Below are 72,089 nucleotides of genomic sequence, written 5' to 3'. Positions count from 1 at the left end.
CTTGTATATTCTCGAGGCGATTACAATTCGCTTGTAAATTTTACTTTGCTTTCTTTAATGAAACTATCGATTACTTTCTATGAAAATACGTTACAATTAGCTTCGAAATTGTACACAACCTTATTTAATTTAAAATCAAAATCTATTCTCTATAAGAAATGTGTTATAATTAGTTCTTCAAACATTACTTAACCTTCTTTAGATTACTTTATATAAAAATACGTTGTAATTAACTTCGAAATTGTAATCAACCTTATTTAATTTAACTATTCATTTGTATTTTCTATTAAAAAAATACTTTATGATTAGCTTATGAATGTTACCCAATCTTGAAACTATTACTTTAAAATAATTTGTAACACAAAAAAATATATTTCTATACTTTTTTTATATAGTTTATAGTGGAATACTATTTATTTAATAAAATATCTAATATAGTAGAATAATGTATCTCGATATCAAATGAAATATCTAATGTATTGGAATGATATAGCTAAGTAATATATCTAATATAGTGGAATAAACTACTTGATAAAAATAATATCTAGACAGTTTTTACAATAAGAATTATTACAGGGCAGTTATATATTTTATGTGAATCTGGCAAATTTTGGGATCTAATTTTGTTCGATATTTTTTTTTTTATATAGAAAATTAAACAGTTGAGATTTCTTACGTATTAAAAATATTAGATAATAGGCCATAATATTTCATAAAAAATTTGTGACAATATAAAAAAAAATTATGCTCTTTTCTTTATATTTTCATTAATTAAAAAGTATAAAAAATGTATGGTCACAAGTACCATAATATAGTAAAATTTACCGTGTTTCTAACATTATGGAAGGACCAATAAGCTCAATGACTTTTACCGAAGCACTTTAGTAAGGATTTTGCTAAAAATGACAATAAAATAAGGTTTAATAATGTGTCATAAAAATGGGTAAATGTGATGAAATGTAGTAATTTTATCACGATACTACAGAGCATGGCATAAAAACCATTCATTCAGTTAAATTTGCTTCTAAGTTTTGTATTTTTTTCTAAAGGTGTGAACGGAAAAATTACAAAAAAAATAGTTTAAGTACCGAATATTTTGATTTTACTTTTGGTTTTAATTTAAGTACCGAATATTTTACGAGAAATGTCAATGCTATACAGTGCGGTAGTTTTACCGGAATTTTTTTCTCCGTGCACATTCATAGAAAACTCTGTTTAACGTTAATCAATATCTATGAACCTTGATCTATAAATATAGTTCAACTTTTGCTATAACCGTTTAAGGTGTTAAGTTGAATCATGGCATCTATTGAAGTTGAACCATAATAACGTGTAATCACGCATTCAAAGTACGTTCATGTATTTCACCTTAGCACCATATTAAAATTTGTAGAATATTTAAAACAATCTTAGGGTTCAAAATGCATCAATATTTCGAACCACATACTTGAATAAATTAATTTTAACAAAATTACTATTAATTAAAATTTTTACAAAATTAATAACAAAATTACTAATTAATTAATTATTATTAATTAATTTTACATAATTACTATTTAATTAATTTTACAAAATTTTTAACAAAATTACTTATTAATATTAACATAATTAATTATAAATATAATTAAAATAGATTTTAGAAAAAATCTATTTTACACGTGAGCAATGTTACAAGCTTATTTATTTATAACTTACATAATTTATGTTAATGATTTTAATCATTAGCACAGAAATTATTATACAGTTTTAAAAAACGTTATGAAATAAAAACGAAACCAACGTAAAACTCATTTCATGAGAAACAAATCACGAAAATTTTTTATCTTAAAACTAGCTTTATCATAAAATAGAAAGAATGTGAAACCTTAAAAAGTTATACTTTTTATTTCAAAAACACAACAATGCCTAAAAAAGTAGCTTGTTAATTTATCTCAGAACATTAAAATAATGGTAAGTGATTAAATAAAATAAATTTATTCAAGTATAACAATCTGTAATATTTGTGTTAGATTTCCATTTATTTATTTATTTATTTTTGTGGATTGAATGTGTTGTGACAAAATTTAAAAAAAAAAAAAGGAAGAAAAAAAAAAGGGTTTTATTAATCAATGATCAAATAATAGAATATCATAAGAAAATTTGTAAATTTTTGCATTAGCAAAATGAATATTCAATATTTTATTTTTCAATAATGTATTATATTATAGTATTAGTAAGGGCATATTTATTTTTATTTTTGGATATGGTTACGAAAACACGTGTTTAAAAAAGCCCTTTATTTTAAACAATGTAATAGTTTTGAAATTATTACAATTATCGTGATCATTTTATTTTTTGAAGACGAAATAATTATAAAGCACTTGCGTTGTTAAAGCCTATCGAATAATAAAAATGGTTTTATTCTTAAAAGGATTTTTTTTTTTGGCATTACAACTTGTTAGGTTGTTGTAAAATAATGCATTTAATTTTTAATTATTAAAAATAAGAATTCTGAAATTGAGTGATTTTGATTAAATAATTATGATATTCAGATTGATTTAACATAAAAAATTTTGCATTCAATATGAAAACTTTAAATTAAAATTGATCTGAGATACAAAAATGTCGTATTTAAATATAAAATATTGGGCTTAAAAAACTATACAAATGAAAAAATTACACTGTAGAAATATTTTTTCTGTTGCATGAGATTTAATGGATCATAGATACTTTTTGGTCGTTGATTTCAGATCTATAATTGGTTTTTCTCTCATTGTTACAGTCATTTTTTTTAAAATGACATTTTTAGTCTACTTTTTGCCGAAATGTACAAGTTTAAAAACTTTAAATATATCAGGGAGTCGCAGAAATATTACTTATGAAAACGTTGTCATACGCCGCTAGTGGGGCTTTCCTATTACGAAGTAAAAAAATTTTCCTTTTTTTTCTTTTTTTCTTTAAATAGCTGTAAAGTATCTAAACAATAAGCCCTATTTAAAAAAAAGTTCATAACGAAATTACTAGTAACTTTTGAGTAATGATATCAGCTACACTGTTAGAAATTTCTCGAAAAAATGGCTAAATAACAAATTATTTAACTTTTATTCTACTATATCCAACCAAAGGAGTCCATTAACCACAAAAACGATGGTATCCGAAATATTAATGATCGTTTACTGATTGTTTTTATGCGGTTAAACAACCAGAATTTTATCCTCAGCATCAAGGCTCACTTCCTTTGAGAATCAAGTTCACGTTCTTCTAAGGCTAGAAGCTAAGCCATGTGATAAGAATTACGAATTCATATTTTTATTTTATATCTATGAATGTCTAACACAGCAGCGGGTGCCTAATAAACTTGTAGTAATAAATGAGCAGGTAACGCCTTATGAAGCAACTTATTTCCTCGCAAACTTGGTAGTGCATATTTTATCCCAAAGAACTAATCTGTCACTCTCAAGACTGGTTTCTCAATTGGGGACCCTGGACTATTGGAACGCAAAACTCTCATTCACGCATTGATCGCATCATCACAGAGCTGCTTAACTCAAACAATCTATCATTTCTCCTCTTTCACGATACATGATCGCACCAATAGATAAGTTAAGCCACAAACCATGATTCATTCGACAAAACACAACCCAATTCCAACACCCAGTATATAACAAAAAGCCTAAAATAGCCTAACTCCAATGTCTAGTTAAATTTTATTTTTACATTTTTGACAACATGTTAATTGTTAATGGTTACAAAACCGTATTGGTAAATAAATGTTCCTATCCGCAAAATTTATGATTAAATATATAGACAGACTATGGTCGTTTGTTTCATTGTAAGTTTGTATGAATCGAAAAAGTGTAACAATGTATGAATCGAAATATGTAAAAACGAAGTTCTTGTCTACAGCAGAATACAACTCTAAGTAATTTTTCAATCGACTGTAACTTTTTTCTGTATTTCTTTAAAATAAATTATAACAATGATAATAACACTGATTTGTAATTCTGAGAACCAACAAACGCTATAAATTAAAGTATAATCGACATTTTGGATAATATCGGTTATATTGACATAGCCGATTATCTTAAATAAGAAAATACTACTTCTATGAAACTTACTTCTATGATACTTACTTCTATGAAAAATATGTCGAGATGTTAAAGTGCGAAGTATCGATTTAAATTACATGATATTCAATTTAAACAGAAATATCATTCAATTTATTTTTAACATCTTATCTTTCAAAGTTTCCACAAATTTGTATTGGTATTACGAATCAATTTTAGTGGAAATGTGATTTAACTCAACATTTTACAAAGATTAGAGCCAATTTGTACTGATACTATTATTCAATTTAAAAAGAAACGTGATTTAATATAATTCCTTAATACGGTTGCACCAAATCTATAATGTTACGATGATTAAACTTAAAACGGAAAATATGGTTCGACTTAACTTCTCATTAAGGTTACAACAAATTCAAACTGATATTATGATTAAACTTAAACGGAAATATGGTTTAGTCTAACATCTTGTTTAGATTTTTTTAAAAATTGCACCAAGATTCAAAAAAGGTACTATAAAGTGCCTAACTATCAACTTTGAGTTGATATTCTTAAAAGCATATTGTAAAACATCTGCTGTAATTCAATTTTGAGCAGGACTTTAAAGTCGAAACTGCGAATTAGAATTTTCCAGTTTTTACTTTTAAAAAATTTTAAAATATAATTAGCGTGTAAATTAGGACTTGGTTTTCAATTTTACTGTTAATTTATGCATGCTAGGGAGAATCAAACAAAACCATTCTTTTTCCCCTGTGTTTAAGGCCTTGAACTTTTCGAAATTTTCTACCATCCCTTATTAACATTCTTTTTCAAAAAAGAGAAACTTTTATGTTCAAATGCATCAAACACCATTTTTCGCCTTTATAAAACTTACACGCAACACTTAATAACTTTCACAAACTTTTCTCCTTACAAACACAATTACGAACGCACTGTTTAAACTATGCGTTCGTAAAAGAGAAATCTTTTGCGGAAAATCTACGACTGCTTTTAAGTGAAAGAAACAACAAAGGCGGCAAAAGTAATGTTGCATTTAAAAGGATGTAGAAAGAAGAATTTATTGTTTAATTTTTTTCTTGCTGAAAAACAAAAGGCGGGAATACACACACATGAAAACGTCCCCAGTTAGAAAATTCTCTTTCTCCAGATTTTTAAAAGAAGGTCGCCCAAGCGTTTTTCTGAAACCGCAAAATGAAAAGAGACTTTTAATCTTAAATTAAACTTTTCTCACGGATGGGTTAAGTTGTGTTTTTGAACAGTTTTGTCACGAAAAGCTGTGAATCGGTTTGGAACTAATAAACTTTTAGCAAAGAGGACGTCGCCTTGAAAAAGAATTTATAAAAGCGAATAATTCGTTGCTACAAAGTTGACAACTTTTATTTTCAACTTGCAAGATTGTAATCGGTGGAAATTAGTTTTTTCATTCATTTTCTTTCGTTCTCGCTTTGCTTACAGCTTTCAGCTACCAGTCTCCTGATTTAAATGTTGCGGTAAATGGAAGGGATCTTTCTAAACATGTCTGTTCCAGTTTTTCGAAATAATTTGAGCGTGTAAGCTTTTAATAAAGATANAAGTGCTTAAAGGTGCTTATTTTTGATTTTCGTTTTTTAAAAGCTTTTAAAAGTGCGTTTTTCATTGGGTGTTTATAAAAAGTGCTTAATTTTTCCCTTTTTCAAAATGAAATTTTTCCTTTACCATGTTGATTTTCGCATCGAATTATGGAAAAAGACACAATTCACATTGTTCTATTCAACGTTTTCACAATTAATTCAACCCCAATCTATTTCGACGTATTGTCAGTCGGTAGGGAATGAAAACGCCATTCGTTTTACATGATTCAAAATTTCAAAATTTTTGACAGTTGTCAAAAATAATGCCAAATTTTTTTTTTTTTTTTTTTTTTTTTTGACATGACGGTTAAAACAAGATACAAACGTCAATTGTCAAAAACTTTCCAAACCTGCCTAATTATGATATTTTTTTTAAAGTGCTTAAAAATATTTTTCGAGTACTTGAAAAGTGCTTAAAAGGTACTTATTTTTTGGTGAATAATTTGGCTACGCACCCTGTATAAGATTAAATAAATAATCCCCAAAACTAAAGTTGTTAGACAATACCTGATTAAAACCTCTATTCTCTTCAAACATATACCAATAAGAAATAACAGTCGACATGTTTCAAGCACTCAAAAATGGCTCCTGTGCTTGAAATATATCAACTGTTTTTTACTCCTATATATTTTTGAATCGAATTAAGTTTTTAATCAGGTAATTTCTATCAATTCAATGTTTCTGTTTTAGGCCTGTTCTTTCGTCATATGGAATAACGCGCTTTAAGAAATATTTTGCTACTTTCAAAACTGTTGTGTGTTCGTAACAGTTATTCTTAACAGTTAAATTGTATTTCGTCCATCATTAAGCCAGCGCCATCTAATCTTGTTGTGGAAGGGGCACAAAATGTCGAAATGAAGAAAAGTCTCAATTTGGAGCTATTCAAATATTTTGTTAGCAACTAAGGGGAGAAGAGGCTTATGATTTGCTTACTTTTACTTACTAGGGCAACGCTTACATAATGAAAATACTTGCGCAAAACACTAAAGTACCCATATTTTCAAAATCTTCTTAAAAACAGAAAAGGCAAAAAAGCGTAGCAAACTATTACGCATGGAAAATTTTACATTTGAATTGAAAGTTGAATTCGGGGAACGAAAAAGTTGGAAAGAAAATTTTCTTCGGTACATATAATTTCAATATCTCAATATTATTTATTTTCTCTCTTTTCTGATTTAATAAAAGAAATTAAGAACGTATGGAGAATAGAAAAATTTCACGATCTGTGTAATTCATGACATTTTTTTTTACTGTAAATCACTGGTTGAATCTAGTGCCCTGGAAAATCTTGTTTCAACCAAACCTTTCTACCAAATGTGGTAATACTTTATTTAGGTCGCACTAGAGCTGCACAGTGGACTATTGATGACGGTCTGGGAAACATCCCTGAGGAAGATCTGAATTTCGATCCTCTGCAGAGAGAATGGCATCTTCATTTTGGTAGCCCGACGACCTGAGCTCAAAATCGAACACTTTACGATACAACAGTTTAGTGAGGACCGACACCGCCCACGTTTGGCCCCAAGGTAGGGTGATCAAAGTGGTCACCCACCCACTGACTGCCAGTGATGCTTGACTTCGGTGATTCTGATAATACCACACAAGACTCTTAAATTTCAAGCAGTCCCGCAGTGACTGCTTAAAACTTAGATCGTTAAGACACGGTTCCCAGCAGATCAGCGAAGTCAAGCATCACTGGCTGCGGTCAGTGTGCGGGTGGGTGACCACTTGGATCAGTCAGCGTAGGGACCGAGGGTGTGCGGTATTGGTCCTCGTTAAACTGTGCTACCGTTAAGTGTTCGACTTCGCGTGCAGGTCGTTGGGCTGCCGAAGTGGGGTTGCCATCCCTGCTGCAGAGGATCAAAATTGTGATGGCATGCCTTCGGATCATCCTCAGGGATGTTTCCCAGACCGTCACCAATAGCCCATTGTGCTGCTCTTGTGCGACGTGAATGAACTACAACAACAACAAATTTTAAACAAATGTTGCTTATTTACTGTTTCTACAACTGTTAATTACCAATTTCTATCTTTTTATTTTTTGTCTTTATTATCTGCACATATTTTTATTTACTCTTCTTTTTATTGTCTCTCATTATTTTATTGTACACTTTTTTTCTGTAATCCCAACTATCTTTTGTACTACCCTACTTACTTAACCACCCTTTTTGTTCCTCAATAGTAATCCTTTGGAACTCGAGTGCTATGCTAAACTGCTGCAGGATATGATGAAAATAGCAGTTAGATTATAACTTTAAATTTTTCTATTTATCAGTTTATTAATTTAGTTATTATTTTATTTTCTGCTAGATTAACATGCCCCACTAATGTATACACCCTTTATATTTTCGATCGGAAGTACGAGCTTCGATGCACAAAAACTCCGTTGCCCCCTCGCCCTTGACTTCGGTGTTTTCTACTGGGAATCGTGTCTTTATGTTCAGTCCACTGCGGGATTCTACCAAATGTGGCTTCACAGAGACAGCTTTATTCAAGTTTTTAAAAAGTACTGAATAAAAAAGTATAATTTTCGGTTGCTACTGATTGTTGCTACTCATGCCCCTACATACTTTTATGACTCCGACAAGAATTCTTAAAATATACATTAAGAGCGGAGATTACGGAACACCATGTAAACACGAAACGCAGCTGCTGTAAAATTTTTATATTTGCGGCTGTTTGGTAATTCTCATCCACTAATTCCTGTTAGATGCTAACAAAATTCTACTGAAAATTTTTAAAATTGGACTAACTTATAACCAAGCTAAAATATAAAAGTAAGAATAAAAATAAAAATAATTTATTTTTGACAAGAAAAAAAAAGATAAAATATTTGAGTAGACTGTATCAAAGTGATGAAAAACAATTTTTCGGGCAATCGCCTCCTTAAAAAAGACATCATTTTTTCTAAAAAAAAAAAGAAAATAAAAAAAGTAAACATAACAGCTTAAGAATCACTCACGAAAAGAAAAAGAATTATATCTTTTTCAAAATTCGTACGACTCTATTTTAACTTCTTAATGGTCTTTGTGAAACTACCTTAAGATCATTAAGAAACATATATATGATATGTGTGACAGTTACGATTAGAGTGTATGATTTTTCTGAGTTAAAGAATAAGAGAACATCAGTGACACAAGCAAGCTCACTATAGCTGCAAAAGTGCCATTATTCACGCCCCGCGTTTGATGTATAATATACGGAAAAGCCTGTTAGAAATAATAACCATGATATCACCATGAAAAAATTCTGGTATTTTAATGTTTCATACTGTGAAAAAGTATGTTTCATTTGAAAACTTTTGCCATTTCTCTCAATTTAAATGGATTTTTTTACAATTTTAAATTGTTTTTGAACCTTATTTAATGCTCTTATAATTTTTTTATTTCGCTTTTATTAAGACATTGTGTGTTGATTTCAATGTTAAAAAAGACCATTTTACTTTTTTGATTGTTTCATGAGTGTCTTAAAATGAAAGCAAATTGTTTTTGCTTGCATCAACAATTGGAAAAATTACTTAATTCAGATCTTGTAAGATAATATTTTTTTAAAAAAAAGCTTGAAGTTATGTTTTTTTTGTTGCATTATGATTACGAAAGTGCTTAGTCTGTTTTTACCTTTATTGAAATCAAAGAAAAGGAATTTCTTCAATTTTATGAAAGCTTACTATAATTATAAGACTTGGAGTTTTATAGAACATTTTTTACAATTAATGCCCACAGTAGGATAATATTCATTGGATATTCAAATATCGATTACAAAGATGCATTAGCCGACCATACTTGTAGGGTTCAAAGAACTGACCTTGCATCAGAAAGGGTCTGGGTTCGAATCCCAGACAAGGCATGGATGTTCTTTCATTCGTTGTACTGATTGTCCCTTCTGTGGAAACAACGTTGGCTCACCTTATATGGTGCCCCTGAAAAAGTTGCCAACAAATCTGCTCTTCAGATGTCTGTACTGACGAAAGGTCATTCCCCAGGTGGGCACTGGAAAAAAAGATGCAGTATGAAATTCATTAGTTAACGGTGCAATGTGTTAAATTCATAGTAGTATGAATTTTGAAATTACCACAGAAAATTTTTGTCTTTTTGTTTTATAGCACAAACCAGGACTACACCAATCCGAAGATGATATCTACCAGGATTACAATACTATATATTATGTAAATAGAATGCAGATTTAGAGATTTTTTTTATTTCCATAGTTTTTTAAAAAATTGCTCTTTTACTTCTGTTTTTTTCTCTTTCCATGAACAATATTGTTGCTATGTTTTTTTTTTTTTAATTTTAGCTAAAAATTAATTTAGCAAAAAATATTTTTTACAATGGTCTATGTTTGAATATCTTCTACAGTTCTTTTTTATGATTCGGCTGACTTTACTAATATTTTTGATTTCTTCTTTGCATGAATATTAATTTGAGATATTTAACATGTAAATAGTTTTGGTTTTAATTTTGAATTCTAAGAATAAAAATGTGATTGCGACACACCCTATTTGTTAAGTATTATTGTGAATCGAATTTGGTGAGAGAAATTCGATTCACTTTTTATAGTACTCGACAATTATTATGTCTCGAAGATCAATTTCAAGAATGTCCAAAAATGTGCCAGAGATTTTAATTTTGCAGTAAAATGTAACCAACAAATCGAATAGGACAAGTGGCTGATATGTATCAGCCGGATCATACTTATTTATTTTTTATGTTACTAATTGGAAACCCGTTCTTTGAATGGGGGTAATATTGTAAAAGTGAACAATCAATAAAACAATACTGAACAACAACATTACGAAATCATGTACAATACTAAATGACATATACAAAAATAATTAATAAGTATAAAATAATTTAAAAAATTTCATCTATTATTTTTTGCTGGTATTGCTAGTGGCTTTACGTTATAAGAATAAGCAAAACACGTTTTTAGTTGTTTATACTATCAAAGTAAAGGTGAACTATATTCAGCATCATTTGGCATGTTGCTGGAGGCCAACTCAAAAGAGTCAAAATTTGCCACAATCAAGGATTTTTTTTCTGGTAATAACCCTTTCGAAGGTCCATAAAAATACTCTCTCTAAAGTATTCGTATTGAAACTGCACAGTATTTATGCAATTTTAATAGGTACCGTATATATTAATAGTATTCGGGAATCACATTAATCGACAAACGAAGAAAATATATTCTCAAAGTCTTAACAAATCTTTGCATAAGCACACAATATAGCAATTTTTGCACAAAAATAGGCCACTACAATTTAGAGGAATAGCAAATGAAATAGGTAAGGTTATTAATGAAACCAGAACGAAATGAATGATCTTGTCAAAGTTGGAAGAAAGAGAACAATTAATTATAAGATCTAAAAGTTGATGATAAAATTTTTAAGGATACAAGTACTTTTGGTGAAACTCATAATTGCATAATTAAACAGATAAAAAGGAGAAATGAATCAGCATTTGGAAATAATTGATTACTAAAAAGAGAATTAATTTCAAGAAAATGTGAAATACAGATGTATAAAACCCATATTAGGTTAATCGTAAGATATAGATCTGATACCTGGGTTTTATCGAAGAAAGAGGAAAATATATTAAAGGGAATAAAAAGCTTTTCATTACAAAATGTTCGATATTTTTTTTTAAATAAATGTATATTGCGACCTGCTTCATTCTGATCAATTTGACACCAAGTATATAAGATAATACTTTAACTTCCTAGCAAAAATACTGAAACTGAGAAAACAGAAAAAAAGCGCTCCCGTTTTCTAAATGGGAATTGTCTTCTAACTGTAATATTTTGTTCAAAGTAATTTATTCAAAGTTTTGTTTTTAAATCTGTTTTTCTCAATTTAAATGTTCTACCTTGCGCTCCAAAATTTCTCAACTTCTAATAAACCTATTAAGTTAAAACTTAGTTATTAGTTTGAGTACAGTTTTCCAGTACTTGTTTTCCAGTGGCTCCATCTATGGCCCAGAATTTGACTTCTGCAACACTCGTTTATAGTTCCGTCCTATAAACGGGTGTGGCAGAGACGGAACCATTCATTCATCCACACATCGTAATTTTGACCAGAACCAGAGAAGGAGCTTTCTCCAATTTATTACCCCCTATAGGTATTGATTTGTTATGGGAACATGGAGGGCTTTGTGACCCAACAGATTTATCGTGCGCCAATGACCATTCACTACACCAGGAGTATTTGACCGGCTGGTTTCGAACTCCCGTTCTTACGAACCGGAGTCCAGCTCCCTATCCCGGTCCCAGTATAGCATATTGTTTATATTCATTGACTTGAACATTGGTATTTTTTTTGCATAGTTTTTGATAATAAAAAAGAAATTTAAATTTTAAAAAAAAATCAAGTTTTTTTTTTCCAATTTAAGAAAAAAAAATTTCTTAAATTTCTTTAAACTACTATGGTTTTAAAAGGAGAGAATGCGGCAGTTTTTATTTTTGTTCTCTATAATTTGGTTTCATGTAAATTATCAAAAAATGTAACTATTATGTGATTAATTTCGTAAACATAGCAATTTAAAATAATTTCTTTCATTTTATAAAAATTAAGAATTTTTTTTTTTTCATAAACCAGCAAAAAAAAAATTTTCTTCCAAAAATTAAAGAGCATTGTGGAAATCTCTTTTCCCAATTTAAGAGAAGAAAAATCACTTTCCAAACGACCTTTCCTCCTTCGCCGACCCTTCTTCTCCCTCTCCCTCCTCTTACCAATATTACCCTTAATATTCTGAACTGTCATAAGGCATAGCATTTATCTTCCCCCGATTACCGTACTTAAGAAAGGGCTTTCTGAAATTAGCGGGTACTTGCCAACTCTCCCGTAATGGCCAGTAGCCCGTTTGCCCGTGTTTACGCCCACATTCGAAAGTGTGAATAGCGTATAAGAGAATAAACGTTTAAGGAAGAAAGAAATTGACCCTTTGGCTCTTTTCTTTTTTTCATTATTTCATTTCACTTCTATAAACTCTCTATCGTGAGTTTAATTCGGTTCTAAAATCGTCTGCGGAGACCACCATTTGACGCTGGCTGTCTCCTTGTAATTTTAGTTTTGCCGAACTTTCGCTACCAGTCGAGATTCATTAAATTCGCAATTTTTTTTCGCCATTTATTTATTGTTTAACACACAGTTTTTCAAACCATTTGACTCGGAATTTTTATTAAACATATTTTCCATATTTTTTCTTATTATTTTACATTAATTTAGATCAAAATAAAGTGAAAAATATTATACTTAGCATTATAATAATTTACTAGTGGGCTGCGCCCCCTGCTCGCTAATGCTCGCCAACCCCCGAAAATTGCTTCGCAAACCAAGCTCGCTTCGCTCTCTACAAACTTAGGTACATTTCAAATGCACAAAATTCTAAAAATTCAAAACAATCATTCAAATCCATATAAAAACTTTCTTTTCTAAAAAAAATTGCATCTTTTTAGTAAATACTAAGTCATTAAAATAAATTTGAAGGTATTAGAGGCTATAGAATGCCTAGGTATTATATACAATGCCTAGGGAAATTATCTAAAACTTCTCATATTTCATACCTTGCCTAAAAACATCCGGCATTATATACAATTAGTGGGCTGCGCCTCCTGCTCGCTAACGCTCGCCAACCACCGAAAATTGCTACGCAATCTTATATGGTTTGTTTCGCAAACCAAGCTTGCTTCGCTCGCTACTAACTTGCAAACATTGCAAACGCACAAAATTCTAAGAATTCAAAACAATCATTCAAATCCATATAACAACTTTCTTTTCTAAAAAAAATTACATCTTTCTAGTAAATATTAAGTCATTAAAATAAATTTGAATTCAAATAAATGACATGTAATTCGTTAAACCTATTAGAAATGTGCTGTAGTATAATTCGTGATATAAATCAAAAATCGTCAAATAAATTCGTAATTTATAAATTCGTGAAAAAAAAGCGCTTTCGACAAAATACTAAAAAAGAGATCTATCGACAAAGACTACTCACATCTGCCTAGCTTAATATTATGAGATTGCCGCAGCTGATGCTCTCTGGTTATTTTAGTTTTTAAAAGCGCTATATGTTGAGCCACCTCTTCTAGATTTGGCATCGGACATTTTTAGCGGCAATCATGGGTCGATTCGCCGTGTAAGAGAAAGAGTAACGTAAACAAAACAAGGCAAACGTTGCCACCGGCGGAAAGGAAATACAGCCAAAATTTGGGAGCCACGTAAGAGAATTATATATATTAGATGGTTATGAAATATAGCATGAGACACGGGTGTCTTTTTCCGCGTTAAGTGTAAAATCTTCCAAACAAGACTCATTTCCAATCAAAACTTTTTCAAATTTGCACTTGTTTGTAGTTATTTAGATCTAAGTGAAACAAGTTCCATTGAAATTTCTCTAATTTACGAAATCAATTATTGATAAATTCTTAAGTGGGAATAAAAAAAAAATTTATTTTTTAAACTACTTTTTTTTAATTTTATATTTCTGTATAAATATAATTCCGATAAACTAAATTATTTTTTTCGTAACTACTAGACTGTTTTTTATGATTAAAAATCACCGAAATATATTTTTGCTTGTAAATTAGCGCGTCAGAAAAAGTATGTATAAAAGGGACAAGGGTGTCCCATCTGTTTCAAGGAATTAAGAGGGTATATCTTTGATCAATTTTGAATAAGGAATTGAATTTTTAAAAAAAGACATTTAACCCGATTTTTTTATAGTTTTTACTAAACATGTATTGACAATTAATAACGCTCCTCTTTAAAGAATCTGGTCCCGCAGTGGACTGATCGTTAAGACACTGTTCCCAGCTGATCACCGAAGTCAAGTATCACTGGTGGCGGTCAGTGTGCGGGTGGGTGACCACTTGGATTAGTGTGCGTAGGAACCAAGGGTGTGCGGTATTGGTCCTCGTTAAACTGTTCTACCGTAAAAGGCTCGACTTCGCGAGCAGGTCATTGAGCTACCGAAGCAGGGGTGCCATCCCGTCTGTAGAGGATCAAAATTGCGATGGCATGTCTTCAGATCATCCTCAGGGATGTTTCCCAGACCGTCGCCANTATTGGTCCTCGTTAAACTGTTCTACCGTAAAGAGCTCGACTTCGCGAGCAGGTCATTGAACTACCGAAGCAGGGGTGCCATCCCGTCTGTAGAGAATCAAAATTGCGATGGCATGTCTTCAGATCATCCTCAGGGATGTTTCCCAGACGGTCGCCAATAGCCCATTGTGCAGCTCTAGTGCAATGTAAATGAACTACAACAACAAAGAATCTGAGTTTCACATGGGCTAATCGGTTTTTGAGCACTGCTATATAAGGTCTTAAATTCCCATTACTAAGTAACTATTTCAGCATTTAATAAACCTTTCTGACGTATAATGTAAAAAATATATAATTTTAACGTGGTATTGGTTGTTACCGTCAGACTAGAATTACACAGATGGGCTATTGGCGATGGCAAAGGATTGATTCATCCTCAATTATGATCTGGTGACCATACTGGCACATACAAACTCAACCTTAATGCAATTTAAATCAAAGGGTAGGTAGTGGTAGAAAACACCCGCTCTACGCACCATGCTCCCAACCACTCAACCTTGCGAAGTCTTTCTCGATTCTGAAACCATCGGAAGAAACCACTAAAACAAGATTGGGGAATGTGCAATTCAACCAGATATCCAGCAAGGAGAATTGAATCACAAAACAAGCCTTGACCGGCCAAGATCATAGGTTTCAATAATTATAGGAAAACCCAGCTAAATTAGCGAAAAAAAGTTTTGCTATTTTTAGAAAGAGTTAATATAGTACAGTGCGCTAAAAAAAGAAAAGAAGAAAAACCTTAATTACCCTGGGTGTTTTTTGATGTAATGATCGGACTTTCAGATACTCAAAGAAAGTACTTTCTTAAGTCTGTGATTTTGACTTAAAATATCGCCTGCACTGACTCATAAGCATATCTGTGGTCATTCCCTCAAACCATCAAGATCGTGTCCTAGTATGCGAAAATCCGATCATTAGATTTTGAGTTATACAAACCAATTCTCACCTCTNCAAGGAGAATTGAATCACAAAACAAGCCTCGACAGGCCAAGATCATAGGTTTCAATAATTATAGGAAAACCCAGCTAAATTAGCGAAAAAAAGTTTTGTTACTTTTAGAAAGAGTTAATATAGTACGCGAAAATCCGATCATTAGTTCTTGAGTTATACAAACCAATTCCCCCTCTCTTTTTTTCTTTTTCTTTTTGCATAGTAAATTAATATAGCGTAAAATCTGCACTAAGTTTTCAGATCTTTTTAATCAGGGTCAGGTTTTGTCTACCTTGTAAATTAAAGGACAAAACAATGCTAACTACTTAAATTCTGAAACGCGTTTGGTTTGTTTTATTCGCGTGAGAATTGTTTCAATTTGATTGGGCGTTTGAGGTCATGTGACTAAGTTAATACGATCACGAACCACTACAAAGAGAGAGGAATATTCATGGCCCATTTATTGTATATACCAGTGGTGTCCAACTGGCGGCCCGGGGGCCGCATCCGGCCCGCGAGCCCATTTTTTGTGGCCCGCGAACTAAAATACATTAGTTGTCNTGGCTTACTTAATTATTTATATTACGAACTCTTACATAAATATTTACTGTAATGGACTATTATTTCTTGTTACACACAGACGCGCATGCTCATTAAAATGTACATAAGTCCTTGTTACGTCATAGAATTACGGAAGAAGTTTGAGAGGGACATCAGAGAGATACTTTTAGGGTTACGGTGAGACTCGAACCCTCTACCTCCCTGCTACAGAGCGTTTAGCAGAACAGTGAACCTGCTTTGTCGGGAAAATCTCAAAACGGATTTTGTGTTGAACTAAACATAGTCCCTTTAAATATAAAATTTCCATTCGTCTAAAATTAAGTCGTCCCACAGTGGATTGATCGTAAAGACGTGGCTCTCAGCAGAGCACCGAAGTCAAGCATCACTGGCTGCGGTCAGTAAGCGGGTGGGGAACTACTTTGATCAGCCTGCGTAGGGTCAGAGGGTGAGTGGTATCGGTCCTCGTTAAACTACTCTACCGTAAAGTGCACGATTTCGCATGCATGTAGTCGGGCTACCAAAGCAAGGAAGCTATCCCCTTTGCAGAGTATCAAAATTGTCATGGCATGTCTACGGATCATACTCAGGGATGTTTCCCAGACCGTCGCCAATAGCCCATTGGGCAGCTCTAGTGTGACGTTAATAAAGTACTTACCCACATGTCTAAAATTAAGTCAGGAATCGAACCCGATACCTCCACAATTTTGACAGAGGTACTTGGCTGTAAGATACTTCGGCCTCGGAGGCCCAGATTACACTTCATCTTTCACTTGTCGTTTGCGGGTGGGTGACCACTTGGATCAGTCTGCGTAGAGACCGAGGGTGTGCGGTATTGGTCCTCGCTAAACTGTTCTACCGTAAAGTGCTCGACTTTACCTGCAGGTCGTCGGGCTACCGAAGCGGGGGTGTCATCCCCTCTGCAGAGGATCAAAATTGCGATGGCATGTCTTCGGATCATCCTCAGGGATGTTTCCCAGACCGTCGCCAATAGCCCGTTATACAGCTCTAGTGCGACGTGAATGAACTACAACAACAACATTCACTTGTCGTTTAACATCAACACTTCCCTCGGAGCCAGATAATCATTCCATGTTCAAAGGTTATTGTTTTATCCCGGCTTGCAGCAATATCTGTAAGTTAACAAGTTTTTTTTTTATATAAACTTTAACGTTTATAAACTTCAAAGTTTGATTATTTACTAAAGACTTTATGTTTTAAAATATTTATATTTCATTCTGATATATATATATAAGTTTTCAATTCAAATTCTAGTTTAGTTCTTAAGATATATTGGAGTTGACAATTTTTAATGATTTCTGTATAAAGAGTCAAAGTTTTGTTACGTTAATTGTTAAGTTAATTCCAGTTAGTGAAAAAAGAAGTTGTCAAACAGTAGGGTATCGAAAAAGTGTCGTAACATGATTCTAAAGAAATGGCTCGACGTTCCGATTTTATGGCAAATTTCGTTTCAATTTTCCAAAATTGTGTTTTAAATCCGATGGTGCATCGTTCCAATGTGATGATCGCGTGTTAAATATTGCGGTTCGACATTCAATATACTTGGATGGTTTCGTAATTATAATTAGATATAAGGATATTTATAGCGTTCTAAAATTCATATTAAAAGTATTGATGTGCCGCAACTTCTCGATAATTATATGATAGTACAAAATTAGAGCAGGATAATTTAATATTTTAATACCACAAATCATTGTTCCGATAAATAAATTTTTCAATATGATAAATTATTGTTCTAATAACATGGTTCTTCACTTTGTTATGAATGATGCTTTGTTCTGAAATTCCTGTTCATTATTTTAATATGTTATAACTTATTGTTCTAATATTATGGTTCTTCACTTTGCTATGAATGATGTTTTGTTCTAAAATTCCTGTTCATTATTTTAATATGTTGTAACTTTCCAATCTGACGATATAATTGACTGTTTTGACAACTCAGTACATGATATTATCGATATTATGAAATTATATTAAGTTCTTGCTGTACTGTGCGCTAAACAAATGACCACCCTGAATAACTTTTGATCTAATAATCTGATTTTTGCTTTCTAACAGTCAGTCTTAATATTTCGGGGGGGGGTAACTTCAAATATACTAATTACGTCAAACGATATTATGAGTTACGAAAGAAGACTCAAAAACCTACTTTCTCGGAATAAACATATTTTTCCGAGTAATTTTGATTGATCTGAGAGGGTCGCTATCTGGGATATATGGGTCCCAATAGTTTGGCCAGGAAAGCGACCCACAGTTTGGACCCCTTAATGTTAATTTAAATTTTTGAGTATTTTGCATTAAGCTATTACATAAGCGCACATAATTACGAAATTCGTTTACCCCAAAGATAATTCAATGCAAAAAAAATTTCAAATATTATATTTCATTGCGTCGATTAAATATTTCAATATTATGATTGAGCATTTCAATATTTTTTATGAAGTTTCGATGCTATAACAACATCAAAACGGTTACATTGTAACATTGTTTCGGTGTTTTGATATTTTATTTATTCCTCTCTAAATTTTTAGAAATATCGCGTCATCAATTCACATGCTAATTTATATAGCCAAAGTAAATTCCAGTTAAGGAAATATCAAACCAGGTAATTGATCACTAAAAAGAAACAACATTAGTTCTAAAGAATAATAGATCATTTACCGATATCATTATTTGAACGCAAATATGCCCAACCAAAGACCTTACAAAAACGATTTCTAATGCAATATCCGCTTAATTCACCTGTTCTGCGGGAATAATACAAAAAAACAAAGTAACTTTTCCGTGCTCAATGGTTGCCTTTGTAAAATAATACTTCCTCTGTGTTTTGATCATTTGTTTATCTTAAATAACTGCGCTTTTCTTTTCAATGAATTTTTCAATATTTGAATTCGTATTTAAGAGGAAAACTTTTGCACAGGGAAAATTTATTTCAATTTTTTGATTGAAAAGCGTGCGAAGTTCTCTTTGTAACCTAAACACGACGAAGAGTAACGCGGTAGATGTTTGCGCTGAAGATTGGGATTTTGCATGTTTTAATTGACCTTTTCGTGCTTTTATATCATTTAAGAATTGAATGAACATTACACTCCCATTTTGTTGAAAAACTCTGCATTATATAAGATTGTTCAAAAGTTTCCTCTTCCGACACAAAAAAATAATTAACCTATATATTTTTTATTTAATTTTATTTTTAGTTCAGCAAAGATTGCTTCACTGCAGCAGTAAAAATATCATGAAAATAGATAAAACCCTGAAATTCTTAACAAAATATTCAAACCTACGGAAAACTCTTAAATACCCTTCTCATAGTAAGTGGTAAAAAGTTGCTTGTTTTCGTGCATCGAATTTTAACGCGAGGTTGAAATTGGGGCTTACTTATTTCTATTTAGACATCTAAGGCAGACATGCCAACTTGCTCCGGACGGCAAATAAATATTTTGAAGTGGTAGTTTATTAATTTTGATTCTTGATTTAATAAATTCAATTTAGTAGATTTTTATCCACCACTATTTCTAAATAATTTGTAGGCTTATATAATTCACTACTTTGTAATAATTATTCAATGCTATACCTATTAAAAAGGGAGCAAAAATAGTCAAATATTTGCAAAATTTAGTTTGTAGTCATTACCGTTTTGTTAAGTATTGTGGCGTGTCCGGAGCAGTTGGCAACTCTGATCTAAGGTACTGCTTCATATTCCGGGGTGGGAGGGGGGGTAAAAAAAAGTTTTGAAATTGTTAAATATCTCGAAGTATACATCGGATCGGAAAAGGTAAAATATGCGCAGTCAATATTTTTTTGAAGATATCTAGTCATTCCTAGTCTCTATCTTCCACCTCCACCTACTTAGGGCAACTTTGTAATCAGAAATTAGAGCCTTATTTTTATTTATTTATTAATTTTTTTTTTTGATTCGGGGTGGGGGGGGTGCCTTTCAGAACCAAAATCAACCGTCAAAGGGATTAGTTCAGTAAAAAAATATCGAATGTGCATTTAATCAAACAATAAATTCACAATTTCGCAAATAAAATAAACAAATTCCGGTAAATAATTAAAAAAGCGCAAAAAAGAGTCTTAAATTTAACAAATTGAAGGTGGCAAGTAAAGGTTATTATTTTAATGTTTTCTTTCTATCGTAAACATATTTTTGAACCTTATTATTTAAAAAATGCTTGGTTTTCTAACTTCATCATCTAATTCATAGATCTCAGTAAATGTTCGAACTCCGAAAGGGTGGTCCACCACCCACGCTGCCCTCACAGAATTCACCTCCTTCCCATTCGTGTCAAAAGGTGACCATCCAGAAGACAAATAGTGACGATGATGATTTTTGGATTGACGTCGAAAACGAAACGACAGATGATGAATCAAGTACTGTATTTTCCACAACTATTCTATTTTATAAATTAAACTTTACTCTTAAATATAATAAAATAAAAATTACTTTTTAACTGAACTGGAAAGATATAATTTTTTATCGGAACTAATATGCAAAATGTAGGGGGCGTTATTTTCGTATGAAACTCCTATCCCCAACAAAACTCTCTCCCCCCACGTCTTTCCAAGTGATGTGCCATACGTGTTTATTATTACAAAATAATTTTTGGCAAGTTTGACAAAAATTAAGTTTTTCACTTTTCCCAGTCTAGATGAAAAAAGTAGTTTAAGTTTTATTTTATTATATTATTTTCTTTACATATAAATTTTGCGTTTGTTTACTTGATGTAGAACTGATTAAGATTTCCATAATGGCAAAACCAAACATTCAACTAAGCCACTACGAACAATTTCATTTTGTGTAAAGTTTTATTATTTTATTATAATTATATTACATTATACCACACAGTCTTAATGATTAATCAAATATTATTTATACATAATTTTGTTGATTTTTAAACTTCTTGTCAACAAATAAGATAAGATTTTCTTTAAACACTTAATTTTTTCCCCAACTTAGTTATTTTTACATTATACAAGATATCTTTAACGATAAGGGGGGTATAGTGACTATTGTTATTCTTATAGCCCCTCGCCTTATCAAATTTAATTAGCATATCACCTTAAACACCATCATAATTGCGTACATAATACACAGGGTGTTTCGTTAAGGTCCCCCTTAATATGCATTCTTATAGTCCTTATCAAAAATGAAAGGAAAAAAGTATACACATTGGGGTCGATAAATAGTATTTCAGGGAAGAAAAAAAAGAAAGAAAGCTAAAAAAATTCTTTAAGAAAATGCTATCGCAATCTGTGAAATCGTAGAGGAAGGTGTAATTAAGGTAAGGAAGAAACAAGACAAATTTGATTGGTAGAAAAAAAGACTGTTTTCAGAAACACGTTCAAGTTTAAATTAAATCTGTGTTTACGATTCTTACATTTGACTTCCTGCATTGTGATTCGCCAGAATTTGATACCGCTTTTGTTTTTACTGCATCCAAGGATAAGCAAAGTTTTTACTGAACCCAGAACAAAATTTATTGCTGACCGAATCCTCAAAGCACAAAAAGCCTTATTTCATAATTCGTAGAGCCGACCCTTTATACAAAGTTCCAGTTTTTATAAGCATATGAAGAAAATGTCTCTAATTCTCTTTAAAATGAAATTAATAAGCGCTATATATATATATTTTTAAAGGAAATTTGGTCGAGCTTTCAGCAATCCCGAGCCCCAAAGCAATTGTCCTTCTCTCTCTCTCCTTCGGCCTTGATTATACCACATGTAAATGTAAATTAGACGCACGATTTTCTTAAATTGGCATATAAGAAAAAAAAATATGTACTATTTTTTCATTGAAATTCAAGTATTTCTAAATTATCCATAGAATGAGCATGTGTATCCATTTTTATCTGACATGTGAGGAAAGACCAGGTGATATGACTAGTACACTGCACAAAAAGAAAAAAGAAAAAGAAAGGAAAAAAAAACGGCCCACCCTGAATAATATCTGATTTAATGATCGCATCTTCACGTTTTAGTAGGGGAGAGTGGGGTCAATTAAATTTTTTATTTAGCTATTTTTAACTAACAAAAAATCCAATATATTATTAGTATTAATTGACAGACGAGTAAAGTAGACTATCCTCTACTAGAAAAAAAATTAAATACCTGATTTTAAATATNAAAAAAAAGTAGTACACTGCGCAAAAAGAGAGGGGAAAAAAAAACTGGCCATCCTGAATAATATCTGATTTAATGATCGCATCTTCACGTTTTAGGACTCTTTCTTAATTGGTTCGAGGGGGTGACATCAAATATGCTAATTAGTGCAGACGATGCTTTAAGTTAAGAAATTAGACACAAAAACGTACTTTCTCTGAATAAACATGTATTTTTTTTTTCCCGATGAATTCGGATTTCTGAACCATGAAATAAGGGATAACCGTCATCTGGAAACTATGGTCCCTATAGTTTGTTCAAGAGAGCGATCCAAAGTTTGGACCCCTTGATGTTTTTGCGTATTTCACCATATTTCATGAAATTTTTAAGCGAATTGAATTATTACACACAATTATATGATTTGTTTATCCGTAGATAATTCTGAAAAACAGAAATTTTGCTTGGCGAAAAACAAAATTTGAGCAAAATTGGTTGAATAGTTCCCGAGAAATCGAATTTTAAACAAGTCGTGCACATAAAATTCGATTTCTCAGAAACTATTCAGCCGATTTCGCTCAAATTTTGCATTTTGCCATGTAAATTTACACTTTAAAAAATTACCAAACAGTTCAAAAAATTTTTCTATTTTTATTAAATAAAATAAGAAATAATTTACAAAAAAATTATTATTATTATTTGTATGGAATTATTTTTGGCTAAGTGAATTTTATAATTGTATGCGAAGATTTTTCAATTCGCTCAATAAGTTCTCCAGATATGACGCAAAAAGTAAATTTTTCATTAAGGGGTCCAAACTTCGGATCGCTCTGCTCACCCAACCATAGGGACCATATTTCCCAGATTGCGGGCCACCCCTAATATTTTCTGGTTCAGAAATCTGAATTCATTGAAAAAAATTGCATGTTTATTCAAGGAAAATTCGTTTTTGTGCCTGATTTCGTTTTCAGGAATGAAATATTGTACAAAATTAAACAATATCTTGATTAAATCTGACAGTTTTTTTAGGTCGAACAGTTTAGCTCCGACTAGTCAATCTGGTCTTGACCCATTTCCTCCTACGTTCTCTGAATAAACATATACCCTTTTTCTTTTTTTTTTTAATTCCCTGCGATTTTTTTTCTTAGTCATGAAAATATGGGGAGTAGTTGTATCCTTGAAAATATAGTTCCAATAGTTTAGTCAGACGAGTAATCGAAAATTCAGGCAGATTTCAGTTAATTCAATTTTTGCGTGTTTCGTCGTACTTTGGTTATTTATTTGAATTGAAGGGCTTTTACAGATAAGTTTAAAATTGGTTTATACGAAGATAGAATTCAATGCAAAAAACCATCGAAGGTAAAAATTTCTTGTTTTTATTTTGACTAGCAGTAAAAAATTTTTTATTTGTATGGGATATAAATTTTTACATTTTAAACCATGCAGTGTTAAATAACAAAATTTAAACTTAAATTCATTATTTACCGATTTCGTTTCAATTTATGTGTTTCGTTACTTCATTGGTTCCAAAGTTTTGGTGAAATACGCCATAAGTTAAATTACCATAAAGGGTTCAAACTTCCTTCCCACCTTTCTGCTTAAACTGCTTTCCAGATTTCTACGGGACCATATTTTCCTGTTTGCGGCTACCCCTCATAATTTCCATGATAAAAAAATCCAAATGCGTTCTACTACTCCAATAGAGTTAGCACTGATTAAACCCCATTCAAGTTAAGACTGATTAAAATCCGATAATTAGAGCAAAAGTTATTTAGGGTAGTATAAATGTATTTTTTTCTGTTCACTGTTCAAATCTCAGAGTACGGCACTTTCTCGTAATAGACAACAATTGATAGATTGATGATTGATTCCAATTAATAATTGTTTTTATCTGCTAGTGTATTAAATATTAAGGTTTCAATCAATAAATACAGTTTTTTTTTTTTTTAAAAAAAAAGAAGGGACTTTGAGCTTTTGCACTTACTGGTTTGTTTACGGAATAGCCACCCCTTTTAACCCAAAATTAGCACTTAGTGAAAATCTGATCATTACAACAAAAGTTATTTAGTTATTTATTAGTTAAGTTATTTCTGAGTACAGCACTTTCCTCTCATCAGCTATTCCGCATACGCGTTGAATACATCAAAAATCGGAGACTTTGACCTTAAACAGAAATATATATACACTACTCGAAACAACTTGTGATCTAATCATCGGTTTTTCACAAATTAAGTACCAGTCTTGGGTTGTAATTGATGATTAATAAGTGAAAATTATTGAATAAGCACGGAGTAGTAGGATTTGGATTTTTGACTATGGAAATAAGAGCGGTAGCAACAAAAGGGAAAATATAGTCTAAAAGAAATGTGTAAAAATAGTTGCTGCGTGAATGCGAGAAAGTTATGACGTGACCTCCAAATCGCGTAATTTTCCATCACAAAAAAAAAAAATTTGTTACAGCAGATTTAACAATTGAACATTAAGAAAAATTAAACTTTTTATTAAAAAAATTTTTTTTGCTACTTGGTGAAAAGTATTGCAAGAAACAGTACGCCAGATCAGACTGAAAATAATGGTAATTTCAGTCCAGATTGCTGTATTAAATAATATAAATGGGAATAAATAATATAAATTGGAAATTTCTCTCTTAAATACAAAAACATTTTAACTAAAATAAAAATACAAGAGACTGAGTTTGAATGTTCCACATCTTAAGGACACTAATGGAACCACTGCTTAATAGATCCTTACAGATAGTTATTTTTATCTGCTTCTGTATTAAATCTTAGGATTTTAGAGCCATTAGACACAAAAGAATTTTTTTAGAGAAAGGGATTTAGAGCTATTGCACAGAATGTTTGCTTACGGTATCTTCTTTTCTCTGTATTTCATTGAGCGGTTGCAATTGTCACATTCTCAGAACATCTGGTGTGGTCTCTTCGTAACCTCTCCCATCACTAAACGTTGTTCAGAAAAATATCAATTATGTTCTAAACTGTCTTCCAAATCTCTTCAGGTTTCAGAATTCCCCCTTGAACAACTTCTTTTGAGAAAAGAAAATGCAAATTTGTCATCAGGCTGGCCAATTTTTGACTTGGAACTATTTTGAACTGACCCCGAAGAATCCTGGATATAATTGTGGTGAATCCCTTCTCTTTATTCTTTTGTGCAGCGGTAGTCTGTGTATAACTGGGTGGGCTTCAAATTAGTGTCACTTTGCATGAGGAATCGCATGGTTTCTAGAGGAAGTGGACACATTTCTGAAGTTTGCATATTCTTCAACCTTTCTGGGATTTACATTTTTGCCATCCATTGGAAATGTCATATGAACGGAGATGCCAACTTGTAAAATAATATTTTCTAGTGGTGACGAAATTTAACTTATTTTTGCTTTAGTACTTTTCCATTTAAGTAGTTTTTCCGCCACTACATATCAAAAATTCAAAATATCGTTAGAAATGTAAATTTGTTGCAGTTATCTCGTGGTTATTTTTACTTTAGTACTCTTCCATTTAGATAGTTTTTCCACCATTGCTTATCTAAAATTCAAAGCATCATATGAAATGTAAATTTGTAGCAGTTATCTCGTTGTTATTTTTGCATTTAGTACTTTTCCGTTTAAGTAGTTTTTCTACCGTTACATATCAAAAATTCAGGGTATCGTATGAAATGTAACTTTGCTACAGTTATCTCTTGGTTATTTTTACTTTAGTATTTTTCCATTTAAGTAGTTTTTCCGCAACTATGTATCAAAAATTCAAAGTATCGTACGAAATGGAACTTTGCTGCATTTATCTCGTGGTGACACATTAAAAAGGTAGGCGTAACTATCCTTATTCTGCAAGTTTTGCTACATAATTCGCGACCAATTTATTAAAAGTTTTGCAGACAGTTGAGCAGTTAGCGTCCCTGTATGAATATCTGCTCGTTTATTTTTTATTTGTTTTATACAAATTTATAATTTAAACTTTAAGTCCAGTGTAATGAGTTTTTTTGATCCATATAATCTTGCCCGTTTACGTCGTGCCTGATTTTGCTGTCAATTCCTTTATAAGTATCAGCTTGTTCCAGCAACGTGTCATGTTAAACTAGCCATTTAAATTTAAAAGCGCTATTTTGTTTACTTGAACTCATTACCCATTAAATTTATTATCATTTTTTTTGTGAATTTGAGTTTGTCATGGCTGTTGGTTGTCATATCTTTTGATCAATTTAGTGTTGCACGTCTAGTAGTCTAGATCAGAGGTTCCCAAATAGTATTCCATGCAATCCTTAGACTCCATGGAAGTGTTAAAGGAATTCCGCGAGTTAGTACTTTTTATAACCAGTGATGAGTTTTGAAGCTTCAGATTACATTTAAATCCAACCTGTAACTCATAATTTATTTTATCCTTCAGTTGCTTCCATGAAATTATTTCAAGTAAAAGACAGAGAAATGGAAATTGTATTTTTCAAAGGAATGTATAATATTTCTTATAACAATATGTAAAGCAAATTATGAAAATAACAAGCACTTATAAAATACTGCATTAATATTTACCGTTATGCTTTTCAAATCCAAATAAAATAACTAATATATTAAGTAAAGCATAATTAAAACATAATTTAAGATAATTAATAATAAAACAATTTAATATTTGAAAAAAGTCTTTTATAGGTTATAAACGTTCATGATTACCTTGATAAACTTTATAAAATCTAAGTTCCGCTGAAAGAAGTTTGATTATTTAGGATTCCGTAACCGAAAAAAAAATTGGGAACTGCTGTTCTAGATCACCTAAACTTGTCAGCTTGTTCATGCAACTTGGCCATGTTAAACCAGTCTTGTCCAATTAAATTTAAATGCATTATTTAGTTTTCTTATGCGTTACCAACTTAAATGTATTTTTCCGTTCATTAAAATCTGTTATTTTTGCAATCCAATATATAATCTATTAAAATTTGTTTTGTGAATTTAAGTTAGTCATGGCTGTTTGTTAAATTGACCATTTAAATTCAATTACTGATCAATTTAAATCTGTTTTGACTGTTGTTTTAACGATTTAAATTGCTGCCTTTTAAGTTGTTTTTTGCTATGCTTTCCACTGTTAATTCAAAACTGTTTTGTCTTTTCGGAAGTGCTGCTTTTGCTATTTGTTGCCTTGTCTATTAACATGTAAGGTTTTGGCCATTTAAGTTGTACGTCTTTTCCATTTAAATTTGTTGTCATTCCCATTTAAAAATGTCAGTTTTTGAAAATAACCATTTTACTATTTTAAACAATGCTTATCTACTTCCTTCATTAGTTTTTTTGACAATGACGCAAGAGGGTTTTGAAAATAACTATTTTAACACTTAAAACAATTCATATCTACTTCATTATTCATTAGTTGTTTGACAATGACGCAAGAGGGTTTTGAAAGTAACTATTTTACCACTTAAAACAATTCATATCTACTTCATTATTCATTAGTTGTTTGACAATGATGCAAGAGGGTTTTAAAAGAGGAATCTCTTTTTCAATACTGGTAATAAACTATCTAAATAATTATAACATGCCATTTTTTTTTTTCTTCCTCTGTTCATGAGTAAAGGGTTTAGAATAAAATGAATAGAAATCAAATCTAGTATTCTGTTAGAATATTCCTTTTAATTGAATTGTAAAATTTTAAGGTAAAGAATAAAAATTATTTTGAGGCGAAGTATTTTACATTAATTGGTAAATTTATAGTACATGAATCAATCTTGCACATTTTTACACTGGATATTTTATTTTATAAACGTCGTTGAACAGCCGACCCAATTTTTGGGTTTACAACTATTAATGTCCAATTACGTAGCCTTGTATTTTAAACCCATTCCAGAAGACAAAGAAACTCCTGGATCAAGTATTGGGAAAAATTTGCTTTCCTGGAGGACTTTTTGATGGAACTATCCCCTCATTTGCGTTACATGAAGAATAGGACTACGAGAACCTCCCACGTTTAGCCTGAAGGCAAGGGAACTCTAACCCATAATCTGTCTACCACTGAGGCACTTTCACTTTAGCACTGTGGTCGGTGCAAGCCGGATGCGAAATTCGTATCGACTAGCCTTCGCCGGCCATTTACAATGGATAGGAAATGTATGTTACATGGGACCAAAAATGGGGGATTTATTATTATTTATTATTTTGTTCCCCATTTTGCAAACATTAATTAACCATGAGCCCATGTTAAAGTATGCATATAAAAGCAAAAAATTATAGTATTGTATTATTATTAGTGATAAAAAGTGACATTATGACTCGATAATGTCATTTTTGTCGCTATTAAACGCTTATTTCATAATGATTTCTGATTTCATAAATATTATTATAGTCAATTATACAAATTTTTTAATCTGTTGTATGTATTCAATTAAATACTTTTATTGACTACTATATTTTTTTCTGTCTAAAATGGTTAATATCAAAAATGTTGTATCGACCATTGAAATAATTCGTCAATTCAAGATTGGACATGAGTTTTAAGTTCATTAAATAGTTTTTGCCTTATTTCAGATAAAAAAATATTCGTTAAATCACGTAATTCGGTAAATACAGTTTAGTTAAATCTGCTTTGAACTTTATTACAATTAAGTTAATTATTGTTATTGTTATAATGGTTAATTGTTATTTTTCTAAGACTTGCAGTTCTAAAATAAATGATTTGTGGCGTAAACAAGCTAGTACCATGAAGTCATCTTATATTTAATGAAACGGAAGAATTCTAAGCGGAGGAGTCCGAAGCAGATTTGATTAACCTCTATTTACCGAATTAAGGAATTCAACGAATATTATTTTTACCTGAAATGACGCAAAAACGCGATTTAATAAATTGAAAACTCATGTCCAATCCTGAATTAACGAATTATTTCAATGGCCAATATAACATTTTTGATATTTTCCCATAAACAAAAATTTTTTAATACAATTTTAATAATATTATATTTTATACCATTTATTTTTTAATTATTTTTGCAATTAAGAAAAATAATAAAAATTAAACTCATGTGTTTTTACTGCAAATTGAACAAGTGTTCTACATACAATCGACATTGGAATCATTCGTTTTATAAAAAAATTAACATAAATTTTCTCATGAGAAAAATTATATCAGCAATGGACTAAAAAGAAGTGAAGGGATACAAAACAAATATTTATTTTCTCTGACAATCCTGGAACCAAGTTTCTAAAAAAATTTTATTAAAGAGAAATATATAGGCGCACTAATAAAATGAATTTAGTGCTTAAAAATTCAGTGAATTTTTTTATCTAAGTAAAAAGTGTACAATTTTTCGTTATGAGTTCAGTAGCAGAATTTAAGGAGGCCCCATCTTCAAAAATCTAAATTTATCCGCGACCACATCACAGAAATTATTAATGTATAAAAATGAATTTAATCTACCATACATGTAGCAAAATTTTTAAATATAAAACCTTAAAAAATATACATACAAACTTTATACTTAAATTAAATTTAAACTTTATACAATTAACAATTAAACCAATAAATAAATAAATGGAATATATCTCAATACAGTTAAATCTGTTATCAATTAAAAAAAAATTAAATTTTTTTTTATGCCGTGTTCTCATAATTTAGCTTTTGAAATTTTTATTCGAAGCAAGTTAAGAGATGTTTTAAGAGGAATGTCTACAATTTCCCGCATTTGTTTGCTAACTAAAAATAAAATTTAAATGGAAAATAATCTGCAGATATTGTAATAATCTAAAACACCCGCTGCCATGCTAAAGGATTTTTTCTACTGGGGTTATGGGTACTTTTATTTGGTTGTACTCTCTATGAGATTAATGTAGAAATGTTAAAATTTCAGAGATTCCGAAAAAACCTGTCTAAATGAATTTAATTTCCTTTAAATCGAAGTCCGAACGTATTTGTTCTTCCATAATTTTAATTATTAATATTTTTATACTTAGAGATTGTAAGTACTTTCTTTCCTAAACCTTCCTCAAACTTCTCTTCCAATTTTTTTTAAATGTAAATGTGATGATTCATTTAGTAGAACTTTTAGTTAATAAAATTAATAATAATAAATGATAGTTTACATTCAAATGGTGCGTGTATTAAATAATTAATAAATAGATAAATTATAATAAAATTTGTGATTAAATTTCTGACTTGCAAATAGAATCGTATATCGTAATAATATAGTGATAATAAATATTTTTATTTAAGTAACCTGAAAGCAAATAATTAAATGAAAAATAATACAATAAAAATACGCATCCTCCATTAATGACAAATAAAAATATTTTGATTCGAAATTTGTCGCGATAATATTTTTTAAATCTAAATACAGTTTAAATACTAAATATCGAACATAACAAAAGCAACAAGTTTTAGAGAAGAAAAAAAAAAGTCCTTTCGTGAAACTTAAAACTAAGAATATTTTTTTAATCTTTATTTATGAAAAAGAATGTAATACGAGTAATCCATAGGTTTATATCCTCTGCTGATTTTATTATATCAAAAATAAAANTTAAACTTTATACAATTAAACCAATAAATAAATAAATGGAATATATCTCTATACAGTTAAATCTGTTATCAATAAAAAAAAATTTTCATTTTTTTTCTTTTTTTAATGCTGTGTTCTCACAATTTAGGTTTTGAAATTTTTATTCGAAACAAGTTAAGAGATGTTTTAAGAGGAATGTCTACGATTTCCCTCAGTTGTTTGCTAACTAAAAAGAAAAAAAAAAAATTTAAATTTAAAATAATCTGCAGATATTGTAATAATCTAAAACTCCCGCTGCCGTGCTAAAGGATTTTTTTCTACTGGGATTTTGGGTACTTTTATTTGGCTGCATTCTCTATGAGATAAATGTAGAAATGTTACAATTTCTGGGATTACGAAAATACCTGACTAAATGAATTTAATTTCCGTTAAATCGAAGTCCGAACGTATTTGTTCTCATGCAACCATAATTTTAATTATTAATATTTTTATACTTACTGATTGTAAGTAATTTCTTTCCTGAACCTTCCTCAAACTTCTCTCTTCCAATTTTTTTTAAATGTAAATGTGATGATTCATTTAGTAGAACTTTTAGTTAATAAAATTAATAATAATAAATGATAGTTTACATTCAAATGGTGCGTGTATTAAATAATTAATAAATAGATAAATTATAATAAAATTTGTGATTAAATTTCTGACTTGCAAATAGAATCGTATATCGTAATAATATAGTGATAATAAATATTTTTATTTAAGTAACCTGAAAGCAAATAATTAAATGAAAAATAATACAATAAAAATACGCATCCTCCATTAATGACAAATAAAAATATTTTGATTCGAAATTTGTCGCGATAAATATTTTTTAAATCTAAATACAGTTTAAATACTAAATATCGAACATAACAAAAGCAACAAGTTTTAGAGAAGAAAAAAAAAAGTCCTTTCGTGAAACTTAAAACTAAGAATATTTTTTTAATCTTTATTTATGAAAAAGAATGTAATACGAGTAATCCATAGGTTTATATCCTCTGCTGATTTTATTATATCAAAAATAAAATAGGGGTAAAAATAATAAAACAGCAAAACTCTTAGAGGAAGGGGAAAAAAAGGTTGTAATATTAAAAAAATGAATAAAAAAAAGCGCATTGAGTTGTATGTTTACCTCTTACAAGGTTCATCCCTGTTGAAAATAATACTCGAGCGGAACTAATAACAATAAAATAAAAGAATAAACACTCCATCTAAACAATAATTATTCTCTTTCTTTTTCCATCTATAGATCAACGCCTTCAATGGGCCGCACTCAAAGCAATCACGTCAATAATTGGACTATTCAGTATCCAATACTATGACGTCAGGAACTCGAAAGCGCTCTGACTGGTTGAAATTATCTCCTCCCAAAATATCGCTGTAGGCGCGGGGGATTGGGTCTCGAAACCGGCGTTTTGAGTTCAGTTGTAGCCTGGTCGTTGCGAGCGGCGGATTGATTGCACAATCTTCAACCGAACTGTTGCCAAAAAAACGCCGACATTTTCAACTTAATTGTTTTTAAATCTAACTACGGGATCGCATTTCCAATACGGCCAGCGGGCCATGACTGTCGATTTACTCCACAAGCAAATGCCACCGGATCGCCACCCCACCAGTGAGGAACATTCTTCTGCAGACGATAAGGGTCGTGTGAGTTCGGAAATAATGCGACCTCTGTCAGGGGGTGGGATGCCCTCTCCTAATTCTAGTGCACCATCCTCCTTTTTAATTAAAGACATTTTAAGCGGCCCTGCTGCCCAAAGGCCTGGGCAAAGGAACTTTAGTCCGCCGTTGGGATCGAGTCCACCGATGCCGAGTGGTCCGCCACCCCCGCCGATGAGTGTTCTTCATCATCCTCTCCATCCCCATCAAAACCCCTTTTTCAGACCAATGTTGGACGTTCGGAGACCCAATGGGGACAGTCAGTTCTCACATCTGGAAGAAGATGGGGATGTTGACGATGGGGACGTTTCAGACGATGAAACAAGGGACGGAGGAAATGGTGAGTTTCTATTTCTGTTTATTCTTATGAAATAACTCCAAGTGTATACGAGGTGATGTTATTAATGTGTATGAGACGTGTCTGATTAGCTATTACTCAGAATTCAATATTAACAAGAATATCTAGCGATACTTAAAATGCTTGATGTAATAAATAAAAATGTATGAGAGAATACGCAGTATACGTGAAATAATATATAATTTTGTAAGAGCGTATGAATAAACGCGTAGTGTGGTTATGTTAAATGTATGAAGAGCAAGAAGTAATACGTGGAAATGCATGAGGGAATATGTAGTTTTGTAAAAATGCATGAAAGAATACGTTAAATATATAAATATGTTTGCAGAAATCTGTTGTAAATATGTTAAGTAAGTGTAAAGTTATGTGTAGTAAAGCGCACAGGTGCATGAAGTGCAAAATTTAAAGATGCATGAAGTGATATTAGTAGTAATACGTCAGAATTTAAAATTGAAGTGATATTAGTAGTAATACGTAAGAATTTAAAATTGAAGTAATGAAAGTAAACTAGCTTTTAAGCGCCATTATGTTTCAAAGCATTTTAAGAGAATATACTTGTCTAACGAAGCTAATGGTCTCCTAAATGGACCTAAACACACCTGTTTTAATTGTATTCGCAATGCTATGTATCATAAATCCACGTATTTAATGATACACTAAGCGTAAATGTAGTACTAAACAGAAATTTTCTTCCATTAGCTACCTCTTTAGTTTTAAAGGAATGATATCATTGATTACTTTCTAGACATGCGTAGTTATTCCCAGTTGCGTTATTGCTTTCTTTCTTTAAAGAGATCAGAACCGCACTTATAGTTCAAGTGACTGTTAATTAATCATTATATGTGTTTCATAGTCTTCTTAATATGAACATCCAATTGGAAATGTCCTAAAAGTGAAAAATGTGTAACAAATGTACAAAGATTGATTAAATAATTAACAATTGTACTAACAGTGAAATGTGAGTGACAAGTGTACTAAGTCTGAAAAAGGAGTAACAAGTGTACTGAGATTGACAAATGTGTTACAAATGAAAAACTAAGTACACATTTTCGAGAATTTAAATGTTGAGTGGTGTTTAGTTCGTTTCTCAGTTTATTATTTTAACTTTCGGTTATTGAAGTAGTAAATGTAGAAGATTAGATTTCAAATTTAGCGGTTTATAAATCTACGTTGATTGTTACATTGTTAATTGGATGATTTAATTTTTGAAATAGCAGAAATTAGTTACAAAATCAACAGGTTTTTGAGTATTTTCATTTTTGAAACCAGTAATTTTTTATTGAAAACATTAAAAAATTTGGTTCATCTCTTAAAAAAATAATAGAGTAAGAAAATTTTAAATTTTATTGAATGGATATTGAAATTTAATAGTGCCGGATAATTAATCGCATTGCCGGATAATTCATCGCAACTTGTTTAATCTGGCTCCAACTTGTTTAATCTGACTCCAAATGCAAATGCGGTTAACTTCGTTTGAATTTGTACATTTTGGTATTAGGTTATAATTTAGAATGTATGTTATTATTATACTTGATTTAGTTGAAGAATATTGGTGTTAGGAACAATTCTTAATTTAAATTATTGATCGTTGATTTATTTTTAATTATTGATGTCTCATCAGCAGCCATGCATATTGCGGCAATTATTATTTTAGTTTATTTAGATTCCGTTCAGGTTATTATATTTTGTTAAAATTTAATTAGATATTTATTTTAAATCAAAAATTTTAAGTATTTTTAAAATTTTAATTTTCGATCTATATAAGAGAAAGAATAAATTACCCTGTAAAAAATTCTAGATCTGAACCTGAGTACTCAAGGTGTCTGTACTTATTACCGTAAAATTTTGAAGAGAAAGAAAAATTCTGATTAACTTTGATTTTACAGTAATAGTTAGTGTAATATCACTAATTAAATAAATATTACTGTAAAAAATTACGGTGAAATTTTATACTAAAAGTGAATTTTGCAGATTCTGGACTTACGGTGCTAGTATTTTTTTACCGTAATATGAAATCGGAATTTTTTACAGTTGCTAATTTGAAACAGCATAGAGCAAAATCGGGGTATTCTAGTTTAAATATCCATGAAGCTAAAGTTTTTAAAAACCTTAAAGCTCTAAGGTTATTTATATCGGGTGCAACATTGACTTAGTTTATGAAATAAACAATTAAATGTAACTAAAAAATATTTATTGGACATTTCAAAGTATATTTCCATTAGAAATAAGTATAGTTATATGATATAGCTAAAACAATTTTGCAGTTTTTACAAAAATCGATGTTCTAAATGATTTTTAATTTTATATTAGTATTTCGATTTTAATTAGCCACCGTAATATGATGCCATGTTAATTGTACATACAATAATTTTTATTTTAGGATTTTGTAGTAGGTATTTGTCACTTCCCGTCTATGACAGAGTTTTGTTTTCCAAAAATACTAATTTATTAACAATTTTGTACTCAACGTCAAATGTCAGATTTTATTTTAAGTAGTAGAATTTTAATTCAATTTATGATAAATTTTTATTCTGATATTTTTGGTAAAAAATTGATTTGAAGTTGTAGGGTGTTCTTTGCAGTGTACCGAGATTATCATTATCAAGGTGTCGGAGCATCAGTTATCAATATATTAATTTGAACACGAATTCGAAATTCATTGTAAATCAACATAACTTTTAGTTTATTCGATTTTTTTTTCTTGTTTATGCGAAGTTAACACATCATCAGGAAATTTTCTTAATGTTGGAAGTTTTATTTTAAAGAAAAAATATAAGAATATTATTAAAACAACTAGTATTTTTTCTCTTTTAGTTTCTTGCTATTAGAGTAAGTAAGTTCTATCCGTGAAGTTCCTTATATGTTTTTACAAGATATGTTATTGTAAATGAGTAAAACTTGTACTATAATTATGTTTATAAATCATAAAAAAAAATTTTAATTCCGCGTAATTTGCATTGCTGAGTATGATAATGAAGAATATTTTTCAAGTTATATTAAAAACCAAGAAAATTTTTAAATAATTGAAGCTTGCGAACAATTAACATCTAAATTAAACTCTGATAAGTTTTATTATATACAATTATTACTTAACCAAATCTTATTTTTCTTGATTCCAGTTTGGGTCATTCTAACTTTTTTATTTTTAACGTTTGCCTTTGAATTAAAATTAAAAATTGTTGATGTATTCTAAAGTTGATTTCGAAATTTTTATATAGGAAATGTATGTAGTGATTTTTAAAACAAAAGAAACTGCAATTTTTTCAAATGTTGTTTTTATGACGTTTATCAGTACAATCAGGCTCAGAAATTGTAGTTTAAAATGTGTGTTAAGTTTTTGTAACAGAACAATCAGATTTATACTAAAGGTTTTTAAATGACAACGAATATTAAAACAATTTTGTTTAAAGTACTGTTGCCATCGATATTAAAACCACAATTTGTATGGATTTTTCTTTAATTACACTGCACAGAACTTGTTAGAATAGTTATAAATTTGCGTAGAATAATTATAAGTTATCGTGATTATTATTTTAGTTCATAAGTTATTTTTTAAAAAAAAGTTGCAACAGTTAGTCCTATTGCAAAAAATATATTTTGTTTAAGATATTTCAGCAATTTCGTTTGAATCTTGTTAGGAGTGTCATTTGTTTTAAAGTCGAGTCGGTGTGAATGTAATCATATGAAAGATCGTTTATTTTGATTTTGAATGATATTGTTTTAATGGATGAATATTAATCTAGATCACAGCAACTTAATATAAAGTTCTGCGAAATAATTAAAAAAAAAATTTTTTTTTAATTTCTTTTTTTAGCAAACAAGAGTTTAAATGAAAATCATTATAAAAACCATATATTCTCAACGAATGCTGAGTAACATTGATTTCAAAAACTTTTTAGATTGGCGGTGATTGTCTTGAGTTATTTTTTTTTAATTATTTTTTTTTATTATAAACTGCAATTTGAAAAATATCGTTTGCTATAAATCTAAATGATTGTCGTTTGCATTAAATTTAAATAATTTCTGTTAGCATTGAATTTAAACCTTTGTCGTTTGCTTCGCATTTATCAATTTTACGAATTTTAAATACCGTTAGGATTCGTACTCGGAAAGTGAAATCGCTTGCTTTAGAATTATTTCTATTAAACTGTAATTGTAACTTCATTCACATTGAACTAATGCTTGCTAAGTTGAAGAATTAAAACTAATCTTCTGAATCAATCAATTGTTCAAAAAAGTTCTTGTAGTAATTTATTCGAAAAGTTTATGCGATGTTGTGTTGAATTGTGTCAAAGAATTATTTTAAATTGGTGTCAATAGTTTTATTCATTTATTAAAGTTAGTAAATATTTGTGCTGAAGGCTATTTCGCATATTTTCCTCCTCTTGTTAACGAGCCACCATAACTAGGCATAATCGAACAGTTTCATAGTGACCTTCTGTGCTTCCCAGCTAACAACAGTAAAACTCCGCCTTTTAATTAAATCTAGAAAAAAAAGTGTCATTACATTTTGAAAAATCAAATGCGCATTAACACCCAAATCATAGAAAATCTAATTTCCCAACAACCCGTAACTGTATTCGATATTTCTAAACGTCACGTTTGAGAGTGAACAATAGCAGCCTCGGGCCCGCGCTACTGCCATTAACCTAGTATTAATATTAGCTGTCAGTTAAACCTATCACGTTTATTTTTTGTTAACTGCAGCACAGCCTTATGAACATATTTTTTTAGTTTTTGGCTTATGGCAACGCATATATGATAGTTTTATTTTCCTTATTTTCATTTACGTGTGAAAATTACAATCCCAATCGACAACGGTGTGAAATCAGCTTGACTGCGCCTTTTTTTGCTGACAACCTATCATTTATTGGGTGGATGCAGCTTAGGCTGAAAACATAGGTTTTTGTTACTGATATAGCTAAAAGCTTTTAACAAATGGATGCCGATTTGTTTAGATGAATATCGTGATTTTTAAGTCAACTATTCGTCAACGAGGCTCGTAGAATTATTTAAGATTTCTCATTCATAAATTCTAACATTTCATTTAGGATATTTAAAATAAGGTCAAAAAGGAAGATAGTGTTAGGATAAACATGATTTTTATATATTTATAAATGAAGGTAATTTAAATAACGAATTTGTTAATTAGATTTTATATTCCCTCAATATAGCATCCTAGTTTTTGATTTTATCCTAGTTTTTTATTTTAGTCAATTCCCAGTTTTTGAGAAAAAAAAAACATTGATAAACGGTTGATTAATTTCTAAAAGCAAACACACTCATAGTGAATAGATAATTTAAAAGAAAAAATTTCCAATTTTTAAAATATAAAATTTTTTTAAAATTTTTTGTTGAAAGCTTGAAATTTTAATTCATACAACAAAGCAATAGATTTTATAAAAGAAGAAACTCATTATATAATTGAATAGCTTCAGCAAGGGAATAAATAATAACAGTAGTTATAAATAATAATCATAAGAAATAAATGATATTAATAATAAATCTTCATTGATTTGAATTTAGTTTTTGGAGACAGTTGTTTAATAAGATTATGTTAATTTTTTTTATCTATTTGTATGAAATCAGAATTCAAATAATTTTTTTAACAATTAAAAAAAAAACTGATTTGAAAAGACAGATGTCTAAAAATTATCAAAGTGCATTAAAAATACGAGCACTGCTTGAAAAAATGCACAAAACAGCTCTTTTCATTCCAATTCAGTAAAAAAAAAAAAAAAAAAAAAAAAAAAAAAAAAAAAAAAAAAANAAAAAAAAAAAAAAAATATTTATTTAAAATTATAAGTTTAGAAAATCTAAATAAACAAGAACATGCCATTTTTATAAGTTAATACATGTTTTTTAACCTAAGCTCAACCAAAATAAACATTCCATCCTTCAAGAAAGTTCTCTTCTTCGTTTTCAAATTTAAAAATGATTATTTAAATACTGTGCAATTCTTGGGCTGCGTTTTTTTTTCTCCCTAAAAAAAAAGTATGTCGCCAAGATCATCCAGCCATGAAGGAGGGGGCGTTATATTTTAAACGTCGCGTATTAAGTATTAAAGAATATATAAGGTAAATGATAATCATAACCTTGAACATCTAATTCATATCGTTTTTTAACCGCCAGAAATGGTAAATGAAATGCAATCCTTGGGCACAGCGGGCCCTATCGTTAGTGGAAAAAAGAATAAAAAAAAGGTAAATTAAAAAAAAAAAATCATGAATGCTAGACTTTATGCGCGTCAGCAGCCAGGCATGGAAACGACTACTGCTTACAAACGTTTCACCGGAATTATCGTTTTATGAAAATACTCATCATCTTTTTAGTTGTGCAATAATCATAGAATAATACTTCAAACATTTTATGCGGTTTAGTAGTTTTATGGCTTAGAGTTTGGTCTTGCGTTTTAAATATACGTGTTTTTGCTCAAGAATATTGGAAAGACGAACCGATTTGCTTATCTTTCGTGAAAATAAATCGTTAAATTTTTAATCTTTTATTTATTTTAATTGGAGCACTTGCCCAAACAAATATCTGACATTTCACTAATTAAAGCTGTTGTATAAATAATAACAGCGATTTTTTTTTTACATGGCCGCGGTTTTGACAAATACAAATTGTAACTAATGTGCCCATTCGTTATGATGATAGTTTTATGTGCTTTGATTTTTTGTTTGATGAAAGTTAATTTTTGTCAAAATGGTGGCTGTGTCTTAAACTATGATTCAACTGGTCAACATGTTTCATTTTCGCGCCCTAAAAAGTTGCAGCAAATTTGCCCAAGATTATGGTTCGACTTAAAACCCAAGCACGTTTCAATTTAACACCTTAAAAAGGTTGCAGCAAATTTGTACGATATTATGGTTCAGCTTAAATCGAAGCCGCTTTCAATGAATCATAAAGTTGCTATAATACTAAGAATATTATGGTTCTACTTCTCTTAAAGAAAAAAACTGAATAGTGTTTACGGTTTTATAGTATATGTTCTCTTTCTTGTTCATGTCTATATTTCCTTAGCTCTGTTTAGGTATATCGACTTTTATTTAATAAATATCGATTAGTTTTAGATTTTTTCACTGTTGGTTATATGATTATAATCTATTTCTTCATTTTGACCCTTACGTTTTGCTATAGATAAGGCTTTGGATCCCTTTTCTTATATGAGAATTTTTAATAATTTTTTAATCTATACCATCGCGTACTTAAATCCTGTCTCGAATTTAACTTTTAGTCTCTCTCTTGATTTAATCTTGACTCTTCAATTTATCTTTAGCTGAAATCTTGATACTATTGTAAATTAAAAAGCAGTTTTCATTTTACACGATTCCATTGATTGATCGGTACACAAGCATACAATAAGAATTCGTCCACCCCCATCCGAGTTCATATCAGGTATATTCGGGGTATAATTATCCTGTCAATTTACCACTTTACCCCAGTTTCGAATGTACTTCGTATGAAAAATGATGGCATTGCCAATAGAGCTTGTCAAAATTTGCCTTAAATATTTTGTCCGCTTTGTTGCTGCATTGTTGGTATAATTCCTTGACTTATTCAAAGAGCATGTGGTAAATAGTGCTAAAGTACCTCCCATATACATGTTACCTACAGCATTGCTTAATTATCTTGGTTCGGACCACACATGAGCCTAACCAAACCTTTCTGATTGGTTACTATCCGGACGAAATCGATGGTTAGGATCTGAGCATTTGTCGTTTCAAAATTTTTCGCATGTTTTATTTTATTTATTATTTATTTATTTATCTGTTATTATTAATTTTATTTCTTTTTTGCGTTATTTTTTAAATTTTTTTATTTGTTTTTATTTATTTTTTTAATTGTTTAGCTTTTTTTTATGATGTTCAAGCTATGAAACCGGAAGTGAATTTGAATGTATTATTACATTAGAATTTGATCTTTTACTCAAAATTTTTAATAATTTATTGTATTTAGAGTGATTAAAAAGTTTTTTTTTTTTAATTTATGTAAATACATTAATGATATTAAGTGTCTAAACATAGCACATTAATATTTAAGAAGATAGAGAGCACTTTCCTTCGTACGAGATAACCCAGCTTGTATCCCCTGCGATAGCTGGTCGATATATGAATTCTGCACGAGGCTAGAACTAACCATAGTACCGAAGTAAAATATCCCCAGTGGTAGACGGATCATGGGTCTCTCTTGTCGTTAGGCTGACCGTAGGAGGTTTTCGTGGTTTTCTTCTCCCTGTTATGGAAATGCGGGTTAGTTCCCTCCGATACTCCTCCACGAAGGCAAATTTCTACCAATGTTTCATCAAGGAATCCATTTGTCTTCTGGATTGGGTTCAAAATTGCAAGGCCACGTAGTAAATGTGTTTAAAATTGCAAGGCCACTTGCTTGGATCGGCTGTTCCAAGACAATTATAAAATAACTTCAATTAACCAAAAGCACAAGCGTTATAGTTCTTATATACGCAATTGGTCAGAAGTATTGTATTTAGCCTAATGTGCATTTATTCAGAAGAAAAAATAAAATAATGAATAAAAATATTATGTTTTGTACACCCGCAAGTACTTTACTTCGTCTAATCATTATTCAGTGCAACAGCTGTACTTTCAATCATAGATAATTTAGATTTCAAAAGCCTTATTCCACTTTAATTATCTTTTTACAATAATTACATTGATATATTTCGTAACATTTTAAAATACTTTTGATAAACATTTAAATGCTAAATTAAAATTTCCTTTCTAAATATAAATAGACCATGAAAAAAAATCTCATCTGATAATATTTGTACGTACATTGTATATTAGAACATTTCTATTTAATGCAGTTAATTTATATTTTATCGTATTAAATCTTGAAATTCTAATCAATTTTCTATGCCTTGCTTAACGTTGTGTTTTGACGGGTATATTAAATCAAGACTGCTACATCTTATGTTTCGGCAAACGAAAATAAAAAACAAATATTAAGATATGAATAAAAAAAAAGATAAAAATAAGATATGTCTATCTTTAATGACAAGCTGACACCGTATCTTCTCATATTTCTTTTTTTTCCCCTGAAGCACATTTTGTGATTGAACAGGACGATATTAAAAATTACTGACAATCCGCCAGTTCTAGTAACACTACACGATGTAAAGATGAGTTGTTCGTCTCCTACTCTAAAATGTCGTTTTGATTTATTAACGCTCAGATTGCTTTTGGATTCTTATTTGACACAATGACTAAAACAAAAAAGATTGTTATATGGCACGCGCACCTGTTATGCGTCATTAAGAATAGATATTGAATTTACCACATGATTCTATGGGTTTGGCAAATGATAGAAGTAAATTTAAAGTCGGGAATATTCTCTTTAACCGTATTCCGCTGAAAGAGGAAATAGGCGGGATCGCGAAGTGTACGTTACCCTGCAATCTATGAAAAAGTAGAGTTTAGGAGAAAGTAAATAAATAAGCAAATAAAAACCACAAATGGTGGGTTTCGATTTCATCGGTAGACTTTGGCGCGCGTTATTTACTTTTAGTGCGGTTGCGCCTTTCTTTGATCATTTATATTGTTCAATTTATTTCTAAGAGAAAGAAGCAAACGATTTTTATAAAATAGCTCTTTTGAATTGATGGGATATCGCTTTAAGTGTTACCATTTAGTTCTATCGACAGAAGGAAAGTAACTGGTTATAAACTTGACGAATATGATTGCTATTCTATAACGTTATTAAATCTAGAATAAAAGAACTAGGCATTTTAAATCACTTATAATGCTTGATTATAATTCTAATGTTTTACTTCATATCGCTTGAAATCGTGTGTATTAATAAACATAACTAAGAACGATAATTTATGTTTAGTCAAAACATAAGTATTGCAAATATCTTAACTTTTCATTTTTAAGGTTATGTGAATAAATTTATTATTCATACACAGAACAGAGGAGGTTCAAAAGATATAGCTTTCGCTTTCCAAAGAGGTGAACCGGGTTCAAATCCCAGCAATGGCTGGTTGACACGAACTCAGTACCCGGTTCGTACTGACCGCAGTGTTGACGTAAAATATCCTTAGTGATTGACGGAACATGAGTTAGAATCCTCTCTTCGCAAGGCTAACCGTCGGAGGTTTTCTTGGTTTTTCTCCATGCGTCGCAAATTCGGGTTTGTTACATCAAAAAAGTCCTCCACGAAGGCAAATTTCTCCCAATACTTGATCCAGGAGTTCCCTTGTCTTCTGGATTAGATTCAAAATTACAAGGATACGGAGTTGAACATTGATAGTTGTAATCCCGATATTGGGAAGGTTGTAAAAATATCCATACACAATTTTATAAATGATTTCACTGTATGTACCTCTGTATATATAATTTCAGCAACATGAATACAAAATTATTTAAATTTCATTGCTTGCAAGATTCCTAAAAATTTAAAAATAATTATGACTATTTTCTACAAATATAAACAAACAATAGTTGATAATAAACTTTCAAAAAGTTTCGCTTCAGGAAATATATTTCCTGATACCCTTTTTTTTGTATATTAAGTGTTTACGACGTCTTTATTACTCTTAAAAGTTTTCCAACTTTTAAACGCATTTCTCAATGGCGCAATTTTTGAGCGTGGTGAGAGTGTGATTTTTTTTACTTTTATTCGAATGGCTGATCATGCGTCGCCAAATATATCATGAAACATTTGCAAAAGAAGCCGGCAAATGGCTCTTCCACATTGAAACCCCACAAAGTGAATAATTGGTTGCCAATAATTTGTTTACTACTAACTTGAATGATTTTACGAGATTGAATGAGGAAAAGCTCAGAGTGTAAGAAAACAGAGTCATGGTGCATACTTTTGAACGTTAACATTCAAGGTTCAGCAAACATAAAAGAAAAAAAGAAGAAAAGAAAAGGTTAAAGTAAGATATATTTTATCAATATACAAATTAGAAGTGATAATTGCATGATGCTTGCTTATTTAAAAAAGCTTTGATTTACATAATAAAGTTCGTAAGCAGGGTCTAGCACGTAATAAGTCTAAATCAGAATCTGCCATTGGTGAATTATGAGAATTGTCTGGCTCTATTAAAATAAATCTGAATCAACTGTTGGAATTTGTAATAAATAACCTGATGAAATTAGCAAGAAAGGCCAGTTTGTAGTTGTAAAGCTCAATTTCTGAATTGTAACTTTAAAGGATTAATCTGCCGACGGTTGCAGAAAATAATTAACTGTTAGAATTAAAGGATGGTCAGGTAATGGTTATTGATATCGTATGATTTACAGTTGAAATTTGTTAAGCTGTTGGCCGCTGGAAAAAGGGAATTAACTGTTGGAATGCAGAATTAACTGTTGGGATTCAAGAGTAATCAGAGATCAGTTTTGGAAAATTAACTGTTTAATTTTTTTGGTTGCAAAAAGAACTTACTGTTCAAAATTGAAGAACTGCTATATAGCGGTGTAATAAAAATAGCAAAGTTAACTGTTCGAAACTTTTTAGAATAATCTGCTGGCTGTTTCAAAAATGATGAGAATTTATTGTTAGAATTAAAGAAAGCACAAATTGCTGTTGTAGAGTCTATATAATTTACTGTCGGAATTTTTAAAAAATAGTCTGATGGTGCCGTAAAAATAATTGGAATTTGCTATTGAAACTTTTGAATAATAGTCTGAAGGAATTTACTAGAATAGTCTGAGCTCCTAAGAATAATCTAACTAATTATCTAATAGACTAGTGTGATTTTTTGGATGGTAACAGGGCAAAAAAAAATCAAGCATGTTTAAATTCCCTTATTTAGTTAATTGAATGTGTTATGTAGTGAAAGCTGTAATTTTCCAAGAAAAAAAAAAACATTGAATTCTTTTTAATTATGTTAATTTTCTTTGATTTGCTAATGCATTTAGAAAAACCTTTTAAAAACCTAATAAATCAATACAATTGAAAAGTGATACAAATTACGATAGGCATGCGCAATTGCTAAACGAGTCACAAAAAGAACTCAGAACAGAAAGCAATCTTTTCAATATAAAGTTTTAAACGATTAAGCCCGTTAACCTTATCACTGTTAAAATACTTTTTTCCTTTTCTTTTTTTTCTTTTGGTTGTGATTCGGAAGTCCGGTGTATGTACGGTTTCCCAACACCATGGGGGTTATCCTATGTATGGGATTTAGAATAACAGATGACAAGCGAGCTGTGGGTTTAATAATCGCATAGAACGGTTTGCTACTATGAACCTTTTTTTTTTTTTTTTCTTAATGGAATAATAAAAAAAGGAAAAAAATTAAACTTTATCAAGCCGCATTAACCTAGATAAAGTTTAATTTTCTAATATAACTTATTGTTTATTATTTGTTCTCTGTAAGTGTTGTATGATTTAGGTACTGATTATCTAATTTCGTAAAACAAATTTACGCTATCAATTTAAATATTTTATTTAATACCACAGTAGTTACCCTGTTTTTTCCCCCATGATTTTTTTTAAAATTTAGCTTTCTTTTCTCAATCAACCTATTTTCTTGGCTGAATGTTTTTATATGTTAGGAAGAAGATGTTTAATATACAGCATAAATTTACTTTCTATTTACTACTATTTTTAATAGCATCAAAATTCGTTATTTGCAAAAATATTTTAAAATAAGTATAAATTCGATAAGATTGTAAGAATTATACAAGTTGCTTAATTTAAAAAAAAAAAAAATTTCTAGTTCGTGGTTTTTATAGTGTCAGCTAAAATCTCCATGGCATAGGGAAAAACTTTGTTTTACTTTTGAATTAGTTTTTTTTTTTTTTTTTTTTTTTTTTTTTTTTTTTTTTTTTTTTTTTTTTNTTTTTTTTGTCAGCTGTCAGTTCTGTCGATGAACCATGTGGCTTATTTAAGAGTAATAAAAGTTAATGAATCATAACATTAACTTTCATGAAACTTTTTGATTGCCATTAAAACACGTGGCTCATTAAGCTTTATAAAAATCAATAGTGTCAAATATATTAACTTTTATGAAACTTTTTATAATAAACTTTAATCAAAGTTTTTGTTATTATTTTTTCATTAAATTTCTTTTTCTAAACTTTTAATATTTAGCATTTTTTACAAGCAATTATGCTGCTGCTAAAATATTAAAAATTGTGCTATTAGTTAATAACTTAAATCTGTTTAAAAAAATCTTTAAAATCTCTGTATATACAACATTATTGCACATTTTTTCCAAAGACAATAATTAAAAGAACACTATTAAGATCTAAATTATATTCTGAATACATCTATGCTACTGTCGTTGTATGAAACACCAAAATATATAGAATACCTGGGCATTTTTCAGAATGCTTCATATTTTTCATGTTTTACTGGTTTCTCATTATCTATTCTATAGAATGTATATACAATGTGAGAAACGTTAAATTGTTTCATACTTTGTTGACCAGTTTTCGGCATTTTATAAAATTAAGAAATGCCGAAAACTCGTCGACAAATGTATATAAAATACCGGATATATAGTATGTACTATACAATACCGGATTTCAAGCTTTGCCGTTAGCGAACTTATTTTTCGACCTCCACCGAAAAATTACTTTTCTTCCTTATTTTTNTTTTTTTCAAAACAATCCTATTTTTTTCTCATTGGTCACTTCTACCCCTGTATGTACTATACAATACCGGATTTCAAGCTTTGCCGTTAGCGCACTTATTTTTCGACCTCTACCGAAAAATTACTTTTCTTCCTTATTTTTACAAAAACATTAAATTTGGGAATAGGCTGCTTCATAATCCACCAAAATACGCCAATCTGGAAACTATATAAACAATTTAAAGTATAAAATAGAGCGAATCGTTATTTGCATCTACAACCGTAACTTATACCCTTGACTTCAATATACTGCCGTTTTTGATCAATTCGATGTTTATTTTTGTCAGCTTTTTCTTGTTTCAAACGTTGTAATTCGCGAACTAAAAATGAATGAATGATAAATGATAGATATGAAACGTGGGAAAATAACTGGAAAAAAAGAAAAAAAATCCGTGAAAGTTATCGAATTCCAAGCTTGGTCGCCCATGCTTATAACCCATATTTGTTTCAGATGAGGAGAAAAGGAAGACAAGTCTTTTGTAATAGGGTGATATATCTATATTATTATATAGTTAATGTAACAATTTTATACACATGAAAACAAAGTAGTCGGTCTACCATTAAAGTATGTATTTAGAACCTATAATGTTTTTTTTATCTTTAATAATAAAACAGCGATTTTTATAGAGATTTTACTAGTGACATACTGTGCGCGATAAATTAACCAAACTACCCTAAGTAACTTTTGATTTAATGATCGGATCTTCGCGTTGTAGGACGCAATCTTAATGGCTCGAGGGGTTAACTTCAAATATGCTAATTAATTAGTGCAGACAATATTTGAAGTTACGAAATCAGACACAGGAGCCCTCTTTCTCTGAATAAACATACTTTTTTTCCCCAACAGATTTGGATTTCTGATCCCCAAAATATAGGGGGTAGCTGCAATATGGGAATAAGGTCCCCATAACTTGGTCAGGAGAGCAATTTAATAGTTATCATTTGTATGAACAAATTATTATTTAGTTAATATGAACACATTAGGTTAGTAATTATTAGTATAAGCATATTATTATTAAGTTAGTTATTAGTATAAACATATTAAGTTATTGTCAGTATGAACACATTATTATTATTAAGTTATTATTAGTATAAACACATTGTTATTAGTAACTTAGGTATTAATATGAACGCATTGCTAGCATTAAGTTAAAGTAATTAGCCCTTTTTTAACTTGTTGATTCTTAGTTTTAAGACATTGTCTTACTATATTTAGTTAAAGAAAAATGATGGTCATTAGTTTTGATAAAAGTTTTATCGATAGAAATATTTAAATTTTGGGTATACTTTTAAGATTAAAGTGTTTGAGTTATTGATTTTTTAATGTAAGTCAAGATAACTCGAAATTCAAAAAGTTCAGGATGAAATTAAATTTAATAAATTTTAACTGGTGATTACATAATTATTTTATGTATCAAGTTCTGTTAAGTTCCTTTGCAGTCTTGTTTTTTTTTTTTTAGAAAAGATTTATCAACTTAGTTTAATTTTTCCAATAAGGAACATAAAATATTTTTTTTAAAAGAATTCGTGTGAAAATTTCAGATTCAAATATTACCCATATATTTTTTCTACTTATTAATATTTCCAGTTTCTATTTTTGATAATATTTGTTATTCGTTTACAATCTTACTTTAAGTTCATCGCAGCTTTTATTTTCATATGAGTTTATTTAATACATAATTGTTGACAATCATATAGCATCGACCTTTTTTATCCAGCAATTTGAATCAAATAAAAGCTAACCAGAATGTGTTTAAAAAAAACAAACCCGAAACTACCTATTCCGTCAGCAAATCAGCGATGCGATTCTCTATGTCAAGATTAAAGACTTAGATTATGAGTTTAGAAAAAGACAAAATGAATCATTTTTTTTTAAGACTTACATGTTACATCCACCAGTGAATCAAATAATTATTCACAATACACGCAATGGAAGATTTATGTATTTTGTAGATATTATTGAAATAAGTTTTCTATAATCATTCCCTTTAAAAGAAAAGGTTCTTAAAGTCTGACTTTATTGTGTTTCAAAGAAAGTTCCAATCGTAAAATGAACAAAAGAAAGCAGTAATTGCTTCTATTCCATTTACACGATAATCTAAAATTTGAATCCCGTAATTTTCGCAATAGAATATTTTTATAATTAAGTAGGAAATATGCAATGAGATATATTGGAAAAGCGTATAGAACTAACAAACTCAGCTTTATGCAACCGAATGGATTCAAAATTTTAACTGATATTTTTGGATTTTCATGTTCAATTTTCAAATCAAATGCATTTTCGTAAAAAATATTTTGGTTGCTTTTTTTAAACTTTTTTTTAAAAGCCTATTAATATATTTTTCATTACGGAAATTATCATTAGAATGCAGTTTCAGTGAACATTCTGTGGGAACTAAAACATTTTTAATTCAGTAATCCATAGAATAATCGCAAAGAACTTAATTCTCGTTTTACAAATTGTTGTTTGAGTAAATTTATGAGATCATGCTGTTAAAAGTATTTTACGTGAGCATCGTTTCATTTTTGTTTTCTTTTTACGTTTGAGAACGATGTTATAAAGAATTCTGTGAAAATTTGAAATCTTTTTAGTTTCTTTTATATAAATTTCACTCGAGAAAACGATTTCATTAAGAAAATTATGCCAAAATTTCGAAATTTTTTAGTTTCTTCTGTAAAAATTTTACTTTAAAAACGGATCTCACAAAGAATTCTAAGAAAATTTCAAATCTTTTTTACCTCATTTACAAACATGTAATTATATCTAACGATTTCGCAAAGCATTTTGCGAACAAACACTGCATTCAAAAATAAATAAAGTAACAATGAAACTAAATGAAAATTTCACTTTAAAAAATTATTTCACAAAGAAATCAGTAAAAACTAAATGTTTTTTTTTTATTACTATTACAGAACAGAAACTAATTCCAAATTTTACCAATCGTTATCTGAACATGACAGTTTTAAAAAAGTGCTAGTCATGTGATCTTAGTATTAGTCACATGACAGTACTAATTTTAGTAATTATCAGGAGGAACGGTAAAAGAACTTTGTTACTTAGCATTCGATAAAACTGCACGATTTTTTTAAGCGCATTATGCAAATATCAAAATTATTTTGTTGTATCATACTATAATTTCCATAGGCATTTACTATATTAATTTCTACTTAGAAAACAATTTCTATCTGCCTTCTGTGAAAGCCACAAAACTCTTTATCTCAATATGTAACGGTAGGAAAAAAAAAAATCTAATTCATATTTCACAAATGCACTTGTGATTTGTCATGTGAAACTTACGTTATGGGTACTTAAAACCCATTTCCCTAAAAAGCGGGTCCCATTACCTTTAATTGTTTCAACGGCTGGCAGCTTCTCATTGTAGTGTCCATTTCATACATCCTGTTGCTCATTGTCCAGCCCGTAAGGTCCGGTTAGGACGTCAGAGAACAGCCAATTAACACCACAAGTCCAACAGTCGGATATTTTATTCCAAATCAACACCACATTTCCAATAACATCGGGATATCCATTTCGAGTTCTTAATGAGGTATGGGTGTTGTTTGCAAAGTAATTCGTTGAAATCAATGGGTGATTCAGACCAGGTATAATGATCGTGGGGGGTCAGTCTGGTCTGATTGTAATGACAATGACATGTATTTATGACACGTACTGGTCAAAAGAAAGGCCAGGATTGCGTGTTTCCATGACTACTGTAGCACGTGCCGTCCGACACGGTTATAATGAGGGGGGCGCGTGTCCCCTCTTTTTGATCGAAAGAGGGACTTGTGTGTCCATGTGTTGTGTTTGTTGGGAAGTTGACTTTACAATAAATGACACGTGCCCGCGATTCCGAAAGCGCACGCTTGTGCGTTCTTGCAGGTATGGGGGGTGCGTGTAAATACCAGGATATTATGTGTTCTATCAGTGTTTGCCTTGCCCCCTGAACTTGATTTGATTTATTTACCGATTACGGATATTTTAAATCAAAAGTGAAACCGCTTGTCGAAATAGTACATTTTTTATAAGCACGCAATCTCAAATATTACACAAAGTATAATGAAAATAAAACGTTTGGCCATGGCGTACGTGCTAATTTCTTAAAATTATTATTATTCTGGAATACTCTCTAATTTCCGGACTCCTGAAAAATTCATCTATTTACCTGTTTTTAATAAAAATTAAAAAAATAAAATTTGACTGAAAATAAAAGGAGTATTTTGTTTTTTACAAATTTATTAAAAGAGAGAAATATGTCTTAATCATTTGCGTTTTTATCTAACTTTCAATCTTAAAAATAAACTAGGATTTGTTGAGTATTTAATTTTCTAAGATTAGTAAAACAATTTTTTAATTTTAAAAATAAAATATTTGTTTTATTACTTATTTTATCAGACGAGACAGTAGTTTCGCCTCCCATCTGAAAACTCAGAAATTGCAGGAAATATATTCTGTGCAGCATCATATATATATATATTAATTTTATGAGGGCCTCTTTGCAAATCAACTGCAACTCCCACGCACTTAGAAAGCTGATTGATAACCTTTTATGAACTAAATATTTTTTTTTAAACGCTTAAAGTATTTTCAAAGTAATAATAAAAGGAATGCATTTAAAACAAAAATTGAAAATATTTTTAAAAAAAAGTTTCTTTCAAAAAGAAAAGCACAAAAAAAAATACTTNGCAAATCAACTGCAACTCCCACGCACTTAGAAAGCTGATTTATAACCTTTTATGAACTAAATATTTTTTTTTTTTAAATGCTTAAAGTATTTTCAAAGTAATAATAAAAGGAATGCATTTAAAACAAAAATTGAAAATATTTTTAAAAAAAAGTTTCTTTCAAAAAGAAAAGCACAAAAAAAAATTCTTTGCTAAGAAAACATTATCTTCCCTTTCAATTCTGATTAATAGCAAACGAGAAAACATTACTCAGATTTCTAAATTTATCTGTTTTTAATGTCTTTTTGAGCAAATCAATTTCAACTTCTGCACACTCGAAAAAGCTGCCCGATGACCTTTTAATTTAAATAATGGAGGATAAAAAAACAGGATCAACATTCCACTCGACTTAGTTCTCTTTTATAACCATATTGTGCACATTTGAGTGACGCAGACGATAATTTACTCTTTTACAAAAAAAGTAGACGATTTCCTCATGGTCACCTGGTGTGTGTTATAAAAATAAGTCTTTAATTCCGAATGCAAATTCTTTTGTCTTCCCACGATTTTAAAGGAGTGTTTACACCCTTGACTGCTCCCTGTGCTCAAGAAAGCAAAACCGAAGACCCCACAGAAATTGGAAAATGTATAAAACCGCTCTTTTGCCAGATCTGGGTAATTGCTCGGCGGAGGTTTACCGACCGATAGTCCGAGTTGGATACGGCCACCGGAAGCGTGGCACCGTGGGAATGGCCGCCGTCTGTCCGTCCGTGTCGTCTTAAATGCTTGCGTGTGGTGTTTATCTTAAATGCTCTCTTCTTGACTTCCGCCCCACTCTCTTTTCCTCTCTCTTTCTTGAGGGTGGTTGAGATAGATCGCATGCAACGTTTTTCTTTTTTAGGGTACTAGTACCGTACTATAATGTCACGCAGATTAATTTTTTTCCGTTATTTAATAAATGCCGTCAAAAGTGCGATATTAATGGGTCTTTAATAAAATAAATTTACCAAAAAAAAAAAAAAGATCCTCCTAGTTCCTAGTTCAAGAGCTCCTAGTTCAAAAATTGGCAACCAAGTTTTGATTATCAGTTTTTTTTTATATTTAGTTTAATTTATAAGATTTTTCTTTTTTTAAGAAAAATAATCTTGCTAAAGCTTTGACAATCTTGTCCAAGTAGTAAAGTTTGACATAAAAAATAATTAAATTATGACTAAGAATAATTAATGGGTCTTTAATAAAATAAATTTACCAAAAAAGAAAAAAATTAAAAAACTTACTATAAGGTTGTTTTTTACTCCTAGATCAAAAATTGGTAACAAAGTTTTGATTACCAATTTTTTTATATTTAGTTTAATTTATAAGATTTTTATGTTTTTAAAAAAAAAAAACCTTGACAATCTTGTCCAAGTAGTAAAGTTTGACTTAAAAAAATAATTAAATTATGACTAAGAATAATTAGTGTAAAAAATACATCGCTTCAGGAACTTTGTTGTTAATGATTAAGTTGTTAAAGATAAAGTAACGTTTTTAAAAATTATGCGTTACTAATCGTTTTTAAAAATTATACGTTACTAATCGTTATTGAAAATTAATACGTAATTCATATTTAAAATGATTGTTGATTCAAATTTCTTGTAAAAAATTTGCAAAAATAATGACTAAGTCGTTGTGGAAACTATTTGAAATTGCATTTTTGTTTTAAACATTTTTAATATTTTTCATTAAATTATATTTTAATTATTAAATTTTATATTTATATATATATATTTTATATATATTTATATTTTGTATATATTTTATATTTATTATATTATTATATTATATTATATTATATTTTAATTAATTAAAATTTATTTTTTGTTATTTTTACTTTGTTTAGATCTTTGAAAAAAAATTGTGAAAAGTGCTGTATGAACATATTGAAAGTACTTGTTACAATAGCGTTGACAGTTCGCAATCTTCTAAAATTCAAGAGAGGAATAAAACGTTAATAAAAAGTTAATAAATATATTAATAGATTGAGATTAATAAATTCATTAAAATAAATCTTATTGTTAGAATTTTATTAATATATTTTGGCAAAATACGCATAAAAACTATTCGTATAAAATACAAAACGTATAAAAATTCTGTGTCAATTTTGCAAATTAACTTAAAATGGCTTAAAAAAGTGAATGGGCACATTAAAAGAAGAAAAATGTTAAGTTTAATGAATTAATAAAAAAATGTAGGAGTATAAGAAATTTTTACCATCCTGATAAACTATGCAATAGTTTGCGAAAATTACGAAATCTCACAGAATTGAAAAATGAACATAAATACTTCGCGAAAGACTTGCACTTACGTTATTTTTTTTTCATTTGCATGACAGAGTTGGCATCTTTTATAAAATAAATTCATATCATTTAATAAACTTCTTCATTATCATGAAGCACAATTATCCAAAATCTATTTAAATAAATTTAAACGTGTAAAAAATAATAGAATAAATTTGACATAATTATTTGATAATTATTTTGTTAAGCTATAATCCAATTTAAACTTTGTCAATAAAAAAAAAAAAATTCTTATACATTTTCGTTATCAAAAAGCTATTATAAATCTTTTGCTTGAAAGGAAATTTTTTCATTTCACTAATCAGTAACGATATAAAGGTTCTACAATTAGTCTTATGTTAACAAAGTACTCAATCATTGAGATTTTTTTGAGGAGAATATTAAATACGTAGCAATGAAAATTGTTTATCGTTTGCTATTGTTTATCGTTAAAATTTTTTTTAAAAAAAAAACTAAATAAATCGTTTGGTACTGAGACATCTATATATGCTATATTATTTCTAAGTCTTCACATTTTTAAAACTGATTAATTGACCATTGGGTCAATTTCTTTTAAGTAATATTTTAGATCTTGGTCCATTGACTGAGGATACAAAACGCATGTGAGAGATAAATGTACTAATCGATCGAACAAAATGCTGATTATCTGATCAGCAAAAGGAAGTCGCCATCGAAAATTTCATTGTTTGCGACCAACGACCATCAAAAGAGATATCACCACTAATTGTTGTTCGCGAGTAAGCCTCCGTTGTTTTTGTTCGATTTGAACAGGAAACAGGGATGGTAGGAGAAGGCAATTTGGAGACAGAACGAAAATAGTTACAAAAATATCATTATGAAATACCTGATTGTTTTTATGGAATCGCATTAAATATTAAAACTTCTTTTGAAATGCATACAAAAAAACGAAAATGGAACAATTTGTGCAAAAGAAAATAATATTTATATCGTACTTTGTTCTTTTAAATACAATGCTTTCAGCCATATATTGAACGCTTATCTAAACAATTAAGGTCCGAAAATTCCATTTTTAATAATTTATTATTAATATTTCAATTTATTCCTTAAACTATTATTGTTCATGGTATATTTTGTTGTGCATTGAATGAAAAAAGTATTTTATTTATTTTATCTCCATTTATGTTTGCGTTTTAACGTTTATTATTGTTTTGACGAATAATTTATTTTCGATGGTAATTTATTTTTGATTGGAAAATAAAGTTCTACATTTTTTTTTAAATCAAATGGTTTTTTAGAGTTGCGTTTACTTTCTTTTAAAATGGAATGAATTAAAGGCTAATGGTAGAAAATATACAATTATCAGTTTCGTTCTTCTTTGCTGACACGTGATTTTTCAGTATTTTTACTGAATACATCTAGCTTTTTTTGAGCCTTGTTTTCAGTATTTTTTTAGTGTGTGTGATTAAGCATTAATGTCTCAAAATATACTGACAAATTGGCAACTCTATGCCATTTTAGTATTTTTTATTCTGATTGGGCCACGCGTGTATTCTCTGCCGCTTTGTGTATTTTTTCAATCGTCTGATTTAGATATTGAGTCATAGTTTGTTCAGGGATTGCATGATCGTCTGCTTTATGCATTACGTTAGATTTATATATTGCTCTGATGTTGATTTACTGACATATCATTTTCATTTTGCACCGTTTGTGACATTGTTTTCTGATTTTTTTATTTTATTTGATTCGTGTAGATCAAGGAAAAGAGTAGCGTTTACAGGGAAACAATTTTATTTAATTCATAACGATTAGATTATAGACTAAGTAATTTTTTTGAAAGAGAGAAAAATGTGCGGTCCTGTAAAATAAAGTGTAGCACACTGTTTCATTTACAGTACATAATTTCCCCTTAGTCTTTTGGTTTAATCGAAAATCTTTAAATCTGTAAAAGTTTCAGTAAAAAAACCTTTTTCTGTTTTTTTTCCCTCTCTTTTTCTTCCAAATAGCTAATAATGAGTTTTATAAAATCTAATGAAAAGCGCCCGACTTTCAAATGGCCCTAGGGGGGGGGGACCCTATCAAAATGGATTTTAAGTATCGAAATGTGTTAAATAGAAAGGAACATTTTAAGAACCAGAAATTAAAATTATAATTAAATTTTTTTTGTTCCAGAAAATTGCAATCTTTCTATTTTTATCTTGCGTATCCTGAAAATATTTGATTGTATGTAAATTCAAGAATATTTCACAACGATTAAAAATAGACTTAATGTCTGTGATTATACAAAATAATAAATAAAATCTATATTTCTTATTAATGGATGTTTATTTAGTCAATCACTAATGCAAACTACAGCACTCAATTTACCTCCAATGTAATATAGTTTCCCATTTTATTGATTACTAAACTTTCTCATAAAAGCCCCCAAGTAGGGAATATTTTATGTGGTACACAACAGCTATTAAAAAAAAAATTTAAAAGTTCCAATATTTCTTCGATTATACGCCTAGCAAAGGCTGGATGTTATAAAAAAGACGAAGAACGAACAAACTCTGAATGGAAGAAATAAAAATCGAGACGGAGGTACCAGAGATTGAAAGGGGCATTAGTAATAACCCACAAAAAGGACAATTTTCATCAACCTACAATGAAGAAAAAGAAAATTAAAATGAAAAAAAAAATTCGGGTAATTGACCACTGTCAGTTTTTTGAAGTGCTTGGCGACTATAGGTGTATAATTTCCCCCGGCGCCAGAATTTCGACGTTGGTAGCCGACGTTGTCACCGTCCTCCCTGTAATCATCTACATTTTACCTGCCCGAAAAAGTTTACCCGAGCCCGTCCCTTTTGTTTTCTACTTTTCTATCATCTTCCCCGAATTTCCTATTCACAATATGGGCCTCACTTAAAACTTCTTTCTTTTTTCTTGGCGAACGTTTTGTTAAGTTCGGGAAATTAGTTGGAAGGGGGAGCTAATTCATTCATTTGATTTGAAAATGTGGGATGATTTTGGCTATTTTGTAGGAATGCTGTCTCCTATATTTCGCCAAGTAGGCTTTCGCTTATTGTTAAAAACTATTACTGATTTTTTTTCTTCTTGTCTATGACATAATAATTGCAGCTAAATGTTCACATATTTCTAGTTTTATTTAATTAAAGTTGCATAAGTATTATATTCTGTAGGTTTGTTGTGTATTTTAAATTAGTCGGTCTTTTAGTTCGCAATCTTTCATTTATATTTATTGACGACAAAAAATTTCTAAATATTTAATCACTTCAAAATTAAATAAATATATTTCAATTTAAGGAAAAAAGATACTTTTATATTATTTATATATAGCTGCCAACTTTACTGGATTTACCAGTAGACTCGTAGATTTTGACAGTTTCTACTGGTTTAATAAAAATTCTCCCGGATTTTGTACACTTTTAGATAATTTCTTAAAAATAAGTAAATTTCCTAAGGAAAAAAAATACTTATTGAAATCGAATTTTTACATAATAATTTCTACTTTTACTTTTTATTTTATTATTTATTTATTTTTTTGAATAAAAATAAATATTACTAATACATTATGTAGCGAGCTTCTTTAATAGTAATCAGTTAAAAACAAAAAAATTCAGAAATTTTCAGTTTATTTTTGTCCAGAACTACAACCTTAGACTATCAAAAATAGATTACTTCAATAAAGTTCGTCAATATTAAAGATTGCAGTGAGTTTAAATTCGTAAATATTAGCTTGATATATTTGTTTATATTACATTTACTTTCAGTAGTTAAAAAAAAAGGAACCCTATTGTTTTTTCGTATAAGGAATATTTATGTATTGCATAAAATATTTATTAATTCATTGTGAAATCTATAGGATATTTTTCTTTTTGTGTTTGGTTGCTATGCAATTTGGTTTAATAACAAAAAACTTAGTTAATTTTATTTTTCTCTTTTTTTTGCAGACGATCATTCTGGTCTGGAAGAAACAAACAGTAATGACCCATCCAGTAGTCCACCTTACAATCTAAAAGTTAAAAAACAGAGAAAAGCAAGGACGGCATTTACTGACCATCAGCTTCAAACGCTGGAAAAGAGCTTCGAGCGACAGAAATACCTCAGCGTCCAGGACCGAATGGAACTAGCGTCCAAACTCAATCTCACAGATACTCAAGTCAAAACATGGTATCAAAATAGAAGGTAACATAATCTTTATGTTTTAAGTTTGAATTTATTTTAGTGTAAAATTATTGAATTTAATTTTATTTGCATCATTAAATCAAAACAATTTTAATTCCGAAAATTTTATTCAAATTTTTTTTTTTATCTCTCTGTTTCAATTGTTGCGTAGTATGTATACCTTGTATCGAATGTATTAAACTCTTAAGGAACTTTTAAATTTTTTTTTTCTTTCCAAAAGTATATTTTTGGACTCTCGCTCCCCCTTTGTTATCAAAAATATGCAGATCACAAAAACATTCCATGCTTACCTAAAAAATAATTATACCGGAAGTCGTTTTTGCTTTGACTTTTATTGCAAGAATTATTTGTTAATAGATATAGTTTCACCTAAAATGAAATTTATTGCATAAAATATTGAAATTCCTTAAAGAAATACTCTTGCGACTTTGTACATGATGAAATTATTGAAATAATTATGTTGAAATTCGCTAATTTCCCTTTTAATTTTGGTTCTGGTTTGCTGCAATTTATTTCCATTGTTTAACTCTTATAATCTATATAGACATTTGCTATTATCAGGTTTTGTTTTGCTGTTATTGTTTAGTTCTTAATTTAATGTAACTTTGGTGTAAGATTAAATAAACTTTAAACAGTTATGGAATACAGTGTAGCAGTCATAATTTTTTACCTTAAAAAATTGGTTGAATTTGCCTTATTTTATTCCATAAAAAAATTAAAGCAGCAATTTAGAAAACGATTATGAATTTAGTCCGTTATTGATCGTTTGCTGAAGAAATTGTATTCTTTGTCTTACTTCAAAGTTTTTTTAATTATTTTTTTTGATTAATAAAATGTTGCAGGTCAAAGCATTTTTCTAATCACGAATTATTTACAAATGGTTTGTTCGATTTTGAGAAATTCGGAAGTTCACTTCAGTATACTTTCATACTAAGTTTAAACGTAGAATTTACCTTCATATTACCATTGAGAAACATAAACTTTAAAAATATAAACAGAATTTAACAAAACAATTATAAGTATCGTTTATTATTTATTGGATCGTTTGCTGAAGAATTTGCTTTTATTTTAACATAAGATAACAGCATCCTTAAACCTTAACTGTCTTTTAAAGCTAAAAATATCAATATTGAATAACAAAATAGCGTCGTTTTGTGAAAAGTTTCTTATAACAAAGGATTGAATTTTCAAAAATTACGAGTTTATCAATTTCGACTTAGTTATTTTAGTTTTATTTCCTCCATTGTTCAATAAATTTGTAGGCATTTCGCTTTGATTCTTCTAAAAGAATATCAGGTTCCGTTTTGCTGCCATTGTGCGTTTCTTATATTTTATTTTTATGCTACTTGGTATCGGATCAATTCAACTTTTAAACAGTTATACTGTATTGTGCAGCAAGGATAAATAATTCTTGTCCTTTAAATTCAATCGTTCTCCGACACCGGGTACTTCTACGCGATCGGAAATAACAAAGAGTTACATTTCTATAGTTTGTGAGTCAACCATTGTGAAAAATATCGTTTATCAAAATAGCTTGTGATCATTTATTGCCTATTTTTATAGCTTCATATGAAAAAAAAATCTTATATTCCAAGTTTAAACATATTTATTATACACGAATAATAGAACGAAAATAGTTTCTCTCGAAGTTAGAAAAAAAAAAAAAAAAAAAAAAACCGAATTTTTTTTTCATTTTAATCTTTTATTTTATTTTTAATTAATGTTAACTCGTAATGTAACAATATTAGAACACTTTGCTCATATGTTTATTTTAAAAACACGTTTAAAACTATTTTTTTAAATTTTTTACCAATGATAATATTTGAGAATAATTTAGCTTAAAAACCTGTAATTCTATTCAGTAACAAATGAACATTTAAAAAAGATTCCGAGAAGTCGTTTTCACAAAAATATAGTATTTAACTTATAACTAATATCATGATACCAACTCATTAGGGGCTTATTTATGTATAATCGTTTGGAATATATTTCTTCCCAAAAAAGTTGCTTTACTGGAAATAATTTTTATGATATCGTTCATATTCGATAAAAATTATTTGAGAAATACTTTTTTTTTTACTTGTATTGGAATAATTTAAATAAATATTTTTGCACTAAAGATTATTAAAATAATTTTTTTAAACAAATCGTCTGAATTTTTCAAATTTTAAATAAGTTGTCTGAGTTACAGTTAAAATATTGGATCGTCTGATTTTACAGACACTGAACTATATTGCAGCTGATTAGGTAATTTTTTCCGATTAGCTGTAAGCTTTTTATCTACAAAATAGAATTGTTTAATTTCAAAAATATAATTCAATTGATCCCTTAAAATATTTTAAAGTTCTAATCGAAATAATAAATAAAGTATGAAATAAACAGTAAAACGGATAATTCTAAAACGAATGCTTTTTCATTTAAAAACACTGAGCGTGTTTTTAAAAATTTATTCTATATTAATAAAATTATTAACAATAATATCGTGAAACTTTATGAACTTCAATTTTTGTTACATTTATTTTATAATTTATACATTATTTCTTTTCTTTCTTTAAATAGGACGAAATGGAAGCGTCAAACAGCTGTTGGTTTAGAACTTTTAGCCGAAGCCGGTAACTATGCCGCAGTTCAGCGTATGCTTCAGTCTACTCCTTACTGGCTGAATCAATATGCCGCTAATTTACCTTTTACCGCTGGATTACCAGGAATGGACATGTATTACCGACAAGGACTTGGTCTTCAGAAACCAATGGCTTACAGGATGTATCCATCTGCTCCAACGACAGCCATGGGATTGCCAGTCAATTTCTCTTCATCTACTGTGCCACCAATGGCTGCGGCAAGTGCCACTTCACCCACCTCATCTTCAGCGTCATCTTTACCTTCTTATTTCGCTAGGGAACCCCCTTGCTGAAAATAGATTGATAGCTATTTAAAAAAAATTTAATTTATTATTGTGATCCTCCGTCGAAAAATGACCAGAACTTGTAAATAACTCTTGGACTTTCTCAAACGTTCCAGAACTTGTACATATTTGTATAGAACTCTTGGACTTTCTCTTTGTCAACTATGAAAGAAAAGGTGGCTTCTAATATGAGTTGATGAATTTGGCTGACTACTAGTCTATGGCGCAGGTTTTGGCGAAAAATGATAGAAATGGCGATAAAAATCCAGGATTGAAGTTAAAAATAGGAGCTGCCTCAGTGATAAGACAAGAGTAAAAGAATGCCTGCACGCCAGGTTATTCACTTTCTATGGACAGTTACAGAAAATGAAAAACCATTTTGCACTTTTTTTTTAAAATTTCTTTTGATGAAGTTGCATATGTACATTAAAGTGTACATTTTGATGTACATTAAAGTGTACAATTTCTGTACATTTCATTTATGGCGCGCGTTTATGTAAAAAATAGAAAATTATAGCATCGCTTAGAATGCTGAAAAATGAATATACTTAAAATGATTTCTAATATTAAATTTTTTTTATGAGTGTTTTTGTTACGCAGCATAAAATTTAAAAAAAAAATAATAATAATATTTACATGAAAATATACATTGTTTTTGAAGGCACATTCATTTTAATTTTAAATTCTTAAAACAGATTATGAAGAATTACTTATATTATTACAATGTACTTTTATGCAATTTCAAAAGAATTAGCTTGCATTCTTTTCAATTTTAACTCATATAGTTTTTAATTATATTTTACAGCTAAACTTATTAACAGACCTAATAATTCATGATTTGATTTTAAAGGGTTAGACGATTAAAGGATTAGTGTAAGTTATAACTTTTCTAAAAGTATTAATTTTCTCTCTAAAATAGTCAATTTTTTTTCATCGAAGAAATAAGTTTTTTTCTGTGATCTCAGTTAATAACTAATTTAATATCGAACAGTGAATTTAATAATCCAATACTACTCGCTAATACGTAGCTATTTCACATCCATGGGCAAGAAACGAGACAGTAGAATTGTCAATTAATCCAGATATTCTTGCAATAACTACTTACCTTTTCGCTGCAAAAGTTTTCAATTGTGCGCACTACCTGTTATTTAATAATTCTTTTCAAATTAGGCATGCACATTTTCTGTTTTCTTTCTTTCCATTTTGATTTATGCATTTTCATTATAAAATTGCAAATTATTATATTCTCTTTGTGTTTTTCTTTCAATTAGATGCATCGTTTTTATTTATCCATTATGGTGTTAGGTATAGTTTTTATTGTTTTAAAAATTCTTTTGTTACGCTTCCTATACAATTTCGCTTCGGTTTTGGTGCTTTGTATTTCCAATTTTTTTGTGTGCTTCGTCTCTTTTCGTCTCCCTTTATTTTGTGGCGTTTCAGTTTATAGAGTAATGATTAAATTTTCTTTTGTCTTTTAAGTTTAATTTTTGTATTACAATGGAGCGACCGTAGCTGCTCAACAATTTGTAATTCAATGCCTAATTTTTGTTTTTTCGTAACGTAAGGCATAAATATACAGAGCCAGCGAAGGATAAAAAAAATATTTGCGCTTGTATTGACCTTTCCAAGTATTGTTTCGCCATCAAATTTTTTAAATTTTTTTTTTTTTTTTAATTTATAGAAGCAGCATTGATATTGTGAATAGTTGTTTTAAGACCCCAAAAAATCTTTACACTTATAGTTGTATTGATTCAAGATTTCTTTTGACAGCACAAAAATCTTTACACTTGTAGTTGTATTGATCCAATATTTCTTTTGACAGCGCGAAAAATCTTTACACTTATAGTTGTATTGATCCAAGATTTCTTTTATTAGCACGAAAAATCTTTACACTTATAACTCTATTGATCCCGGATTAATTTTGACAGCACAAAAAAATCTTTACACTTGTAATTGTATTGATCCAAGATTTCTTTCACCAGTGCAAAGACCGTTTCAGATACAACTACAAAAGTAGTTGTATTGATCATTTTAAGATTTATTTATTTATTTATTTTTTTTTTTTGTCGATCGTTTAAAAAAATCAGTTTTATCAAGCATGCACCGTATTGGAATTGTCGCAATGATTCACTTAGTTTGAACACAAAGAAAAATGAATTTATGCAAAACTGTTTTAACTATATAAATCTTTATTGTTTCTAAACAGTTAGTTACACTTCTTCCAAGAAAGTCAAATCTATTATTTATTTCAAACTTAATTAAGCAAAAAATTGCAAAAGTAGTGAATAAACTGTAAAAAATGATTATATATTCAATAATTGTACAACTATTATAATTGTACAATTATTGAATGGATTTTCCTTTTTTTAATATGAATTAATAAAAGTGAAGTTACAGTTAACTATGAATTTTTTAGGCTGTAGCTATACAAAAAGTTTAGAAGAAATAAGAATAAAAAGAATGCAACTAATGTAAATTATGAAATTTATTTATCTTTATATATTAGCTCTTTTTTTTTTTTTAATGTTACAGTTTTAAGTTGAATTATTTCAAGAGTCTGCTAAACAAATAATTCAAAAATTGCTACATAAAATTTTGACAATTTTATTGTCATTATTAATATTTTTATTGCTTCAAACTCTAAAAAAGAAAAAATTGCTATATGTGCTATATATTTTCTTTCAGTTTATTAATTTCTCTTCATGTCCCCGGAATGTAAAAAGTGGTAGCATGTTTTTAATTTGAAAATGTTAGTTTTACAGTAAAACGACTAGCATACGCTTAATGAAAGGATAACTACTTTTGCGCTTGTATTTTTTAAAAAATAACTGGCTATTTGAATTTATGAAAACATGTATTTATTTGATTTATAATACTATTCTGTCAACCAATTTTTAATTTTCATAACCATTTGGCGCAGCTGTCACATTCTCACTTATAAATGTGTATTTTAACTCATTTTCAAAATCTTGTGTAAATTTGTTTTATTGTATAAAGATGCCATATTATCATATTGTAATATAATTTCACTGTTTAAAAAAATGTATTTATTTATATTTCAAATAATATCCATAATATCTGCATAGCAGATTTATATGCAGTGATACGCATTTGATTTGCAAAAAGATTATATGACTGTCGATCAGTTGAATAAAATGTTTTTAAAACATACATTTGTTCATTATTTCTTGCATCTGAGTGAAATAAAAATCACACCTGACTTAATCAATTGTTTGAAGTTTAAAATATGATAGTCTTCATTGAAATAATTTTATATTTTAAACAAACATTATGTATATATTCTGAATTGAAAAAGTTTGATTTACGTACAGTTATTTTTAAATTAATCAGATATTCTTTATTGAAATTTTTTTATTTTCTGGACATAACACAGCATATTGAATAAGAAATACTTTCGTCACTTAAATCGTTTTATTTCTAAATAAAAAAATTTTTTTAGTGAACCATATTCTTTGAAATAGTTTTATTTTTTTGAACGAATAATTTTGAAAGTATTCTAAATTGAAAGCTCTACTTTTTTTTTAATAAAATTGATATTATACATGGAACAAACAAATATGTATACATTTTTCAATTTTGGAGGGAATAAAAAATGAGATATTTCACTAACTTGTTACTTGAAATTCGAATGACTTAATTTTTAGAAAAAATGTTTCGTACATTTTGATTTTTTAAATTTTTTTTTTCCAGCTGTAATTTTAAGATACCGAAATATCAAAATGAAATTTTACTTTAAGTCAGTCTTTGGAAAACCGAATGAATTAAAGTATTTTTATCATGCATACTTTAATAAGATGATTTCAATTTTATTTTGTACATTAAAAATAATGTACGATAAATTGTATACGGTATAAACTGCATAAGAAGAAAATTGAAACAATCACCAAAACCAGTTTGATTACCTAAGAAAACGTCTTTTTTTTTTTTAAATTCTTGGTTCAATTTTTCTTTATTTCCTCCGGCATTCAATTGGTTTTGCTGTTTTCATTATCCTTCTGTATTATGAGTTCTGTATTATGATGACTTTTGTTAGCGATTTATATTTTTTCCATTAAATTATTAATTTTCAACCTGCAAAAATATATATCTTAAGTGTAGTCATCGAACAACACACTTTTTATAATTGAGTCATAGCAAAAAAAAAAAAAAAAAAAAAAAAAAAAAAAAAAAAAAAAAAANATTGAAATTGAGTCATAGTGGCCGGGATAGCCTGGTCGGTAGGGCGCTGGGCCCAAGTCCAAGAGGACGTGGGTTCGATCCTCGCCGACCGAAGACTCCCCGTGTAGTAAATGGTGATGCACGTTAAATCTGTCGAGTCTCAAAGTCCTCCATGTTCCCATAACAAATCAATNTCTGTATTATGATGACTTTTGTTAGCGATTTATATTTTTTCCATTAAATTATTAATTTTCAACCTGCAGAAATATATCTTAAGTGTAGTCATCGAACAACACACTTTTTATAATTGAGTCATAGCTAACCAAACTAAATCTTAACAAAATTGAGTCATTCCAGAAAAATTAATCATATTGAGTCATAAATAATTCGTAACGTACTGTACTGAATCATAGCAAATTGAGCCAGTAATATCTCATCGCTGATCAAGTTAACAAATTGTGTCCTTAACTCTTAGAGTAATCGTTCTGAGTCCTAAGAAGATGTGCTATAAATTACTCAATACTGGATAACTATACAGATTTAAATCTATATCATAAGTAAGACCAAAACTTTGTCAAAAGTTAGAAATTAATCGTTAGAAAGTTAGTGAAATTAATCTTTCAGAATTTTTTCAAATTTGGTCTGAAATTATTTACAAGGTTTTACATCTCTGTGTAGTTCTACAATAATTATTAAATGTGAATTTAATCATACAGACAAGAGCCAGTCTTAAAAAGGTTGATTTCTTACAACTAGCTTTTGATAAAAAAAAATTCTTACTTACGGTATAGATTTAAGTTTGTGCAATTATTAAAATTCACTTCAGTACCAATCACGTCAAACCAGATGTGAAGTAATTCACAATATATTTTATATTTTAAACTTGGTTTACATTATTTAACAAATGTGAATGATTTAAAAAAAAATTCACGTGTCTCTCTCTCGGTCTAGTTTTATAATAATTACTAAGTGCAAAATGAATCAATCATAATAATTTCGTGCACAATGAGAAATGATTTACGCATTTAACACGTTTCTCATTTCTGTTTTCTTGAAACTTTTACTCGAGGGAAAAAATTAGATTTAAGATTAAAATCCCCCAATACGAAATGTGTGAGAGAAAAAAAAATTTACATTTTTATTTGTCTTACAAATCAGAAAAAAAAATTTCCTTTTAGCTAAATCTGAAATATAAAACTTTAGATGCATTATTTTCGAAAGCTTTAGGGAGAGGATTTTTTGTACTAATAGAAGTTTATAATAAAACTGATATACCAAACATTTTTCATTTTAAGTGAAAATACCGATTTCTCCTTTTAAATTTACTTGAAAAACTCAGTTTAAATTTTTTTTCATTTTCTTTCAATGTCAGGAAAAAGTAAAAATGTTCAAATGGATTTCTTGAAATGAAATTGAAGGAGCAAAAATATTTTACATAAAATAATAAGTGATTTTAAACATTTCTTGTAACATTTCATCGAGTAATTAATATAACATCAATTGTATTAGTTTACTGTCGCTACTATCATAATGTTAATATTGCTAGTTCGTTTTAAATTACATGAGCCGGGAAAATTCTAATGAGGCTTGAAAATTTTTTCTTAAAAAAAGAGATGAAAAAATTTACTTTTTATGATGATTTTCATATTTAAACTAAATAAAATTATAAAACTAAGATTATGAGCCCTTTGACAAAAAATTTTTATTTAACATATTTTCCATACTTTCGTATTTTATATTAATTTAGATACAGATCGTGTACAGATCGTTGGGCTACCGAAGTGGGGGTACCATCCCCTCTGCCGAGGATTAAAATTGTGAGGGCATGTCTATGGATTATCCTCAGGGATGTTTCCCTTACCGTCGCCAATAGCCCATTGTGCAGCTCTAACGTCATTTGTGTTTCACCACCCCTTCCATTTATCTACTGATGCAAATGTGCCATTGTGACATCATCGAAACGGGTGTAGGTTTTCATAAAAAATTTCTATTTGCAGTTTTGATCGTTGTTTTTTCAGGAAATTTAATGTTATCACAAAAAATTACTGTAGTAATTTTAGACCAAATATTTCGTTTAAGTACTTTTTAGCAAAATCAAATTGCCAACTGTGAACTATGAAACCAAAATTAAAATAAATAAATAAAATTAAATAAAAAATCAAATTTGTGGTGAAGGTTTGTCATTGCGACACTCAAATGCGCATAGATTTTAATAATAATTTTACCATTTGTGGTCTTATACGTTGTTCTAAATTAAAATTAATATTACCCCAAGGAATTACTCATGTAATTTTACACCAAATATTTTGTTTGATTTTATTACTATTTAGCTGGTTAAAATTGTCTACTGCGAACCATGAAACCAAAATTTAAATAAATAAATAAAATAAAGAAAAATCAAATTTGAGGTGGTTGATCATTGTGACCCCAAAACGCGCAAAGATTTTAATAAGAATTTTACCATTTGTGGTTTTAAAAATTGTTTTAAATGAAAAGTAAAACACAAGGAATTACACTTGTAATTTAAACCAAATATTTCTATATACTAACTCAAATTGTCTACTGCGAATAATGAAAGCTAAATTAAAATAAATAAATAAAATAAGAATATTAAAATTAGGTCTTCTAAATTCCATCGTAAAGTTAAATTTGTCATTTTCTAAGTTGATTTTCACCTTAATTAAATTTATTTAAATAAGGTGAAAATAAAATTTAGATTTACAATTGAAACCTCTTGACTGACACCGAAACGCCTATAGAATTTGATAAAAATTTTGCTATTTGCGAGTTTAAACGGCGCGTTTTATAGAATTTAATATTATAGCAAAGATTTACCAAATTTTTCGTATTTTATTACTTTTTAGTGGATTCAAATTGCCAACTGAAAAACCCTGAAAACAAAATTGAAGTTAATTAATAAAATAAAATAAGTAACATTTGAGATCTTTTAAATTCTACCACAAAATTACGTATTCATTAACTTGTCACTTTCTAAGTTGATTTCCGCATTAAAACCGGACCCTGATACCTAAAAAAGAAAACGATAATTTGGATTTACGATTGAAACTTCTGCGCTAACACCGAAACGCGTGTAGATTTTATTAAAAACTTTAACATTAGTAAATTTAAACGTTGTTTTTAAATGAAAGGGATTCTACCACAAAAAATTACTTTTGTAATTTTCACACGAAATATTTTGTTTTATTTTTATTACTTTTTAGCTGACACAAATTGCCAACTGAAAAACCATGAAACCAAAATTAAAATAAATAAAAAGAATAAAATTTGAGGTCTTCGAAATTCTTCCACAAAATTACGCATTCATTAACTTATCACTTTCTAAGTTGATTTTCACCTTAAAATCGACCCTGATACCTAAAAAAGAAAACAATAATTTGGATTTACGATTGAAACTTCTGCGCTAACACCGAAAAGCATGTAGATTTTAATAAAAACTTTACCTTTCGTAAATTTAAACGTTGTTTTTAAATGAAATGGATTCTACCACAAAGAATTACTTTTGTAATTTTCGCACGAAATATTTTGTTTTATTTTTATTACTTTTTAGCTGACACAAATTGCCAACTGAAAAACCATGAAACCAAAATTAAAATAAATAAAAAGAATAAAGTTTGAGGTCTTCGAAATTCTTCCACAAAATTACGCATTCATTAACTTATCACTTTCTAAGTTGACTTTCACCTTAAAACCGACCCTGATACCTAAAAAAGAAAACAATAATTTGGATTTACGATTGAAACTTCTTCGCTAACACCGAAAAGCGTGTAGATTTTAATAAAAACTTTACCTTTCGTAAATTTAAACGTTGTTTTTAAATGAAAGGGATTCTACCACAAAGAATTACTTTTGTAATTTTCAGACGAAATATTTTGTTTTATTTTTATTACTTTCTAGCTGACACAAATTGCCAACTGAAAAACCATGAAACCAAAATTAAAATAAATAAAAAGAATAAAATTTGAGGTCTTCGAAATTCTTCCACAAAATTACGCATTCATAAACTTGTCACTTTCTAAGCTGATTTTCACCTTAAAGCAGACACTGTTACCTGAATAAGAAAACAAAAATTAAGATTTACGATTGAAACCTGTAGAGGTGGACAAAACTGCGAAATCGTGACCATTAAGAACTTATACCCGTTCTTACACCCTAATAACAGTAATAATAACGGCTGGAAGAGCGGTATCAAAATGAAAGAAAAACTGTGAAACTGCTTCTTTCTCACACATTTGGAAAATGAGACGCATACAATGCATAATATGCATACAATGATATACAAAATAGAATAATGCGACATCTTGCCGAAAACTTGAACTTTTTTTGCCATTTTCTGTTTTATCGAATAATCGCCATCTACAGTCGCGGTTATGATTTATGGGTGATAGTGGAATATGAGATTTTATTATAGTCTGCGGCCGAATAGTTCTTTTATATCTTTTATTTAACGTTTAGCTTTTTTTTTATTTTTAGATTTTTAACTGTCTTCTAAGACAAGTAAATGGAAACAGTTGAAGAATCAAATTGTAATGAGAACTTGATTTGAATTTTTAAAAAGATGGATCTGCAATAAAAAGTTATTACACCGCCAAGTTCACGTATTCAGTCTTATAAAAACATCTGAATACCTGATTTTGAGATGGACATTAGGATTTATCAAAACTTTTAATCGAAATTCATGCCTTCAATTCGATAGAACGTATCTCTTTGCAGTTAGAACGTTTTCAGTTTATCAAAAAAATGTGACCAATTTTATTTATTTACTTATTTATTTTATTGTACCTAAAACATAAATTTAAAATATTTTTCAGTGTTGCTAAGTCAGCGTGGGGTCGCGAGGGATAGGGCGTTCGCCTCCCAATTGGTGTCCCAGGTTCGAATCCAAGCTGTAGGTGGTTGATACGAATTCTGCTCCTGGTTCGCACTGACCACGATGCTGACGTGGTTTTCTTCCCTGTGAACGTAAATTTGTATTAGTCCCATCAGAAAAGTCCTCCAAGAAGACTAGTTTGTCCTAATGTTTTATACAGGAATACCTTGTTTTCTGGGTTGAGTTCAAAATCACAAGACTACGAGGTTGAACATTAATAGTCGTAACGAATTTTCAACGCCAGTTATAAAATAAAAAATAACTACTAACTCAACAGTTATGACTTTTTTTTTTGTAAGAAGAGATACGGAAAAAAAAAAGAGACATATTTAAATGGAAATCTTAGCTTCATTGAAAATTCTAAACAAAAATGGAACATTCGTTTTTATTTCTTTATTCTAAGATGATTTAATTGAAATAGACTAATTGTTGCTGTTGGTTCGCGTCACACTTGAGTTGCGTAATGGGCTATTGCTACTATAAGGGAGGATTCCTGAGGATGATCTGAAGACATGCCATTACAATTTCGATCCTCTGCAGAGGGGATGACCCCTCTGCTTCGGTAGCCCAAAGACCTGCGCGTAAAGTCGAGCACTTTACGGTAGAACATTTTAACAAGGACAGATCCCGCTTTCCCTCGGTTTATTTGCAGACTGATCAAAGCGGTCACCCACCCGCACATTGATCGTAGCCAGCAATGTTTGACTTCGATGTTTTATTGGGAATCATGTCTTAGCGATCAGTCCACTGTGGGACGAAATACACTAATGTGACAGCAAAATCAAAATTTAAATCATACTTACCTCATAATTTAAATCACTCATGTTATAATCAAACGCAAATGAGTTAAAAATATTTTTTTTAAAGTTTCAAATTGAAATTCTTACTTTTTATGCAACTATGAATCAATTAAGTGCTTTATTTTCAAATTCATGTATATTTTCTTAATGTTCAAACTGAATCCAAATATGAGCCATTTCATATTGTATTCAAACTTTAGCCATTTACATTTAATATTATTGAAATTAACGCTATTAAATTTTCAAACTGAAATCTCATAATATTAAAAATTTGTATATTTTTAGATTTTCAACCTGAAACTCTCATATTCTATTCAAATGTAACTCAGTTAAAAATAGTTTCTTTTATTAAATTTATATATATGTATATATTTCAAGCTGAAATGCTCAGATTTTATGCAACTATGAGTCAGATAAAATTCATCTTTTCAAATTACTGTCTATTTTCAAATATCGAACTTTTATATACTAGTACTGAAGCATACTTTCATATACTTCAGTTATATAAAACTGAAACATTTTTAAATTTAACCCAAATTTTAAATTTTTAGACTGACGCTCTCATTATATTACTCAAATAGGAGTCAGTCACATTTTAAATTTATACATATATTTTATATTATTAAACTGAAACACATTTATTGTATGCTAAACTGAACCTGATAAGCTTTGTTTTTTTTTAAAGTTTATCCATGTTTTTAAATTTTCAAACAAAAATTCGCTTGATAAGCAACTATTAATCGGAGAAAAATTTTCAATTATGCCCTACAGTTTCAATTGCGATTTTTTATTTTATTTGACTTTTCAAAACTTATCGCTACGATCTCTATCGACTTATCACTACGTCAAAAACCATCCACAAACTGATAATATATAACTTATTACAACTTATCTTCTCTTTCGTCTTCATCATAATACAATGACCAGTAGCTGTAGGAATAACTTGTCTAAAAAAAAAGTAATAAAATCTTTTTTTTTCCCGAACAAAACAAACAATAAAAGAAAAGGGCACTTTAGATAGTAGCCCCATCCTGACCCTCTACAAAAGATAATTTAGCTAACAAAATAATCACTTGGCCAAATTTCAGAAAGATCAGACAGTCAGACACTCAGTCGGTGTGGGAGGAGGCCTTAGAGCAAATAGAGTTTTCGAACGTTTTTTTCTTTTTTCTTTATCATCCTTTAAATCAAACCGCGGATCGTTAGGAAGTAGTAAGGTATAATCAAGCACCGAAGAGACCTGTAATAACAATAAAAACCTTCGAGCCTGTACTCACTGACATTCCCACGAGAGGGGTGGTGGGATGGGGCAGTCTCCACCCCCACACAGTCCCATCTGGAGGTGTGAAACTGTTCTTACGCTGTAAATACCTCTTGAATCATGAAGTTTTAAAATGAATAGGTCTTGATTTCTTTTTAATATCGTTTCTTGGGTATTTGATTCTTCAATGTATTAAAAAGGTACATGAGAAAGTGGTTTGAATTGCACAAAAAAAAGGGCTCTTTTTAAATTCTTAGTTTTTTAAAAATGTTACATATTAATTTATATTAAATAGCAAGGGTACACGAATAAATTTTCTTAGAGTGAGGTGCAAGAAAAACGAGATTGATCGAATAGTTCTGGAGGAATGCGAGTTTAAGAATACAGCTCTTTTGAAATTTTATTACT

At 29.4% G+C, this 72,089-nt stretch overlaps 1 protein-coding gene across 1 annotated transcript; it reads left to right on the top strand.

The window, feature by feature from the left end:
* The first annotated feature begins 20,501 nt into the window (after nt 1–20,501).
* On the top strand, nt 20,502–63,724 carry LOC107456035 (homeobox protein ceh-30). Its single transcript, XM_016073800.3, has 4 exons — nt 20,502–20,633; nt 32,125–32,877; nt 57,414–57,648; nt 60,208–63,724. The coding sequence occupies exons 2-4, from the start codon at nt 32,439–32,441 to the stop codon at nt 60,560–60,562; spliced, it is 1,029 nt and encodes a 342-aa protein (XP_015929286.1). The 5' UTR covers nt 20,502–20,633; nt 32,125–32,438; the 3' UTR covers nt 60,563–63,724.
* Nucleotides 63,725–72,089: the final 8,365 nt, after the last annotated feature.

The sequence above is a fragment of the Parasteatoda tepidariorum genome, chromosome 8 (genome assembly GCF_043381705.1).
Source record: "Parasteatoda tepidariorum isolate YZ-2023 chromosome 8, CAS_Ptep_4.0, whole genome shotgun sequence".
In the NCBI taxonomy this organism is placed as follows: domain Eukaryota; kingdom Metazoa; phylum Arthropoda; class Arachnida; order Araneae; family Theridiidae; genus Parasteatoda; species Parasteatoda tepidariorum.
Note: the sequence above shows the minus strand (reverse complement) of the source record. Positions and strands in the feature narration are given on the sequence as shown.

Excerpts from the sequence above, each read along its gene's own strand:
- LOC107456035 (XM_016073800.3), top strand. The coding sequence starts at position 32,439 with ATGACTGTCGATTTACTCCACAAGCAAATGCCACCGGATCGCCACCCC. Across the intron at positions 32,878-57,413 it reads AACAAGGGACGGAGGAAATG|ACGATCATTCTGGTCTGGAA; the intron begins GTGAGTTTCTAT and ends TTTTTTTTGCAG. Across the intron at positions 57,649-60,207 it reads ACATGGTATCAAAATAGAAG|GACGAAATGGAAGCGTCAAA; the intron begins GTAACATAATCT and ends TTCTTTAAATAG.